This window comes from Miscanthus floridulus, chromosome 3 (genome assembly GCF_019320115.1).
Source record: "Miscanthus floridulus cultivar M001 chromosome 3, ASM1932011v1, whole genome shotgun sequence".
NCBI classification, from domain to species: Eukaryota; Viridiplantae; Streptophyta; class Magnoliopsida; order Poales; family Poaceae; genus Miscanthus; species Miscanthus floridulus.
The window spans coordinates 21,510,397-21,582,485 of record NC_089582.1 but is presented as its reverse complement, the minus strand read 5'-3'; the positions used below and the strand labels follow the sequence as shown (position 1 = coordinate 21,582,485).

The 72,089-nt window shown below is 44.2% G+C and overlaps 1 protein-coding gene across 1 annotated transcript; it reads left to right on the top strand.

Moving 5' to 3' along the window:
• Positions 1 to 38,536: 38,536 nt before the first annotated feature.
• On the top strand, positions 38,537 to 39,664 carry LOC136545189 (zinc finger protein STAMENLESS 1-like). The gene has a single exon (XM_066537235.1). It carries the CDS (start codon positions 38,773 to 38,775, stop codon positions 39,391 to 39,393), a length of 621 nt encoding a protein of 206 aa, XP_066393332.1. The 5' UTR covers positions 38,537 to 38,772; the 3' UTR covers positions 39,394 to 39,664.
• Positions 39,665 to 72,089: the final 32,425 nt, after the last annotated feature.

The window sequence follows — 72,089 nt, the reverse complement described above, 5'->3', positions numbered from 1 at the left end:
GCAAATTCATTAGTCCAACTTGGTTGTGTTGGTCACCAAACACCAAAATCCAAAGTAAATGGGCCTAAGGTCCATTTTCCTTACAAAGAGAAAGAGATTAAAGAAACAATTGCCAAGTTGGGGGTTTGCACCAAATCATCAAAATCATTGGTCATGGCATCATTTGTATTCTCTGCCTATGCATGTGTGGAATTCATCCCCTGGTATGCATGGTTATCCCTCAACTCCTTATTTTGATCCTTGGTGTGGATCTTTATGTTATGGAGGGTTGCTAAATTATTTTACTTACCAATGATCAAGAGCCGAAATATTTTGTTTTGGCTATGCATATTTATGTGGATGAAATCATACGGCTGATATTTCGATATCGCCCTTTGTGTAAAATATAGTTGATGAATGCTTGCAACCATCGTGCTATTAGAAAGCCCCCATGGAATTTACTTTGATGGCCTTAAGGCCCAGGGGGCATGATATATGCATTTTGATTTACTTCATGGATGTGACAATATGATTAGTCGTCTTGCAAATAAGGCCAATTTGTTGGCATAATCATTATTTCTCACAATGGTGCGATTGGAGACATCAAGCCGATTAAAATTATATCTGCACCAACATTTGAGCCGAATGTGAAGTTTTCTTATTCTGCTTGGCCATATTGCAATCCATGGGGTATAACATGTTGAAGCCTATGGTGATTCCTTGCTGGTGGTACAGCAAGTTGCTGGTGAATTTCAATGTTTAGAAGGGTCACTAAGAACTTGTCTTGATGCTTGCCTTGATATTATTGACTATTTTGCCGAATTCCGAATTCGACATATTCCGAGGCATGAAAATCAAAAGGCCAACATGTTAGCTCAACAAGCATCTGGCTGTGATGTCAGTGGACATAATTTCCATATTCAAGAACAACCGATGCATGAAGATTTCAAATTTTCCTGTATAGGTATAGACCAGTCGGCTAAGCCGACTGACCAAGTCGGCTCAGCCGACTACTATTCTGTTGTGGCTAAGTTGGCTAAGCCGACTGCCCTAGTCGGCCAAGCCGACACCTCCAAATCAGCTAAACCTACTGGACCTATTGGCTCAGCCGACTCCCCTATGACCAGCCCGGTCAATTCGTCCGAGAAGCTATCAAATCGGCCCAATATAATTTCCAATGATGTTGGGGCTGATTTAGAAGATTGGAGGACTCCCTTGTTGAGATATCTACGTGATCCAAGTGCCAAAATTGATAAAAGTGTTCGGCGGAGTGCTTTCAAATATGTATTGCATAATGATGAGCTCTATCGAAGAATCGCCGAAGATTTGCTGCTTAAGTGCTTGGGATCAGATCATGCAAGATTGGCTATGGGAGAAGTCCATGAAGGCATCTATGGTACACATCAATCGGCCACGAAGATGAAGTGATTATTGCGTAGAGCCAGTTTCTATTGGCCTACTATGATGGACGATTGTTTTCGCTACTACAAAGGTTGCGAAGAGTGCTAGAAGTTTGGAAATATTCAGCTTGTGCCTGCTGCTGTGCTTCATCCTATCATTAAACTATGGCCTTTTCGTGGTTGGGGGCTAGACTTCATTGGCCAAATATATTCCCCATCTTCGAAAGGACACCAATTTATGTTAGTTGCTACGGATTACTTTACTAAGTGGACCGAGAGAGTTCATTTGAAGAATATGACACACAAGGAAGTAATTGAGTTCATCACTGAGCATATTATTCATAGATTCGGCATCCCTCAAACGTTAACTACATATCAAGGGACATCGTTTGTGTTCAAAGAGGTGAGGGAATTTGCCAAATTATATAAGATCAAGTTGCTCAATTCATCTCCATACTATGCTCAAGCCAATGGCCAAGCTGAGTCCATTAATAAGACTTTGATCAAGCTCATCAAAAAGAAAATTGAGGAGAATCCAAGGAGATGGCATGAAGTTTTTTCTGAGGCTCTATGGGCACATCGCATTTCAAGGCATGGTGCTACAAAGGTTACTCCTTTTGAGTTAGTATATGGTCAAGAAGTCATGTTGCCTGTCGAAGTGAATTTAGATTCATACAGGCTCGCTAAACAAAATGATTTATCAGCTATTGTGTATCATTAAAGGCTCTTAAGGAAATAGAGAAAGATAAAGCTCGAGTTGCCAAAGCATACAACAAGAAAGTCAGGAGAAAATCCTTTCAAGTGGGAGAATTGGTGTGGAAAACCATATTACCAATTGGATCGAAGAGCAATCAGTTTGGCAAGTGGTCACCGAATTGGGAAGGTCCTTACAAAGTGGTCAAAGTTATATTTAGAAATTCATATGTGCTAGAGACATTGTGTGGGGGTATTAACCCCTATACCCTTACGGCTAAGCTTGGGCTGGCCCAGATCGATGGGTTCAGTCCACCCGAAAGATGACGTGCGGCCCAGTTAACCTGATCGGAGTCCCGCACAAGGAATCAAGACGGATTTGGCAACCAAGCAGGATCCTAGTCGGTTAGAATAGGAATCCTTATCCGGCCAGATATGGCAATTGTAACTGACTAGGATTAGTTTCCAGATCTGTAACCCTGCCCCCCGGACTATATAAGGCGGGCAGGGGACCCCTCTAAAAAATATCTCTCATTGACATACAGCAATACAAATCAGACACAGGACGTAGGTATTACGCCTTCTTGGTGGCCAAACCTGGATAAAACCTCATGTCTGTCTTGCGTTACCGTCTTGTTTGGGGGCTTGCGCATCTGTCTGCCGATAATCTACTACCTTGGGCATACCCCTAGGTAGACTGCCGACCATATTTCGTCGACAGTGGCGCGCCAGGTAGGGGGTGTGCGTACTGCTCTCCAAGCAAACAAGATGGTCATCATCTCCGGCTCCATGGCTACGCCCAACGGCCTCACGTTCACCGTCGGCCAGATCACCTGGACCACCAGCTCCGACGACTCCATCGCCATGGCCACGGAGGAGGCATGGATTCAGCCTGCGCCGACTACTTCACCTGCATCGGCTACGGCTCCGACCACGGTGAACACGGCTCCGACCACGGTGAACACGGCTCCGACCACGATGGACCTGGCTCCGACCACGGGACATCTGGCTCCGACCACGCCTACAGCCACGCCAACAACCCGTCGTCCGCTTCCCCGCTACAGAGGGAAGCAGATTGACAACACTGACCTGCTCGACTCCGTTGATCGGGTCGGCATCCAACTCACTGAAACCCTGGCTCTGGTAAGTACGATTCAAATCCAACCTAACGAGCAGGTAACAGCTCTCCACGACAGATCTATCCGACCAGCTCGGACCAGTCGTCCTGTGCAACTTGGAACAGATCTTGTGGTCGTATCAACTCCTGAGGGGCGTTTCGCTCATCGCCGGCCAAACATCGCGACGGGTCTCCGACTCCGCGAGTACGAAGCCCCGACGGAGAACCACCAGGTCCAGCCCTACGGCCTGCAAAACGCTGCCTCCAGCTATGCGTACAACCTGCGACACCGCTCGGATCTGTGTCCTGTACACCGATCTCGGCCGAAGCCATGCAACATCGTCAACATGGTCCGGATTGAAGATTATCAGGAAGGATCCGTCCACACAGTCCGAGAAGGTGACTCCAGCTCCTCATCCGGCATCGCGTCCAACGCATCTGTCCACACCGAGCTTCAGCGTCACGAAGATGAAGGCGTCAAATACGATCTGGATCTACCAGACCACGCCCCGGGTTTCCCCCAATTTCTGTCTTTCCCGCCAAGACGAGGGGATTTGATCCATGTTGTCAGCAACGACAAGCCGCCAGCAGTTGGCGAAACAGAACAAGAAAAGACTGCACGCGAAGCACGCAATATTGACCGGTTTAATCGCCGGCAAACCGAAGCTGAAGCAGGCCAGGAGGCACGACGCATAAGGGTCCAACCGCGTGACCTCAACAATGCTTTCGACAGGGTGGGGGATAAACAAGTCTTCAAGACCCCAAGCGCCAACGTAGCCATCGCCATGGTGACAATGCAGCGGCTGCCCAACACTCCCGAGACTCAAGTAATCCGTGATGACATACAAGCTTATCTGACGGCTGCTATGGCTCAGACCGCAGAGATGAACCAAGCCCGGGCTCCATCCGTTTCTGTCGAATCAAGCCACAGCCGCCAATACTCAAGTCGCTCACAGCCGCTCAACCTACGTGGCTCGCGCAATAACGACCCATCAGACAACCGTCAAGGCGGAAACGGTGGTCATGATGGTGGTCGGGACGACAACCGCCGCCGGGAGGATAACCGCCACGACGTTCGAGGCGACAACCGCCGAGATAACCGCGACAATCGCCGTGATAACCACGGTCGCAGGGCTAATCCAGATGGCAATCGAGATCGCCGCGATGGCAATAACGATCTCCGCCATTACCTCGGTGGACGTGATCTGCGTGCTCGCATCAACCAGAGAGCCGACGATCGTGCATCCCATGAAAGCTATCGCCGTATGGAGTATGACACCGCCCACGGTCCGCCGGGTCTGAAGCAGTTCACTCCACACCTGCGCCAAGTCATATGGCCTAAGAATTTCAAGCTCGAGAAGCTTCAGAAGTACGACGGCAAGGAAAACCCCGAATTATGGGTCATGCTCTATGAAACCGCGTGCCGCTCAGCCATGGCTGACGAGCACGTCATGTCTAACTACTTCCCAGTCGCTGTTGGTCATGCAGGTCACCAATGGCTGGTTAGCTTGCCAGCGAACTATTTTGACTCTTGGCAGGAGCTCAGGCAGGCCTTCATCGACAACTTCATCGCTACTTGTGAACAACCCGGCAATAAGTACGATCTGCAGCGGATCCGAGATCGAAAGGATGAACCACTGCGCGAGTACGTTCGGCGTTTCTCGGAGATGCGCATCAAGGTCCCATCAATATCCGACAACGAAGCAATCGAGGCTTTCGTCACCGGCCTCCGCTTCCACGACGCCCTAAGAGACAAGCTCCTCCGGAAGAGACCCGAATCGGTCACAGCGCTTTTGGCCACCGCTAAGAAATATGCGGACGCTGACGACGCTAAAAAGATAATCGTTGAAGAAGCAGCAAGGGTTCCACGCTCCGACCACCCCCCACACCGCGACGATTACCATGGCAATCGTGGTCGGAACGACAATTTTGACCGCCGCAACCAGCGCAACGACTCCCGCGACCACCGTGATCAACGTAATCAGCGGCGCAACCGCCGCGACGATTACAGGAGCAAGCGCGTTCGGGAAGACGACGGCGAGGTCAATACTGTGAAAAAGGGCAGCGGACGTCAAAACTATGAGGACGACTACGCCAAAGCATTGAAGGGACCCTGCCAGCTCCATCCTAAATCAAACCACACCATGGAGAATTGCCGCGTCCTCAAGACTATCTACACGCGTCAACAGCTCCGGATACGTCCGACAAGCCTAACGACGCGGGGGAACAGCGCAACGAGGACAACGACGACGACGATGCAGATCCTCGTCATAAATACGTCAAGCCAACTGATCACGTGCACACCATCATCGGCGGCAAGGTGTCCACTGAGACCAAACGAGAACGCAAGCTGCTCGCCCGCGCTTGCTTGAACGTGGCAAACACCGACAACCTTCTCACCGATCCACGGCTTCCTCCGTGGTCTCACCGTGAAATCTACTTCAGCAGGAAGGACCAATGGGCCGCCATACCCGAGCCAGGGCGTTTTCCCCTGGTCCTCGATCCTTGTATCAACAAGGTTCAATTCGACAAGGTACTGATCGACGGCGGCAGCTCCATTGATATACTGTTCAAGAACAGCCTGCCCGCTCTGAAAATAGCCCAGGCGGACCTAAAGCCGTACGAGGCACAGTTCTGGGGCGTTCTCCCCGGACAGAGCTCCACACCTCTCGGGTAGATCACGCTACCTGTGCAGTTTGGGACTCTGGACCACTTCCGCACCGACTACGTCAACTTCGTGGTCGCTGATTTCGACGGCACCTACCATGCTATTCTTGGTCGACCGTCGTTCACCAAGTTCATGGCCATACCTCATTACAGGTATCTGGTGCTCAAGATGCCTACTGAGAAAGGAGTTTTAACCCTCAGGGGCAACGTATACGCAGCTTATACCTGCGAGGACGACAGCTTCAAAATAGCAGAGGCCCACGACCTCTCTATTCACATGGCCGAGACCATGCTCGACGCTAAGAAGACCACGGCCGACCACTTGGAGATCCCAGAGCTCGAGGCTCCGCGCAAGAACATCAGGTCCAAGGAGCACAAGACGATCCAGCTGGTCGAGGGCGATCCCAGCAAAACGGCCCTCATCGGGGCCGACCTGGATCCCAAATAGGAAGACGCGCTCGTCAGGTTCTTGAGGGGCAACGTGGATGTGTTTGCATGGAAACCTTCCGACATGCCCGGTGTACCTCGGGACTTGATTGAGCACTCCTTAAATGTCAACAGCAAAGCCAAACCAATCAAGCAGAAGCTACGACGGTTCGCTCGCGACAAAAAGGAGGCGATTAGGGTAGAAGTTACACGGCTTTTGGCAGCCGGATTTATCAAAGAAGTGTATCATCCGGAATGGTTAGCCAACCCGGTTCTTGTACGCAAAAAGAATAATGAATGGAGAATGTGCGTTGATTACACTGATCTCAACAAACACTGCCCTAAGGACCCCTTTGGCTTACCTCGCATAGACGAGGTCGTAGATTCAACCGCCGGTTGCGAGCTGCTTTCCTTTCTCGATTGCTACTCTGGTTATCACCAGATCGCTCTCAAAAAGGACGACCAGATCAAGACATCTTTCATCACGCCTTTCGGCGCCTACTGCTACACGACTATGTCGTTCGGGCTCAAAAACGCCGGTGCTACCTACCAACGCGCTATACAGGCCTGCCTCAACGACGAGATAAAAGACGACCTCGTCGAGGCTTACGTCGACGATGTAGTTGTCAAAACCAAGGAAGCAAATACCCTTGTTGACAATCTGGAATGCACCTTCGCAGCCCTTAATACGTTCCAATGGAAATTAAACCCAAAGAAGTGCATCTTTGGTGTCCCTTCTGGCATACTGCTCGGCAACGTCGTCAGTTACAACGGCATACGCCCTAACCTGGAGAAAGTCAAAGCTGTCTTAGACATGAAGCCCCCAAAAAAGGTGAAGGATGTCCAGAAGCTCACCGGCTGCATGGCTGCTCTAAGCCATTTCATATCAAGATTAGGAGAAAAAGGACTACCGTTCTTCAAACTGCTCAAATCGTCCGAGAAGTTCGAGTGGTCGGAGGAAGCAGACGCTGCCTTCACGCAGCTGAAACAATACCTCACGTCACCTCCGGTACTTACTGCTCCTAGAGAAGACGAAACTCTCCTACTTTACATTGCGGCAACCGATCGGGTGGTTTCCACTACAATGGTGGTCGAGCGCGACGAGCCGGGCCACGCCTACAAGGTACAGCGGCCAATCTATTTCATTAGTGAGGTACTCAACGAATCCAAGACCAGGTACCCACAGATTCAGAAACTGCTCTACGCCATACTGATAACATCCCGAAAGTTGAGACATTACTTCGACGGATATCGTGTGGTGGTCATGACCGAGTATCCTTTGGGGGACATCATTCGCAATAAGGATGCGAACGGGCGCATCGTCAAATGGGCAATGGAGCTATGCCCCTTTTCCTTGGAATTTGCAAGCTGTACTACAATCAAGTCTCAGGCACTCGTCGATTTCATCGTCGAGTGGACAGACTTAAGCACGCCTGCCTCTCCGGGATCCGACGAATATTGGACGATGTACTTCGACGGTTCTCTCAACATTGACGGTGCGGGAGTAGGAGTTCTTTTCGTATCACCATCCAAGGAGCAGCTCCGGTACGTCCTCAGGATTTATTTCCCAGCATCTAATAATGCCGCCGAGTATGAAGCATGCCTGCATGGTCTACGTATTGCGGTTGAGCTTGGAGTTAAACATCTCTATGTTTATGGAGATTCGGCTCTGGTCATCAACCAACTCAACAAGGACTGGGACACGACCAGTGAAAAGATGGACGCATATTGCAAATCGATAAGAAAGCTGGAAGGCAGGTTCTATGGCATCGAGTACATACACGTGGTCCGGGACAAGAACCAGGCAGCGGATGCGTTGTCAAAGTTAGGATCATCCCGAGCCAAAATCCCACATGGCGTATTCATCCAAGACCTGCTCACGCCTTCCATTGAAGACGAGGATTCAACGACCGACAAAGTTTCAGACCAGCAATTAGTGGCTATGGTTCCGGCGCCGAGCACAACCGAGCCGCTTCCGACCACTCATGAGCCGGACTGGAGAACACCTTTCATCAAGTACTTAACAGACGGCAGCGGTTATATCGATCGAACAGAAAATGAACGCCTGATGCGTCGTAGTAAGCAGTATCTGCTCGTTGATGGCAAGTTATGGCGCAAAAACGCTAAGGAGGAAATCTTGATGAAGTGTATAACCCAGGAGGAAGGCAAGCATCTCCTAGACCAAATCCACTCTGGCTCCTGCGGCAACCACGCGGCCTCAAGAACACTGGTCGGTAAGGCTTTCCGAGCAGGGTTCTATTGGCCGTCAGCAGTGGCCGACGCAGAGAAGCTAGTCCGCCGCTGTGAAGGTTGTCAGTTCTTCTCCAAGAGAATCCATGTACCAGCACATGAGATCCAGACGATTCCAGCCTCTTGGCCCTTCGCATGCTGGGGACTGGACATGATCGGGCCTTTCAAACCAGCTCCTGGGAAATTTACATGCGTCTTCGTGCTAATTGATAAGTTTTCTAAGTGGATAGAATACATGCCTCTGGTACAGGCATCCTCAGAGAAAGCTGTCACATTCCTCGACCAGGTCATCCACCGTTTCGGCGTGCCCAACAGCATCATTACTGATCTGGGTACTCAGTTCACCAGGAACGCTTTTTGGGACTTCTGCGATGAAAGGAGCATAGTTGTAAAATACGTCTCGGTGGCGCATCCTAGAGCTAATGGACAAGTCGAGCGGGCAAATGGCATGATCTTGGATGCATTGAAGAAGAGGATGTACAGAGAAAACGATAAAGCTCCTGGAAGATGGCTCAAGGAGTTACCAGCCGTTGTCTGGGGCCTCCGAACTCAGCCCAGTCGTAACACCGGCGTCTCACCATACTTTATGGTTTACGGCGCTGAGGCAGTCCTCCCACCAGATATAGCTTTCAGATCCGCACGGGTAGAGAACTTCGACGAAGGCAAGGTCGACGAAGTACGGGAGCTAGAAGTCAATAGCGCAGAAGAGAAAAGGCTTGATTCTTGCGTACGCACGGCCAAATACCTTGCTATTTTGCGCAGGTACTACAACAAGAACGTTAAAGAGCGTTTCTTCGTGGTCGGGGACTTAGTCCTGAAATGGAAGACGAACCAGGCTGGTGTCCACAAACTCGCAACCCCATGGGAGGGACCCTTCATGGTCAAGGAAGTCACACGTCCAACGTCTTACAGGTTAGCTCATCTAGACGGCACGGACGTACCGAACTCATGGCACATCGACAAGCTTAGACGCTTCTATGCTTAACTACTGAGATATGTACTCTACTTGTATTTTCGATTTACTTTACTAAAGCAACTATGATTTCTCCGACCACTCTAATGTGTCACTCCGAATTTTATGGTTATTCTAACTAAAGCCAGTACAAGCCGACCACCACTCCTTCTATGGTTTTCGGAGCAGGCCCTGTCTCCGGTTCCGCCCAACACGTGCACGGGATCCGCTCTCTACGTTGCGGGTGATCGGCAGGTCCCCCTGGTTTGACTTGTCTGCGTCCACGTGTGCACAGGTCATAATACCTCACACTCCGACCACATGCCAGACTAGGGCCGCACAAACTTTTTAGGATGACGTGTCGAGCCAAACGGTACAACTAAACAGAACGTTAACACGTTCCCACTTAGTTACACCAACAAAAAATTTCAAGCTTAAAGTGCGTTTTGCATAAAACAAACAAGCTTATAATGATATACAGTTACGTTATTACAAGCTCGCCTAAAAAGGCTCAAGTTTACAATAACACAACTATGTCCTCCTTCTACAGCTTTAAGCCTATTACATTGGCTGGTCGGGGCGCATGGCATTTACTGCTCGCCGCCTCTGATACCCTACTCGAGTCTCCGGGACTCTAGAGCTAGTCAAGTTGAAGGGGATGGCCCCGCCGGTGCCTGGCTGGTCGAGACCGCAGGCTTCGTTGGTTGGCTTGCAGCTGACGGCATTTCCAGCTGGCTTGTCGATGGCATACCCTGCACAGGTGCTATCCCACCTCCGCACAGGTTAATATCGCCAATTATCTTTGACGACAAGTCCAGCTGGGCCGTCCGAAGCTCTTCGGCCTTGTCTGGGTCTATCTCCTTCGGGTACCCAGCCTCCAAGCGTTTGAGATCGATCAGGGGGTAGTGACCAAGCACCATGCTTAGCACATGGGCACCCGTGTACTCACCCGCCTCCTTCACGAAGTCTTGGAACCATCCCCATGCTTGCTTGCATCTCTCGACCAGTCCGAGCTGAGGTGTCCTTAGCTCTTGCTCTGTGAGCACCGGGTCAATAAGGTCGAGGACGGGCACAATGCCAGTTGCCATTTCTTGGCACCGCTTGCTCCACGTGTCCCGTTCCTCGGTGGCCTTAAGGCATTGTGCTTTCCAGTCGTCACGCTCCTTGATCACGGCTTCAAGGTGCCTCTTGGCATTGGCTTTCAAAACTGAAAACAGTACAAGACATCAAACGTGATGACACGACAAGGCAATGTGGGCAATTGAATGAGAAAGGTGGTCTGGAGTGCTTACTTTTCAGGTCGTCCTTCATTCTGTTAGTGTGGTCTTGGAGTTCCGACTGGCGGCATGCCAGTTTCTCGTTGTCCTCCTTCAGGCGACCACATTCTGCAAGCGCACGGCTGTTCTCCCCCTGGAGGCGGGTCACTTCAGCTTCTAAACCTGCATTACAGCTATTACTGTCAAGAACAAAATAACACAAGTTCCGCACTTGCTATGATACGGTGAACACTTACCTGTTTTCTCCTGCTCTTTGTTTTCGAGCTGGCCGACCAGGTTTTGGTTCTGTGCTTTTTGGTCTGTCCTCTCCTGGTCGGCGGCTTCAAGTTGGCGCCGTAGGCGTTCTACTTCAGCCGTCAGCTTCTTATTGGTCATCATGATTCCTTCTATCTGGTCGAAGCACCTTTTTCGGTATCTTGCAGTTTTCATCAAGTCCTGCACACAGACAAGCTACGTCAGACAGTTCGACTACACAACAGGGTCAAGGACTAAAGCCAAATATACCTGGACTTCAGTCACCAGACGCTTGGCCGCCCGTTCGACTCTTAAGGTCTCTTCGACCTCTGGGATTTCCTCGTGCATGACCCATTCATCGTTCCGATAGCGCGACACATATACATGTTGTCGCCTATCTTGGGGACGGCCCAGGACTTCTTCCATTTCATCCTCTTCAGCCTCCTGTTCGGGAGGCGGCACTGGTCTGGAGTTCGCAGACTCCACGACCACTAGGGCTTTCCCACGAGCCGTCGCGTCGGCAACCATGTCCCGGGCAACTTCTGGCTGCTGCCCCTCGGCTAGATCCAGCTCCCTTGGCGCCGTGGTATCCGCCTCATCAGGGTTCGTGCTTGGAGCACTTGTATTCTGCTCGGGGACTGGCGTCTGGTCGTCCACCTGCTGAGGCCCAGGCGGAGTCCCTGCCATGGGCTCCTCCACGGCTGGTTGCTGAGCAGTTTGTCCAGCTGTTGTTGGTAAGGACGTTCCGCACCCAGCTAGCTGGTCGGGGCTTTCGGTGGACGCCGATCTAATACATTCAGAGACAAATTCAGAAGATAATAGCATCCAATGCAAAATGCAAAGCTTACATCAAAAGTATAGATACTTACAGTTTTGACTTGCGGAAGGATGTGAGGAAGGAACGTCTCCTCGATCGCCCCTGCTCCGCTTGCTCGGCAGTTTCCACCGGGACTTGTTCAACCTCCGGTACGGGCGTCGGAGTATGATGCGGCATGTTCTCTTCGTCTGTGCTCTGTGTTGCAGTGGTCGGTGCTGTGACCACTGCTGGCACAGAGAAGCCACCCTGCTCTGACGGTCCCACCTGCTTTCTCCTCTTTCGGGGGACGAGCCGGAAGATGTCCGCATCCTCTGCTTCATCGTCCGATGGGGGGAAGATGGCTTGACGTCGTTTGCTGGCAGCCGGACGCTTGCCAGCGGCTCTGGTCGAGGCGTTCTCTACGGTCTCGAGTACCGCCCAGTGAACGTCGTCGGTCCTGGCGTTGGTCTGGGCGGCTGGCCCAGTAGCTTGTGGCCATTCTACACCGGGGGGAGGCGACACAAACACTCCTGCCCGGTCACGGCCATTACACTGAGACACAAAATAAAGGAAAAGACAGTTATTTTCTTGATGCAACATGACTCTATAGTTAAAAGGAGGCGTCATTTACCTTTGGGGGAGGGCGAGCCAGCTTGAAGGCGTGTTCGATGGCGTTCAGTGCAACATAATTGGGATCGGCCAGGTTGAACAGCTCTCCAATCCTGGCCTTGATTTCCATCTTATCGAGCGGCTCCTTCCTGGTCCTCGTCGGATCAGCGCCTCCTTGGTACTCGAAGCTGGGGTGAATCCTTTTCTGGCAGGGCTGAATTCTTCGGCTGATGAAGTTGCCGACAACGCTCGGGCCATCAAGCCTTCCCCACGGGATCATCCCGAGCAGTTCGGCGATCTGCTCCAAGTTCTCGGGCCTCTCCGACCAGCTGCTTTTCTTCTCTGGAATTAGTCCCACATCGCACAGAGTGATGGTGTTCGGCTCTTCACGGATGTAGAACCACTTCTTGTACCACTCGTCCAATGAGGTGTTCCAGGGGCAGTGCAGGTATTGAGCCTTCATGCCGTCACGCAGGTTCAGGTAAACGCCCCCCGCGATCTTCGAGCCACCGCTTCCTTTCTTCCGAAGACAGAATAGGTGGCGAAAGAGGTCGAAATGGGGCTGGAAGCCACCATAAGCCTCGCAGAGATGGATAAAGGTGGAAACAAGAAGAATCGAGTTGGGATGCAGATTGCAAATTCCAATCTCGTAGTACAAGCAGAGACCCTGAAGGAAAGGGTGCACTGGAATCCCAAAACCCCGTTTGAAGAAATCTTCAAAGACCACAATCTCACCTGGTTGTGGATCGGGGAAGCTTTCTCCTTCCGGTGCACGCCATCCCGCAAGTGCCTTGTTGTGGAGCACTCCCATGGCGACGAGGTCCTCGATGGTCTGCTCGTTGCTCCGCGACTTCCACCATTCTTTCGCCATGACCCCGCCTTTCTTCTGGGCGTCTCTCTTCGCCATTAGTTCGTCCTTACTAAGTGGGTGGATGCGGGAGACCGAGGGGATTGGTGATGATTTTTGGGGGAATAGGGTTTGGCAGGAGGAAGAAGAAGGTTGCGGCGGCGGATGACAATGGGGAATGGTATGAGTAACTTACCAGATCTGCATTATATAAAACAAAGAGCACCGTCGCTTCGTCCGCCCGAGAATATTGGGAGTCGTGTGCACGCGCCGCAGACGGTTGTTCACACAACCTCGAAATCTGCGCCAATAAACGCGCTCCTTCGTTAACAGTGTACGCGCCTCTTCGTTGATGGTGTAAGGGGGTCCACACTGACACACCTCAATACAGGTGTCAACCGACTGTTAGCAAAAAAAAAAAAAAAAGAAGAAGACGGAATGACGTACTATACCTATTTACTTTTTTGACCAGACGTGTCAGACTGGCCTTGGCAGAGAATAGAGAAAAGTACACAAAATAATAGTACAAGCAGCGCAAGTGATCGTGGATTTGCCTTGACCACTACTGTGCTTGGATACTGCCCAGACCACTAATGTGCTCGGGGACTGCACAGACCACTACTGTGCTTGGATACTGCCCAGACCACTAATGTGCTCGGGGACTGCACAGACCACTACTGTGCTTGGACACTGCCCAGACCACTTTTGTGCTCGGGGATCGCTCCGACCACGGCCGTGCTCGGGGACTGCCCCGACCACTGCTTGAATAATGGTTCTCCTTGGCTACATGTGATTTGTACTCACATACAGTTAAGAGACTTTTCTTTAGACCTCGCTACAAGGCTCATACTTCGCCTTCCAGCAAGCTCGGGGACTACGTCGGTACGATGCACCTGCCGGTGTATCTTGTTTTGCCTGTACGGTAATTGGATTCTTAACCTCAGCGGAATTTCTTTTTTAGACCCTGGCACCACGTACCTGCGTCACCTACTACCAGGCTCGGGGACTAAGTGGGCACACTTCACCTTGCGGTGAATGTGTTTGTTTAAATCAACCCCTGTGTTTTGAATGATTATGAGGATTATTAGTATGCTCGGGGACTGCCCCGACCACTGCTTGAATAATGGTTCTCCTTGGCTACATGTGATTTGTACTCACATACAGTTAAGAGACTTTTCTTTTAGACCTTGCTACAAGGCTCATACTTTGCCTTCCAGCAAGCTCGGGGACTAAGTGGGCACACTTCACCTTGCGGTGAATGTGTTTGTTTTTCGACCCCTACGCTTCTGATGTTTACGGATGCTATACTTCAAGACCACTTACATTTCTTTTCAGAAATACAAGTGGGCACACTTCTCAGGACAGAAATCTTTTTCTTTTTTCTTAAGAGCACCATACATTCTTCGGACAACCTACTTCTCCGGTGATGACGGTGGTCGGAGGCGTCAAGAATTCAAGCCTCGCTTGTCGGAGAAGGTTCAAATGGCGTGTCGCAACATAATACATGATGCTCGGGGACTAGCTGTGGGGGTATTAACCCCTATACCCTTACGGCTAAGCTTGGGCTGGCCTGGATCGATGGGTTCAGTCCACCCGAAAGATGACGTGCGGCCCAGTTAACCTGATCGGAGTCCCGCACAAGGAATCAAGATGGATTTGGCGACCAAGCAGGATCCTGGTCGGTTAGAATAGGAATCCTTATCCGGCCAGATATGGCAATTGTAACTGACTAGGATTAGTTTCCAGATCTGTAACCCTGCCCCCCGGACTATATAAGGCGGGCAGGGGACCCCTCTAAAAAATATCTCTCATTGACATACAGCAATACAAATCAGACGCAGGACGTAGGTATTACGCCTTCTTGGCAGCCGAACCTAGATAAAACCTCGTGTCTGTCTTGCGTCACCGTCTTGTTTGGGGGCTTGCGCATCTGTCTGCCGATAATCTACTACCTTGAGCATACCCTAGGTAGACTGCCGACCATATTTCGTCGACACATTGCAAGGTGAACGTCTCACGAGAGCATTCAACGGGAGGTTGGTTATCCTTTGGTGGTTTGCTTATAAACCTCTCCGTTCTTCACCACAAAAGAGTGACATCCTCGCTGCAGTCTTCGGTCTGTAGTGGCCTGGGCGTCCAAGGCCCTGTTGGTGTTTAATTTGGATCACTTCTGACGTCAACACACTTTTTGGCGACTCCGCTGGGGACGGTTGGTTCGACTATCTCTTATAGCTGATCTCTCTGACCTAGTCTTACTCCTCGTTGATCTATCTTCTTGAGTTCGCCATTACCATTGCATCTGGCCCAAAAGGCCGATCGCATCTGGTTTTGACCCCTTGTGATCTTGTTTGCGATTTTGCAACAAGTTGCGCTGCTTATCAGAAAATTTAGCAAGGCGGTCAAGTTATAAATCATGAAGAACCAAGGTGTTGCATCACAATATTACTACAATCACCATGAGGTACAACTTGCAAATGCATCTTATGATCCTAATAGTTATTTTGCAAGTTCTATGAGCTCTCTGGTTGGTGTTGCTAGCTGTAATGATACTAGATATGTTACATCGGCTAATACTTTTGTTAATGCTCCTCATCATACACATCATAATTATGAATATTATGGCCAAGAGCCGATGCATGTTGTAAATTCTTCGAGGGACTTCCGACATACCTAACAGAAAATCTTGTTCTGATCTGGCCTTTTGGATTCCGATCTAAACTGTTCCAAACTCGTGGAAAACTTAGAAAATAAGGCTAGGGGAGGTTTCCTACTGGGATAAGACCACCCCCTCTATATATATGAGAGGATCATGGCCGATTGAGTTCCCATCTATCCAATTGTCAAATAAATCAATCTACTACCTCTACTCCAACCTTTTTGCCCTCTTCTCCAACCCCCATGCTGTTCATCCCTTTATCCGATGACCAAGGATGGCGCCCTAGGCTTGCGGCTGACCTAGGGCAACCCGACGACGTCCTTGCCCTGACGGGGTCTCTCCCGGGTGAGAGTTTCAACGGTTTGTTTGCTAGTTTGTCTGAAAACTGGTTCTTCGTCACGTAAGCACGTTTGTTATGCTTTGGTGGTTTGCTTGTAAATCTCTCCGTTCTTCACCACAAAAGAGCGACATCATCGCTGCATTCTTCGGTCTATAGCGGTCCGGACGTCCAAGGCCCTATTGATATTTGATTCGGATCACTTCCGAGGTCAACACTATCAGCTGAAGGAAAGCGAGTTCGTAGACTCTACTATTACTTTGTCTACTAGGTAGCTAGCGGTGGCCTTTGGTATTGGCGGTCAAGAACAACCGTCAATAGAAATCAGCTTTTATATACCTGCCAGCAGAATTAGTTTCTATACTAGTATAATGCGTTAATTTGAACCGTCGGTAAGAATGTTTTTTAGTGCTTGCCCACTCATTCTCCTCCTTCACCTGCTTCCCACTGCAAAGCTCAGGGCTCTAGCATTCAGTCCTCCAGTACTCTTTCAGAGCAATGAACGCTGCCGTGGCTTTTAATTACCCGCACTCATCTCGCTGTTTGATGTTGTTCGGAGGTAGTGGCTCGTCAGTTGGCCGACTGATGCTGCCAGAGGACGTGAATATAGTAACCGTATTTTCCTTTGATGATTGGGATTATTCTTATTGGTTCTCCGGCCTGTCAGCTCGATGCTGGCTCCGATATTTTATCATCCAGTAAGTAGATCATGACTCAGGATGCTGATCCATGGACCACGTACTAAACTCACTAGCTGTCAACCCAGTACTACGACTATCCAGTGCTTCCATGTTTCAGCCTGCACTGCCCTAGGCTTGTCGCCAAGGCTTTTCCATGGCTTCCATCGAGGCTGGCACGAGGCCTCAGCTCTGTGCGCAAACAGACGCAATGCATCTTGGGTACTGAGGTGGTGTTTAGATCTAGGCGTAGCGGAGGTTACATGGGGTGTTCGGATACTAATAAAAAAATAAATTACAGAATCAGTAAACCGCGAGATGAATTTATTAAGCCTAATTAATCTGTCATTAGCACATGTGTATACTGTAGCACTTTATTATCAAATCATAAACTAATTAGGCTTAAAAGATTCGTCTCGCAACGTAATCGTAATTAGTTATTTTTTTAAGTCTACATTTAATACTCTATGCATGTGTTAAATATTCGATGTCATATAATATAAAGTTTTAGAGGAGAAACTAAACAAGTCCTCAATTTAAATTAAAAGCGTACGTGAGCAATGGTCGGTGTCCTTGTGTACTATATATATCACTCGGATCCAGATAACAGATTAATGGCAGCTAGGAGAGGTCGAAGACGACGACACCAGTGCCCTGCAATATGTTAGGTAAAAGGTCTTTAATAAATGAAGCCGGAACAGGAACAGCGAGGTTTGTTCCTCAGGGGATCGGTCTTTTAGCTTGACAAACAATTTTCAGCAAACAATCTTAATTAGTTGTCCCAACTTTTTACTAAGGATCTGTTTGTGTTAAACTTTTAGGCAAATTATGGCATATTCTAACCTAGAAATTATTAACAAAGATAATTATGGCATATTCTAATCTAGCAATTATTAACAAAGTTGGCAAATTATGCATCGGTTTGGCCTTCCCCACATGCAAGTGGGTCTCCGTTAGGCCTACTCTCGAATCGCTCCTCGCCGTCTTCATTATCGAGCTTCCGGCCAAACAGATGGGGGCCCTCGTTCCCTCCGGTACATGGTTGGCGTGGTTTCTCTAGACAATAAGCCCCTCCGAGGACAACAATGGTACATGTGCGCAAGCATCGAGTAGTAAGAGATATGCAAAAACCTCACTAAACACTATGCCTAAACCTAGAGCAAGGGCATAAGCGATGGTCTAATAAACATAAGCACCTCGCAAGCATTATGCTAATCACATAGTATTTCCTTAAGCGCTATTTGTTGCATGATCACTAGAGTGGAGCAACAACTCCCACTCTCTTGGTATGATCCTCAACTCCAACACACCTTAAATGGCTGATTGGGTGGGTATTTATAGCCCCAACACTCCATGGAAGGCACACTGCAGTTTTCTGCAAAGCACCGGATATTTCGGTGCCACCACCGGAGAATTCTGATGGCGACATGTCAGTTAGCCGTTTGATTTTGACCGTTGGATCAGTCGATGGTTGGACATTGTTCCTCTGGTGCTTTCTCTAGTGCCCTTCATCGAATAATTCCTATGCGGTCTGATCTTCTATGTTCTTCTCTAGAACATCACCGAAAAAGATCCTATCTCCAGTGCTCCTCACTGGACAATTCTAGTGCTCCTTTTTCTTCTATGGAACCTCTCTGGTGACGACTTCTTCTCCTGTTTTTTACTCTAATGATGATGTTTCCTTAGGGAACAATGCTAATGCTTTATACGGTGCTCCTGTTATCGCAGTCACAAGAAATTTTCAATATGTTCTGTACACCAGGTCCTAGGGTTTGCTTGACCCTTTTCTCTAGTGCCCTTATAGGGGCAGCACCGGACTAATCTAGTGCACGCAGAAACCATGCACTCTGCTCTATTTCTTTGCATCTTCGCATCCATCTTGAGGCGTTGATCACTCTGATCTTCATGTTGCCTAAGTCCAAGCCAACCTAGCATCCAATTGGACTATACCTTGTATATACTAGCAAATAATATTAGTCAAATGGTCATGTTCATCAAACACCAAAATCATATAATGGTCCATGTCTGGTACCATTTTTGTTACAATCTTCCCATTTTTTGTGATTGTTGACAATGCGACCAAAGCAAGTAGATAATAGATACCAAACGTAAAATGCAATCTAAATTCATTCTACTTGCTTGGATGCATTGCAAGAGCAAGATCATATGATGCTAATTGAAATATGCAATGTACCATCCGTATATTACGTACCTTTCTCTTACCATATGTAATATGCCCCCTTACGTGGCATTATGGACTAAAGCCTCTCCCTAAATCCATAATCCACGTCCTCCCTTTCTAGAACCAACTCCCCTTAATCTATTATCCCCGATTCATTACCACTTCAAAAATTGTGAAATTGATTTTGTTATTTATTATGGGTTGGGCTTGCTTTTAGTCCCACCAATACTCCTCCTGTGGAATCAAACACCAAAAATGAAGACATTATTAGCACAAGGGAGGGTCATTTTTTTGCGATCCTTGATATGTGGAATGAAATTGATCACAAAACTTCACTCTCACATATACTAAACTCCCCCTAAGTGTATGCATATATATGTTGGAAGGCAAAGCATATGCATAACCAACTATTTAAAGTACAAAGGAATTTAATCTACATATAATGTATGGAGAAAGCATATAAAAGATTCCAATTAAAATAGAAAAGTTTGATACTAATTTGTAGGATATGTCATACCACTTGAAGGATACGAAATACCACTTGTAATACTAATATCCATGCTTAACTCTGGGAACTCTATTTTCCTTATAATGAGACTACTACACACATGATAAGCTTGAAGTGGTGTTAGTCTCAAAGATACCAACTTGTAGACTAACCTCCCCCTAAAAGTTTGCATACAAGTGTTGAATACTTGTAGGATACATGCACTAGACTTTTAAGGTAAAAATATCACTTGTAAGATGATATTATGTGAAGCTGAGTACCTTTTATGGGTGATATTTGGGGAAAGTTATCTATAGTTTGAATTTTGGCACATATAAGATAAAACCAACTATAAGCAAGAGCTATGTGCCATGCTCCAAAAAAATTTAAACCATGTAGGCTTGCTCATGGATATGAGTGAAGCACGAGGAATTAGATGTGTGTCTTCAATATGATTTACCAACTACACACATGATAAGCTTTTACCATATGATTTACCTAGTATATATATGAAAAATAAGAATTTAAACGTTCATATGCAAACCTAGGCATAAAAGGAACTAGATGCTAACTGAAATTGCAAGAATTTAAATCTAGTTACCTAACATGGGAAGGGGAAGTTAGGTCTACTGTCTTCAATAACCTACTTGGCAATGGCATCAGCTAATTTGCTGCACTCCACAATATGTATCCAAACTTTTGCCAAGTCTCAAAATTCCCCGAAGTCTACCAGACTTCTCACTTTTCCTTCGCGACCCGAACCTTTTTGGTGATCTTCATGGTTGAGATGATGTCCTAAGGCACCCAAATTGGTTTGGTCCACTTCCTATTGGCTTGCTTGTCAACCTTGATGGCCACCACTTTGTCATTCTTCTTTTTCTTCAAAAGAAAGGGTGTGGCAGCCTTCTTGTCCACTGTTGAGTACCTAACAGAGGGGTGAAATGTACTGAATTCCAAACAAACCTCACAAACTGGTAGTCAAAGAACAAGTGTTGGATGGTCTCTAAAGAGCTACAGAAACAACACTTGACTTTCTTGCCAATTCCTTTTTCTTTGTTGTCTTTAGCAAGAGTTACTCCCTTTTGCAAGTACCAAAGGAAAACCATAATTTTTCAATGGTACCCTTAACTTCCAGAGAGGGGTTTTTCTGGGAGAAGTCCTTGCTAAATCATGAACCTATACATAGACCGGACTGTGAACTTGTCATTCTTATTAAGGTTCCACCAAAACACGTCATTTCCATTTGTGAGGTTGACCAGGACAATTTTAGACACTAGCTCATACCAAGAAGAAAGATCGTCCCTTACTAAATCTGGTCTGAAAGACACGTTAAGTGGTGCAGTCCATAGGACATTTGCCACCGGATCACCTTTTTTCTTCTTGCTATTCTATAGAGGTTAGGATAAACCTCACTAAAAGGCTTGTCTCCTATCCAATTATCCTCACAATGTTGGTACTTGATTATCAATAGCACCCATATATGAATGTACATGCATGCGCTAATGAAATATACTAACAGTTAACGGAGATAATAATACGCTCTTCCAAAAATATTGTGCTACACACGGGGCATTCTACCACCCATGGTTGGTAGCTGTCCGCCATTCAGTCTGTTCGGTAGGCCGTAAATGATCGTGGATTATTTAATGCTGACTAATTTGGCTAGTTTGGTGTGAAAGAAAAATATTATTTCGACTAAAAATTTATGAGCAAGCCCAGCCGGCCGAACGTGGGGACCACCCCCGGTTTGGCTGATTTGGTCTCTACACGCATTTGCGCTCAGCATGCATACGTGGGGACCACCCCCGGTTTGTTGAACTGGAAAAGACGCTGCGGCCCCTCGCTGTACAAAAGCAGGCTCAGAAGAATTCAACAAGAATCTTATGACCCACTTACAGATTTAAGTGCAAACTTTAAATTGCCATACCTTCTAAATGGTGCGTTATTTTTTTGATATGTTTGCAGTATAATATTTCTTGCAATTAAATTTATAAAACAAGATCTCACTTGGCTATGTTTCAATATAAAGTCATTTTTTGACATAGAGTTATGGACCCCACGTGGAAATTTAGACTTTGTTCGGCTGGCCACGACTGGCTGATTAGCTTTTTTTTTTCCAACCGAAACAATATTTTTCTTAAATAAAAAATCAGCTACTACCGTATTTTTCAGCTGCTACTGTGTAAAATTAATGCCAGCCGACTTGTTACTCGGGCCTTGTTTAGATGCCATCCAAATTCCAAGTTTTTTCACTCTCTCTCCGTTACATCAATTTTTAGCCGCTTGCATGGAGTATTAAATGTAGGTAAAAAAAATAACTAATTACACAGTTTAGTTGGAAATCACGAGATGAATCTTTTGAGCCTATTTAGTCCACGATTGGACAATATTTATCAAATAAAATAAAAATAGTACTATTCATCGTATTCACTTTTTTTTCCCATCTGAACGAGGCCTCGGTGATCCATCGGCCGAACATGGAATTGCGGGGTGTTTAGTTACCCAAAATCTAAACTTTGGCACTATACAAAAAGAAGATTCCCTGTCATATCAAACTTGCAGTATATGTATGGAGTACTAAATGTTGACGAAATCAAAAACTAATTGCATAGTTTAGTTGTACTTCGCGAGACGAACGTTTTGAGCTTAATTAGACAATGGTCGGATAAGTATTACCAAAATCAAATGAAATAATACAGTATGCTACGGTACACGAGGCGTCGCCAAATTCGGCAGAACTAAACCAGGCCTTGGCATGGGAGACGTGCCCTGCTGAAATCATTGCCTCCCCTCTCATATTTCTCTCACCTCGTTAATCCTCTCACGTCACTTTTAGCATTCATCAAATCACCGCGTGCATGTAAAAGCTTTAGGCGATATTATTTTCTAAACCACGTAGCTAATTTTCATTTTGTTTGCGTCATATTATTTGTATTGATTTTATCTACAAAATAACACCCATATTGACTATATTTTTATACTAAAAAAATAAGTGGCACATGGGCCCCACATGTCCTGAGACACTACATCAAATCATCGCATGCATGCTAGGGACAAGCGGATGGACAGCAACGTGACTGGTTTGGCGCTCCCAGCGACCAGCGTGTGTCATCACAAATGCAATTAGGAGGGCAATTAGGAGAGCAGGTAGCACACGTCTAGTTCACACACATGGGAGTTGTACAGCTCTGGCACACAGGTGCCGCCGCCAAGGCACTCACATTTCTCTCACCTCCATCCCCCACGTCACTTTCATTACACAAGAAAGCACCGCATGCAACATTTTCAAAAGAAAAAAAAGAAAGCACTGCATTCAACCAAACTAGGTACTCCTACTTCTAAACCTTATTTTAGAGGTACTATAAATGTATATGCGTAGCTATCACACTACTGGATACGGGGTATTTGCCGAGTGCCAGGGCACTCGGCGAAATCCCAAAAACATTCTGCAAAGGGTTTGCCGACACTCGGCAAATGACACTCGACAAACTTGTTAACAGCAAACGCTAGTTTGCCGAGTGTTTTCTGTCGGGCACTCAGCAAAAAAGTTGCCTGGTGCCTAAAAAACACTCGGCAAACTTTTTTTTCAAAAAAAATAAAAAAAAAGCACGCCGGAGAAGAAGGGAGGGCCCACCACGCCGCACCACCACCATCCACACCGCCGCCACCATGCCAGGGAAGAAGGGAGGGCACCACCACGCCGCACCACCACCACGCCACTAGCAAAGCCGCCTCCTCGAGCCGCTCGCCACAATGACGTCGTCATCCGCGACCATCGCGGGCTCCTACTTCGCCGGATTTGCGCGTTGTCGTCGTCGCCGTCGCTAGATCTGGTCGCGCTCGACCTCGACCACCGCCGGGGGACGCCACCGCCTAGATCTGCCGCCAGAGGATGAGTCCACACTAGATCCGCCGCTGGGGGGCGCGGCCGACCTCGATCCACCTCCAGAGGAGCTCGCTGCGTCTCAAGCTCGCCGAATCCGCTCTGCCTCGGGGAAAGACGACGCGCCGCCACCGGATCTAGAGGGAGGAGGGCCGCGCCGCCGCCACCGCCACGAGCCACCGGATCTCCCGCCTCAGATCCCGAGGGAAGAGGGCCTCCTAAAAGTTTTAGAACCAGTACTACTGTAATTAGTTCGTGGGCAAACAACTATCGTTGAGCTAATAAGATTTAAAATATATATCTCTAAATAAGAATTAAAAGTGTTAAACACCATTTTAGATAAAAATTGATATCAGTTTGTGTAAAAAAATAGCAGTAATCTAACATAACAACCATCTACTAATCAAAGATTATTGTAAAGAAATACCATAGAAAAATTAAAAAGCACCACTACGTAAAAAACGATTTTTAGTAACGGTTCGAATTTTTTGTAGGGGCGACTGGTGATGGAGCTGCCCCTATAGTGGCGTGCTCGGGTGCCCAGACACCAGCTGCCCCTACAAATGGGGTCTGATTTGTAGGGGCGGCTCAATCATCAGCCGCCCCTGGAGTTGCTATTTGTAGGGGCGGCTGGTGATTCAACCGCCCCTATAAATACCCCGTATATATAGCTCCGATTTGTAGGGGCGGCTCAATCACCAGCCGCTCCTACAAATGACCCACATATGAAACAGCTGCAACACCTTCTTCCTCCTCGGGTCACTCACTCCAACCCGTGAAAGAAAGGTGGGGAGGCCATAGGCACCTTCCAAAAATTGCTCTACTAAAGGGGGAAGGTTTTGGTCTCAAATCCTTTGGTGGAGAGGTTGTAGAAGGTAAAAAAATGCTATTCCACACTTTTTTTAAAGTTTTAATGGTTGGTTAGTGAGTAATTAGAGTTTTGTTTTTCTCTCTTCTATGGTGCTTGAGCTACTTATGAAGCAAATTAGAACCAAGTTTTAAATGTACTAGGGTAAATTAGGGAGGGGAACAAGATCATACGCTTATTTGGTCCATGTTTCTTGATTTTAGTGAACAATTAGTTAGTTTTATGGATGTTTCATGTGCATGTGGATCTAGATCTAGGGTTTGATTTTTTTATTAATTTCGTTTTTGTAAATTGATGTTTGATGAAATTGGACTAGGGTTTGTATGAAAGATATTGGGTAAAGTATAATTGTTGCTAATTGTTATCTTTGAAATTGTTTATTGTAATCAATAAATATGTATTTTAATTATTTATGGATAAATGGGCCATTAATTAATTTTCCTCTACCATGGTGTGTTTGTATGCTTCATGTAATTATATTAGATTTATATTCATATATATCTGAAGTATATACAATTATTCTCAAGTAATTATTAATTTGTTTTATTTTTATATATATCTGAATAAGTAGTCCTTTAATGTTTGTTTTGTTGTTGTTGTAAAAGATGGAGTACAGGAACTCTTGGATGTATGGTTCGTTAAGGTTCAAGGCAAGTTTCCGTGAAGAGGTGGATAAATTTATTGAAGCCGCAAAGAAGCATGCAACGACATTGAAAGAGAATAAGGATACAATTATTTGCCCATGTAAAGATTGCAAGAACCATATGGCATGGACATATGTGACTATCATCAGATCATATTTGATTATGCGAGGATTTGTTGAAGACTACACAGTGTGGATTCATCATGGTGAAATGGTTATTGTTAACGACGAGGATGATGATGAATACGACGACGAAACCATAGAATCCCTGTCCCAATATTCAGTAGAGCTTGATGCACGAATGGATTTCGAGTTTGGCAATGAACAAGGCAGTGATGCTGGTGGTTGTGATGGTAACGACGAAGGTGGTGCCAATAATGATGGTGGAACACGTGTCGGGGATGAAGATGATTTGGAGGACATGATTCGAGCCCTTAGACCAGAGATTTTACTAAATAGCCCGAAAGGTCTAGAAAATTTGGAAAGGGTGACAAAAGCATCGAAGGAGACTGTGTATGTTGTTGAAAAGGGTTGTCCAACACATTGGACATTGCTACGTTTTGTGCTTGAGCTGCTCATCCTGAAGGCTAAGTACGGCTGGTCAAACTATAGTTTCAATGATCTATTGCATCTCCTATCATGGGTGTTGCCACAACCAAACTCAGTTCCCGCCAACATAAACTAAGCAAAGAAGGTCATAAGTCCATTGACAATGGGGGTTGAAAAAATTCATTCATGCCCTAACCACTGTATACTTTTTCGTGGCGAAACATTCAAGTCACTGGATAAATGTCCCCGGTGTGGGGCCAGCCGATACAAGAACAATGACCTTTACGGTAGGGACGAAGCCTCCATGGGGAAAAAGAGGAATAAGAAGGGTACAAAAAAGGTGGTATAAGAATCTCAGCCCCCAGAGGATACTCCATTAGGCAATGATGCAAAGCAGAGAAGAATTCCTGCCTTGGTAATGTGGTACCTGCCAGTGACCGACCGCTTGAGTCGTATCTTTCTAAACCCTAAAGAAGCCGCACTCATGACATGGTGGGATGATGAGCGCAAGGTGGATGATGATAAGATTGCACACTCGACTGATTGTAGTCAGTGGCAAAGGTTTGATGAGAAGCACAAAGAATTCAGCGATGACCCAAGGAATGTATAGTTTGGCTTGAGCACCGATGGAATGAATCCCTTCAATGAGAGGATGAGCGACCACAACACATGGCTAGTGATCTTGACCATGTACAACATCCCAACATGGTTGTGTCAGAAGAGAAAGTACCTTCTCCTCACTATTCTTATTTCTGGCCCTAAACAACCAGGCATTGATATAGACGTGTTCCTCGAGCCTTTGATGCAAGAAATGGAGAGGCTATGGAGGCATGGGGAGCAGATGTACGATGTGTTCCGAAAGAAGAATCCGGATGGGATGAATAGAGATAGAAGCACATCTCCTGTTGAAGGAGTACCTTTCAAGAAATAATCGATCTTCTTTCAGTATCTGCCTTATTGGCCAGACTTGGAGGTCCCCCATGCTATTGATGTTATGCACGTGCAGAAGAATGTCTTTGAGAGTCTCATTGCTACCTTGATGGACACAGGCAAGTCAAAGGATGGTCTGAAAGCATGAAAAGACATGGTGCAGCTAAACGTGATGCCACAACTTCACCCGGTACCTGAGGCTAATGGAAAATACACTCTACCCGTGGCGTGCTTCAACCTAACACCATACTAGAAGAGAGCTATATGCACTTTACTAAGGGGGATCAAAGTCTCAACAGGGTTTTCAGCAAATGTGAAGAAGCTAGTGTCGATGAAGGACTTGTCAATAACACACTGCAAGGCTCACGATTGCCATGTGATGCTGATAGTGTTTCTACCTATTACAATCAGGGCTATAAAGCCAGAGTTCTTGAAAATGGCCATCACCCGCATGTGCTACTTCTTTTCAAAGATCTCATAGAAGACGATTGGCAAGCAAGAGTTGAGTGACCCACATGAATTTGTGGTGGAGACACAAAATCACCTGGAGATGTGTTTACCTCCTGCTTTTTTTGATATAATGTCACATCTCATGATTCACATGGTTCATCAGATACAGGCGCTGGGCCCTTGCTACTTGCATGAAATGTGGTCCTACGAGCGGTTCATGTCGGTTCCAAGTTGATACGTGCATAATCGAGCATACCCAGAGGGCTCCATGATAGAGTGTTACAGTACTGAAGAAGTCATCGAGTGCTGTCAAGAGTACCTAAAATTACAGAAAGGGATTGGTAAACCCGATTCTCGTCACAAGGGTAGGCTGGCTGGGAAGGGCACCAGTGGTAGAAAAATGTTCATCGACCATGATTACAAAGAGGTGAGTAGGGCGCATTACTAAGAAGTTGCTTGCTTGCTGTATTATTAATTCTAGCATGAAACTTAGATGGCTCTTGAACTCTTGAAAATAGATTGTTTTATATATGCCAACTGTTTTAATATATGCTTATATATGCCCACTATTTTATATATGCACAGTGAGTCTTCTTGCAAGTTAATAAATCCTATTTCCTCCATTGCTCATTTAAACTGTCAACAAATTGGCTTTATTTCCTATCACGTTATCAACATGGTATTACTAATGCTTGTATTCTATCACATTATTCTTATTAATGGCTTTATTTCCTGGAACACATTGGCTGCTGCTCTTAACTACACCGCTGGCAGCTACTTCTATACTACTGTCCTACTGCTATTCTACTACTACTCTATACTACTCTAGTGTTGGTTGCTGCTCTACCCTCTTCCCTATACTCTTAGAAACTACTACTGGTACTAGCTGGCTGCTAGCTACTCTAGTTGCTGCTAGCTACTCTCCTACTACTACTAGCTGGCTATCTAAGTTACCAGATTTTGATCTACAAGGGTCTTCCAACCATGTGGCAGCAGTCAACTATTTTTTGGCTATTTTTCCTATCCTCTATGTTTGGGAAGCAGCAGCTGCTTGTTTTTACACCTTTTCCTCTCTATGTTTGTTAAGCAGCTGTTGTTTTTTTTTACCAAATCTCCCCTCTCCTCTCCTTTGTTTTGCCGATGATGTAATTTTTTAAGTCCATACATTATATGGAATATGAGCTAATGATCAAGAACTTGTGAGGAACTTGGCATCATTAGTAGCCGCCCCTACATTACCTTCTCTCTTCTCTGTTATGATTCCTTGATGCTCCAAGTTTAAGATCAGATGATGATTGACATGTTTCTGAGACATCTACTACTGCTACTTCTCATTTTTTATAGATTGTTATTTTATAGGACTACTTTGGTTTATAGACCTTTTTGATTTCTTATACCTTCTCGCGTACCTAAAGCACACTTTTTTGCATCTATTAGAACAAAGCGCGAAATAATGTCGTGGACACCAGACAGTGCAGCCCGATGCCCCGAGCATGATGAGCAGCCAACCTATGAGGAGCAAGCACTAGAGGACCAGCTTACTTAGGAGTAGTTCGATAACGAGGTAGAAAAGGATCTAGAAGTGATGCTTACTCAGGAGCTGTGTGACGAGGAGGAAGGGGGAGCAGAAGGAATAGCAGGAGAGGCTGCTGAAGGCGAAGAAGAAGAGGATGATGATGATGAGGACTCAGAAGAGGGATATGTAAGTCTCAAGGATCCTTTCCCATGTGAAGACAGAAGGAGGCCAATGAAGGAAGATTTGGACAAGGATTTTGACCTGAACGAGGAGGTAGGGAAAAAGCCTTAGCTTATAAATTTTGCTAAAGTTTTTGTTGTGTTACCTCTGCTAACACTTTGACCTATCGTATATATAGGTCCCTCCTGAAACTCCGAAAAGACGATGTTGACATCCGCGACATCTTGCTGGACAAGATAGGGTAGAGGAAAGGAGAGCAGAGGCAACAGCCACAGAGATGGATCACGATGCCTCTGCTCCACAACCTCAAGACACAATCATGACTACCAAGCCTAAGAGGAAACGAGGGGATAGAAAAGGAAATCTATATCCAGATAAGGCATGCTATGTGATAACGGAGGTCAGGCCAGCAGGGGAGATCCTTGAGTCAAAGGAATTAAGAGGATGATTCTGTAATGCGATCGGGGCCCTAGTAAGAGATAAATTGAACCCAGCAATCCCTAACTGGAAAGAGGTACCAGAGAACAAAAAGAATGAACTATGGGATAGGCAGCTGAAGCTCAATTTTAGATTTCTAGAGGGTAAGCATGAACTAGTAAAAAAATACTTTCAGGATGATGGGAGAGTCATTCCAACGTTGGAGGTCGGAGGTCAACATGAAGTATATCCAAAAGGGGTTAACTCCCTTCAACGAGTTCGACAAAATAACTCCTAGTCAATGAGAGGAGCTCGTGGCTCAGAAGACTTCACCAGAGGCATTGGAGCTCAGTGCCCGTAACACTGAACTGGCGAAGAGGAACAAACACCACCATCATCTAGGCCCTAGTGGCTACTATGCCAAGGAAGCACAGTTTAGGAAGATGGACGAAGAGGCCGCAGTTGCTGGGAATATCGATATGACGAATTTGAAGGTATGCTCAAGGAATTGGATATATGCGAGGAGTACAGAATCATCTGGCGATAATCTTAAGTTTGATAAGCCGAAGACCCAAGAGGCAGTATCAAGGATACTGAAATATGTTGAAGACAAGGAGAAGGGCTCATTCAATCCTTCCAGAGAGAGGGACGAGCTTAGCCTTGGCTTGGGAAACAAGGAGCACATAGGCCGCACTAGGGGACTAGGGAAAAGGATGACCTGGAAGCAAGGATTCGAAGAGGACAGACACATGTACAAGAAACATGGCAGAGACCGAGAGACTAGTCTTGAGCTCCAAGTGAAGGCTCTAGTTACGAAGGCGCTGGAGGAGCAAGGACTGTCTACGGAGCCACAGATATTAGTGACGCCGCTAGGAGAACTGGCATTAGTTGGCAGCCCTTCGAAAGTTCCTAGCAGCCAAGGTTCCACTACAGCCACAACCCCCATCGATCGCATATGGGAACCAACTAGTTGCACCTTGGTGTTTCTCAGTGGCCAGCAGAACACTATGATGGAGGTGGCAACGGGTGTGGCACATCCTCCCGGTGGCTTACACCACAATAATAAGATACCGCTGGACTACACTAGAGTCGAGGTGCATACAGTGAAGCCCGAGTTCATGTAGTGGAGGATAGACTACGCAACTCCCGAGGGGCTGGTGTTACTCAGAGACGTTATGGGGCAGTTCATCCTCTGGCACAAATGGGACATTATATTGACTGCTTCTTCGCCGCCTCTCCCTCTCCCAAATTTGGAGTGAGTTGTTGAGGTCGGGGAGATATTTTCACCGTCTCGTGACCACCACATTCCTAAGATGCCATATTCTTCCCCGCCTCCTAGTGAGCATGTGCCTGATGAGATGCCACAACCTTCTCCAGCTCGTACTGAGTAAGTGCATGATGAGATGCCACAGTCTTCTCAACAAGCACAATCAATACATGAACGAGTGCCTCCTGAACATGGTGATGCATAAGAAGATGAGGACGTGCCTAAATGGGAACTTTGAAAGAAGATTACAATCAACATAAGGCCAGTTTATGTTCCGATCAAAGACATCTCATCGGTGTCCAAGTGGTATTCCTATGACCAGTTCAAGCCTAAGAACCAAGTTAAAAAAGTCCCATCACGGGGTTCTAAGGAGGCCGTCACTAGCAAACTCCACCAAATTGCAAAGCAGTATCCAAATATTGATGCCATCAAATGGTCAAAGGATTGCCCAAAAACATATGAAAGAGGCAAGCCCTTCCTACCAAATCGAGACATCCAACGCCTACCACTTGGAATGAGAAGGTTCTATGATTGGTACTTGCGTGCTCTCCCAATGAGCATAGATCTCATACAAGCATGCTTCCCCACCAGCACATTTGGAAGCCTAGCCGGGAAAATTGTCTTTGACTTCAATGACATGCACACATGCTTTCACCTGGGAGAATTAGAGATGAATCTAATTCGCATGTGGTGCCTATAAATCCTTGTCCTCCCGATATGATATGAATGTAATCTTTGAATTTTGTTATAACTAACCCACGCCGTGATTTGTAGAATGCAAGTGCACATTGTCAAACAAATGCAAGTGTGAAAGCCGGGTATCTAGACCCTCAAGCTATAGCCTAAACAAATTTTAATTACCCTAAACAGTGGACACTGGATGCCAAAGATCTAGCTGCTACACAGACTCTTTGGGAGAAAGAGCATATCTATACGGTGAAACTAAGGGAAGAGTCCCTTAAGGTTGCGGCATACATTGCCCTGGCTTTCAAAAATCTCCAACAACACTCTACTATATGGCTACCATACAACTTTGAGTAAGTTCAACTCTATACTTAAAGCTTTGTTCGATATTATTTATTCGATGCAAAAGAGCTTATCTAGTTCTATGATTAAATCCATGCAGCAACCACTGGATTTGTATAGCCGTCAATGTCAGGAGGAGCATGGCATGGGTCTTTGATTCAATAGATAGGGACCTGGTGACATACAAAGACTTCATATCGATTCTTAAGACGTATACATATCGAAAATTCTCATTAGCTTATATGTTTGTATACGTACTTGTAACATTCACTTTTGGATTCTAACAAGTTGTATTTGCTAAAATAATTTGAACAGGGCATTTAGTGTAACACCCTTAGTGTTACATTGCACTGTTTTGCTAAAACATCGCATGAACATCATGGTTATGTGCATATGTGTATAACATAAATTATAAAGCAATGTTCGGTCCTTGAAACATTTATATGAAACAAGAAAGCGAATGTTACGTTTTGTTTCACATAACGCGGTTTAGTATTCTAATCAAATTTTTGTCAAAACAAAAATGTTATAAAATGTTTTGTGAACGGCGATAAAACATGTACGGTCGAGGACAAGGACAACTTGCTAGTACATCTCGTAGGTCGGATTTGGAATTCGACGTGAAATCGTTCGATTCGACGTCGTTCGCGTAAGTTTTAGAAGTGGTCGATGAAGACACCTTTGGCAATAATTGTAGATCGATCGGCTTAAGAAGTAGCACAATGCCATGACTGCGGTTGATAGCTTGAGGTACCCTCTTGCGCATCAAACAATTAGTTTAGCGTTTGGAGCATTGCGTACAAGTTTTCTAACTGCTTTAGAAAGCATGCACGGCACCTAGCTGAGCCCTAGGCGCGGTCACCACCCGTTGCTGGCTTGCCAGCGCCCACTGCCATGCCAGCTGCGTCCCACCACCGCGCCTATGCACGCGCGCGGTTCTGGCACTGCGCGCCAAGGCCGTCTACCTCCGCTGCCGGCCACGGCCACCGATACTGCCCGCTACTGGCCATGGCCACCGCTGCTGCTCGCCTACCACCATGGTTGGCTTGCCCTACACACCGAGGCGCAGGTCTCATCGTCATGCCACCGTGAATGCGATGTGAGCAGGCCTTGCACTACTACCTTGGCTGCTTACTGCCCTCGCTGGCGTGTGGGTCACCTCGCCGGCTAACACGCTGCGCCAGGATGCCAACCGAGCCCTGTCACGCCTTGTCCTTCCCTGCTTTGGCCAAAGGCGCACCGGGTCACGCGCTACATGCCGCCAGCGGCCAAGCCCAGCACTGCACCATTGACTCCACTTGGCTTCTTACGTGAGGGACGATAGCCTGACTCCACCATCACCTCGGCGTCACTCGCACTGCGTTCCTTGTCTGGTGCTGCCCGCTGTGACGCCGTGCCAAGCCTCATCGGCTTGCAGCCGTGGCCATGCGGACAGTCGTCCGGGGCACGTCCCGCTGCCCCCTTCGTGGTGTGTGTTACCTTATGGCGTTGACAACCGTAGCAGAACCAAGCCAAGCCACGCCAGGGCCCCCCTGCCTCCGCTGTCTCCATGGCCGCCGGGGTGGCTCCTTCAAATTCACCATGGCAGCAGTGCTTCGTTTCAAATTGAGCACGTTTTCGACTCTGCTAGGTAGCCTGTAGTCGTACCGACCCCACATCGTCGCATGTAGCTCCGTCCTATGCTCCAATTTTGAATCATCGCTCACCGGGTCCTTAAGACCGGACAGACACGCGCCGTTGGCTAACCGCACAACCAAGGCACCCTAGGCCGATTCGGTGCACCACTAGCTTAGCCTTACCCTCCTGAGCACCCTGCGCACCTCGGTCACAGTGTTGCTGCAGTCTAGCCACCACCGACGTGGCTGTGCCATCACCGGGCGCCATCGCAGCGTTGGTGTGCACGTAGCCAGCTCTGCTCATGCCATCTCTGGTCATACTGTCAACACGAAGGTAACCTTGGGTAGTCCCTAGAGCTCGCTAGCTTCGTTGTTTGCTCCATCTTCGTTGTCACTCACAGGAACACACTCGCCACCGTAGGAAGGGGACCACCGCCAAGGAGGGGGCTCGGGACAGCGCCTCTGCTCACCATGTCAACCCCAGTCATTGTGCGTCGTCTTCAAGGTAACCATCGGCCCCTTAGGTAGTAGGGGTTCGGGTGATGTCGGCGTGACCGCCCGGTGCCCGCGCTGTTTCGCCGTTGCGTGCACGGGTGCCGGTGGGACTCCACCGTGGTGAGGGAGGAGTAAGGGGAGGATGCATCTGTAAAACCATAGACTGATGAAATTGTGTCCTAGAGCTCGTTGCGAATACATAGTAGTTTGGGGGTGTCCGTGCATATTTGCCATCAAGCGTGGGTTTTTCCTGTCGTGGGTCGTTGGCTGGCTAGGCCGCGCTGTGGTCTGCTAACGCGCGCGGGCGGGAAGGTGGGGTGGGCCGAGCCAGCGAGTTGGGCTGAGGAGAGAGATTTGATTTTCTTAATTTTCAGAAGATTAGAAATGCTTATTTATTTTAAGTTATGAACTAAACTTCGATAAATCATAGTAAATTGCGTAGTTGTCCAAAAATAGTGAGACTAATTTTGTTAGGTTCAAAAAAATATCATCTACTAGATAGTTTAGTTGGATTACAGGTAGCTATGACGAGTATTGGGTGATAAATTCAAAACTAGAGTACTAATATCAGGTATATTAATACTTGTAGGAATATTTGTGGGTAATTGGTGATAGCTATAGACATGAAAATTTTATAGTAGACTTGTTAGGTTATTAGGTACTTGCTGTAAATTTTGTAGGCATAGAATGGGATGATAAATAAAATAGCTATTACCCTTGTTTTATCGTATCTCGATTAAATCGGTATTAGTAGTAGCAATACCTGTAGTTGCTATAAGAATATAGGTTATGTTTCATACTTGTTAGTAGTGATGGTATGTAGCTTAGACTTTAGTAGGTAGACCCCACTTAGTAGTTTAATAGATGTACTTTTGGGTTAAGAATTGATGTTGTTATATTGTTAAGCATTGCATCGTCATTTCATGTAGATCACGAACCGGTAGACTTCGTGCCCGTCGAAGAGCCGGAGTACGACGAGGTGATCGAGAAGTACAAGGAGGAGATCTTCGCACAGGAGGAAGCTCAGGAGCCTATTGGTGCTGACCCTGCTGACCCGGTGCCTGCCCAAGGCAAGCCTCGGTGCATAACCCATATTTTTATGATCATTGAATTTATATATATGTGATGTGCATTTAAGTTACAAGCATTTTATGGAAACTACATGCATAAACATACCTACCTATGAGTCCTACTAGGGCAGGTCGAGTAGCTGCTATGCTCAGGATATCGGTAGCGTGAGTAACCTATCGTTACTCGCAAATAGGTAATAAAATATAAACACTCATGATAAAATGGTGGAAAGGAAAATGGTGATGGGGTAGGGATATAGATTGGGTACTGGTGGGTGTGAGGGGTTATGTCCTGCGGCCAATAGGGCATAGCTCGGTTGCACTTTTTCCCTGTCTGTGTCGATTAAGGACCGGTCGTTGCATATGACTCTAGGCAAGTCATAGATTATTATCCCGAGCGCATACTTGGGTATGGGTGCAGGGAAGGCTTGCTGCTCTCTTGTCGCAGATCTAGCTCTTTTCGGGCCGACTGATGGGAAGAGGAGGTGGTGGAGGTCCTTGCACCACACTGAGTCCGGGACTCAGGAGTGGGGGCTTGGAGTCTAAGTTTGGACGGGGACCTGGACACCCGGGACAGGAGAGTGGTGGGTTAGTCCTGCTTGTGCCTGGGGTACAAGCGGGACGTGTGTTTTCGGGGCACCCAGCTAGGCACATTAATTCGTGAATCGCCGAACGATCCGGTACGGCTTGTCTGCGGTTTAGCACCGTAGTAAGAACTGAAAGTGGAAAAGGAGAAGAAACCAAACTGATTGCTCAGCTCTTGCTTGAAAGTAGACAAGTGCTTATATAGTCTGGCTAGATGATAACTTAATATGGCTGATAATAATAATACATAAATAAGGACTCACTATTAGTATTGCTTTCTACTAAAGAAAACCATCAAACCATAAAGCCTATCATATTTCTTGGAGTTGGAAAATTATTCCCACTAGTCGGATAAGTCTTGCGAGTACATTATGTACTCAGGGTTTATTTACCCCTGTTGCAGGTGATGCTTGAAGAGTACCTTGTGTGGAGGATTCTTCTGGTGGGCTCAGATGGAATCCTCGTCCCTTACCGCTAGATGCTATTTTTAAATTCCGTTGTTATCATTCCGTACTCTGGTATTTGGTATTGTAATAATGAACTTTTTAAGAAACTCTAATGTATGAAATGTACGTGTGTTGTAATTCGTTCTCATTATTGGATCCTTGGGGAAAAATCTGGATCTTTCGGGTTCTCCCTCGGGGTGTGCCCGACGGACACCGCTCGCTGTAGCTTGCTTTCGGAGTGCTTAGTGTCTGGTGGAAGACGAGCGCCTCTGTAAGTATGCTATTTCGGACGGTTCTACCACATTTAGGTTCTATGTCACTAATCATCACGGAAGGCATGATCCAGCAAGGAAGGAAAAGCTGGCTATAAAAACACTATATGCGGTAAGTGTAACTTACTTCTTCAGTACTCCGTTACATGGCTGTCAAAAGCATTACTTAATATTTTCATATGCAAAACACACAGTGCCCCAAGCAGAAGCCTGGAAGTGTACATTGTGGATACTATATATGTTCTATGATGAGTAACACCGGTGCCTACAGGAGACACCCCTTAAGAGTAAGTTTGAACCTTTTCACCCGTAGTATAAAAACTTCGTACATGGTATGAAATACTAAACCGAAACTTGTTCTCTTGTAGTGGAAAGAAGAGAAAGAAATAAAAAGAAACCCATACAAGGATGACTAACTCTTAGAGCTCGTCGGCGACCTTTGCAACTTTATATTGGACCAGATTGTACACGTCAAAGGCGCCTACCATGACTGAGAGTCTGAGTTAGGTACAAATCCTCAGTACCAACACCTTCGTGAGACTGAAAGGCTAGCTCTAGGATGTTGATAACAATGTATATAGAATTTATATATTTAATGATGGATTGTATATATTCTTGTGAATTTGACTTGTAATTGTAGTTTATATAATACTCTTGTGCTTGTAGTCGCGGTCGCGGGGCGTTCGGCAACGTGAACGCGGTTCGGAACGTTGGTCACAGGACGTTCGGCAACGCGATCTTGAATTGTAAATTTGAATTTTTTTGCGAAAAAACGTACTGTAAGTGCGGTTCTAGATTGAACCGCCCCTACAAACAGCTATTTATAGGGGCGGCTAATATTACAGCCGCCCCTATAAATCGATTTGTAAGGGCGGCTGGTAATACGAGCTGCTCCTACAAATCGATTTGTAGGGGTGGCTGGCAACACCAGCCGCCCCTACAAATCGATTTGTAGGGGCGGCCTGAGAACCGCCCCTATAAATATATGATTTATAGAGATGATTCAATAGAAGCGGCTGGCTAAACCGCTCATACAAAGAGTTACCAACAGCCCCTACAAATATTTTTTTTAGTAGTGCACGTAATTTGTATGCATGCGTGCTTTGTTGAGTGCTTGAAGTGACGTCAGGGAGAGAGGTAACAGAAATAGTAGTAGTAGTAGTGTATATATATATATATATATATATATATATATATATATATATATATATATATATATATATATATATATATATATATATATATATATATATATAGGGAGAGACTATTCAGTAGCCGGCTACAAAATAAGTTATTCTGTAGCCACTTCCATTTACTATAATTTTATATACTAATTTACCATAATGTCAATACACATTTACGATAGTTGGGTTACTATAACATATGGGGATATTTACCATAACGTTATATTAAACCACTTAGTAAGGAGTTACTATAATCTCGTAAATTAATATAGTAATTATCGTAACTCAAAGTGGCTACAGAATAAGTTATTCTGTAGCCAGCTACAGGATAGTAGTTATATATATATATATATAGGGAGAGGCTATTCAGTAGCCAGCTACAAAATAAGTTATTCTGTAGCCACCTCCATTTACCATAATTTTATATACTAATTTACGATAATGTCAATATATATTTACTATAGTTGGGTTACTATAACACATAGGGATATTTACCATAACGTTATAGTAAACCACTTAGTAAGGAGTTACTATAATCTCATAAATTAACATAGTAATTATAGTAACTCAAGGTGGCTACAGAATAAGTTATTTTGTAGCCAGCTATAGAGTAGTTGTTCTATATATATAGAACTACTATCCTGTAGCTGGCTACAGAATAACTTATTCTGTAGCCACTTTGAGTTATGATAATTACTATGTTAATTTACGAGATTATAGTAACTTCTTACTAAGTGGTTTAATATAACGTTATGGTAAATATCCTCATGTGTTATAGTAACCAAACTATCGTAAATATGTATTGACATTATGGTAAATTAGTATATAAAATTATAGTAAATGGAGGTGGCTACAGAATAACTTATTTTGTAGCCGGCTACTGAATAGCCTATATATATATATATATATATATATATATATATATATATATATATATATATATATATATATATATATATACCCTGTAGCTGGCTATAAAATAATTTATTCGGTAGTCACTTTGGATTACGATAATTACTATGTTAATTTACGAGATTATAATAACTTTTTACTAGGTGGTTTATTATAACGTTATGGTAAATATTCCTGTGTGTTATAATAACCCAACTTTCGTAAATATGTATTGACATTGTCGTATGTTTATATATAAAATAATTGTAAATGGAGGTGGCTACAGGATAACTTATTTTGTAACTGAGTAGCCAGCTACAAAATAAGTTATTCTGTAGCCACGTCTATTTACGATAATTTTATATACTAATTTACGATAATATCAATACATATTTACGATAGTTAGGTTACTATAACACATGGGGATATTTATCATAACGTTATAGTAAACCACTTAGTAAGGAGTTATTATAATCTCATAAATTAACATAATAATTATCGTAACTCAAAGTGGCTACATAATAAATTATTTTATAGCCAGCTACAACGTAGTATATATATCCCTTAGGGGAGCTTGCTATTCCAATTTATGCTCTTTTGCTGTTAAAAGGACTCGATGCCTATCACCCACCTCGTCAATAACTACTACGACCCACTGGGAAAACAACAACGCTTCTCTCCAATTCGTCGTCCTAGATCCTTCGTGCTTCTCTCGCATTCATCCTGCTAGCTCCTCCCATTTCTGGACATATAGAATCGTCTTCGCCGTCTCCAGTTTTAGCGAAAAATGGCACTATTTGTTGGAAGCTGACAAATCATATATTTTTTCTCGCCAAGTACTTCTTGGAACAGCTAGCACGGGAGTCGGCAGCGCGCTGTTTGCATTTGCAGTTTGCATATGGAGCAGGAGCGCTCGTCACCGCCATCGCAAGCAGCAGCGGTGAACCTCTCGCTGGACCTGGCGCCGGCGGCACGCGGGGAGGAGACGGACGAAGTGGCGGCGCCGACGAGGTCCGTCGGCGGGAAGAAGGTGCGGCTGTTCCCCTGCCTGTTCTGCAACAAGAAGTTCCTCAAGTCGCAGGCGCTGGGCGGCCACCAGAACGCGCACAAGAAGGAGCGCGCCGCCTGCTGGAATCCGTACGTCTACGACCACGAGCACCACCACGCCGCAGCGGCAGCGCCACCGCCGGACTGCCGCCGCAGTACCACCGACGCTTCCATGTCCGTCCCGATCTTCTCGCACGGCGGCCCCGCCGCGGAGACAGCCGCCAGCGTCAAGCTCGAGATGCCTGCAGACGACGGTGGCGCGCCGCCCTACTACATGGACCACGTGGTGCTCCCGGCGGCGGCACCCTATCACCCCTGTGCCAAGCGCGACGACGACACTGTGGACAACATGCGCGTCTGGAAAAGGACCTCCCATACCTCGACCTCTGCCGCCCCACCGCGGAGCGCCGACACCAACACCGCCGCATCCTCCAGCGCCGGCGAGGAAATGGACCTGGAGCTTCGACTCTAGACCTCGAGCTTCCACGATCTGTGGGGAGAGTCGGAGAGATCGAGTTTCACACGTGCGTCGCTCATTCCTTGGATTCGTCCTTCACATATCGACATCTATATCTATCTTGCCCCAATCAAGCTTCGTTCATATGGATCTTTTGCTGTGTGTAGTACTTTGTTAACTATTAATGCAGTAATATGCTTGTCACGTGGTTAATTGATATAGCTGTACTACTGTACCACTACCACTGTCCCGTCAGGCACTCAGGCGTCTCGAGTCGTCGACGTGATAAGTATATATATAGTGTGAATGCATGTCCGTGTAAATGAATGAAACTTGGTTGGCTACGAGACTCTACGTATTTGAAGGGAACGACTCTCCAAGTTTATTATTAAGCATTGATGACAGAGCTGTAGTTGTTTCGATCGATCAGCTCATATTCTATGTTGGTCAAGTGTTTCATGTTCCCAAAAAATAAAGGGAGACCTTTCTGGGAAGTGCAGTATGTGAAAAGTTGTATCTAGTACTCCCTCCGTTTAAGAGCAAGTACAATAGCAGGTTAAGAGTGTGTTTGGCACTATTCCACAAACTCTGCTCTACAAATTCCACCATGGAGTAGCTCCAAAAAAAACTAGAGTTTGTAGAGCATCTCTTTAGGGGCTCTCACAACTCTACCATTTTTCCTCGAATAGAGTGCGTGGAGCTGAAACCGTTTAGCTAAAAGATGTAGAGCGGAGCTAAAAAAACGTAGAGCGAAGCAGTCCCAAACACCCCCTAAATGCCGACATGAAAAAGATAGGAGAGGAGATTGAGGAAAAGCGGACCGTAAACTTACAGTCGGCTTAAACACAAGAACTGAGAAACTATGTGACAGAGAGACATGTGGACCATGTATTAATGCTGAAGAGTTAACTATTATACGGGTGGGCTGAGAGGCTGGCTGCAGGGATCCTTGCAGCCAGCAGCTGGTTGTATCATTAGCCTTGCTCTTAAGTGTCTGTTTGACCCACCAACTAAATTTTAGGTCTGTTTGGATCCACCAACTAAACTTTAGCTAGCTAAATTTAGGTGCTAGGGATCCAAATAGTCTAGCTAAAAGATCAGATAAAGTTTAATCGAGTTTAGCTGCTTCAACCTAATTAAACTCAGCTAAAGTTTAGCCGAGTCTATTAACTGGAGGATTCAAACACCCCAACTAAAGTTTAGCTAGAAGAACTTTCAGCTGGCTAAAGTTGAGCTTTAAAATTTTAGCTAGCTAAACTTTAATTTAATGATCCAAACGGACCCTAAATTATAAAATATTTTAGTTTTTAAATATATTGTTTTTACTATACAATCGAGATATAGTCTATATCTAAATACAAAGAAAAGGTCATGAATTAGAATACTCAAAACATCTTGTAACTTTGAACGAATGGAGTACTAAGTTTTTTTTTTGTAAATAAATCAATATATTTATAGGAGCAGCCTTTTAAAAGCTACGTACTTACTAACTACTTTCTACGCGGTGTTTAGTTCTTTAGTCGCTCCTAAAATTTATGTCACATCGAATGTTTAGATACTAATAAAGAGCATTAAATATAGATTAATTACAAAACAAATTACATAGATGGATGCCAATTTGCGAGATGAAATTTTTAAGCCTAATTAATCCGTCATTAGTACATGTTTACTGTAGCATCACGTTGTCAGATTATCACTACTACAGAAATGAACTTGCGCAGCGTTGCATAATTGGCCTCTGTGGCGGGCACTGTTTTTGCCCGCCACGGTAATTCGGTGGCCAGCCGACCACTGAGACGCCCGCTGTGGTAAATGATTTACAGCAGCGGGCAACCTTATTTGCCCGCTGCGGTAAATCCCCATTTACCGCAGCGGACATCTTAACGTGTCCGCCACGGTAAATCGATTAACTGCAGCGGGCAACCTTATTTGCCCGCGGCGGTAAATCCCCATTTACCGCAGTGGACATCTTAACGCGTCCGCCACGGTAAATCGGCCCAGTGCCGGCCCGATAGGTGTCTTCATATATAAACCAGCACTTAGGGTTCCCTTTCACTCCTCTCACCCCCTCGCCCTCCCTCTCACTCTTCTCAGACGAGCCCCTCTCCCTCGACCCCCACTCCTACACTCCCCATCCTCTATCTCTCCCGGCGGCGGCGGCGCTCTTCTCGGCCGTGGTGGCGTGGCTCGCGCGGGTGGAGGGGGTGCGATGGTGCTGCTCGCGCGGGCAAAGGGCGGTGCCATGGCGCGGCTCGCGCGGATGGAGGGCGGCGCGGTGGCGCTACTCGCGCGGGTGGAGGGCAACCGCCGTGGCGTGGCTCGCGCGGAGGGAGAACGGCGCGTTGAGGCGGCTCGCGCAGGCGGAGGTTGTCGCGGCGGCCCGTCCTCCACCGGGCTACAACGGCGTGGCGTCGTCTCGATCCGCCTCCAGCGATGGCCACGGCGGCGGATCTGCCCCGACGGGCGTATCCGGCCCCGGTGAGGGTGGATCCGGACCCGGCGGCTCCACAACGTCGATCCGGCCACCAGCGGCTCCACGGCGTCGATCCGGCCACCGGTGGCTCCACGACGTGAATCCACATCTGGCGCCCCTCTCCTGGCGGCTGGTGGGCCTGTCGACGGCGGATCAGGCGAGGTGGAGCTCAAGGCAAGCTCGCATCGGATCCCGGCGGCGCTAGGGTTTCGGTAGGGTTTCGGACTATTGGGTTGGAAACGGGCTCGCCAGTGGGCTCGAGAACGGGCTCGCCGGCGGGCTCCTGGGTTTTTTTGTTTTTTTTAATGATTAACCGCAGCGGGCATCCTAACGTGCCCGCCGTGGTAAAAGTATATTTACCGCGGCGGGCAAGGCCGCCCGCCGCGGTTAAGCCACGATTTGCCGTGGCCTCTAGGCCGCGGCGGACGGCTTTGCCCGTCACGGAAAACCGAAAATGCCTACCTCCAGTAAAGTTTATGTAGTAGTGTATGGACTAATTAGGCTTAAAACATTCGTCTCGTAAATTAGTCATAAGTTATGCAATTAATTTTATAATTAATTTATATTTAATATTATATGTATATATCTAAATATTTAATGTGACAGAAATTTCACGAGAAACCAGACCCGTACTCCCACGGTTGGGTAGTGGAGAAAATTATCGAGACACGCCAACACACGTTTAGAGGACATATGAATAACAACGTACTGTACGAGGTTGGCATGTATGCACAGAACACACGGGTTGAATTAATAAATAATAAAGTACGAGTGGTAGCACTTATCAGTGGCTTGGCCTATTTGTGACTGTGGCTGAGGAGAATAAGCTTTTCCGTACGATATGGCCCACAGGAAAATAAGCTTTTTCCGTACGACTGGATACGACAAAAATAGAGGTGTTCTCACTAGATAAAGCTATGCTCTGGAGATTTGCTTGGACTCTGGTGGTTGCTGCAATAGACGTGGCTCCTGCATCATAGACGAAGCAGAGTGGTGAATCCAACCCTCCTTCCCACAATAAGTGACAGTTTTAGGATTTAATTGTTGTCCCCGAAATAATGTTGTTTTAGCTTCACAGTGCACTCCTCAGTCTTATCCACTCGTCCCCTCCCACCTCGTTTGCTCGTCCTTCCCGGCGCCCGTCTCCAGCGCCACCACCGACGCTCGTCCCCACCCCCAAGGCTGGTGCCCGTCTCCACCTCACCACTGGTTGAGCCCCCTCCTCACCTCTGCTAGTGGGAGTCTGATGCCCTCCCTCCTCTTCTTAGCCGAGTTTTGCCGGTGGCCCCCCTCCCTTTCTTCTCCGTCGTCACCCCACCTCCTTTTCTCCCCACCGGCGAGGGCCAACGTAGCCTCGAGCCAGAGATGCGGGTGTGGAGGTGCGGGCGTCCGAGCACACACACCGGCGAGGAGGGCACGGACCACGCTCGTCGGGGTCGACGAGGCCGCGACGGGAGCATCGGTGAATACAGTTGGAGGAGCACCAGAGGTGGGGGCATAGTTGGATCTAGATGGGAAACGGAGGAGTGCAGGAGAGAGAATGCATTGTTCAGCCTGTTCGCCGGTTCCAGCCAGCCTAAACTAGTCAGTCAACAGTGTTTTTCTCTCACAATAAATCAGCATCGACCAATCCAAATCAGCCTAGAAACTAACCAGCGAACAGGCCGGTTGATATCTTTTCTCTTTGTTCTTATCCAAAGTGTCACGTCGAATCTTGCGGCACATATATGGAGTACTAAATATAGATGAAAAACAAAACTAATTATATAGTTAGGTGAGAAATCGCAAGACGAAACTTTCAAACCTAATTAGTCCATAATTAGATATTAATTACCAAATACAAACGAAGGTGCTACAGTAGCCAAACAGTAGCCAATCTAAAAAAATTTGGGAACTAAACACGTCCTTAAATTAGAACGAAGGGAGTATATCCTTTCCCACGACAGCTACTCTTTATTAATTATATACGTACTATATATATGTCCTTGAGTTGCATAGGAATTGGGTACGCTTTACCATCACCACGTATTCACACAAACTTCATCCAATTCACATGTAACTATATAAGGCATCAACATTTTTATAAAATACTCTTGTTGCATAGAAGCAAACGCACTACATTCATATGATTCATGTCTATATATGTTCACATATTTTTCTACACTAGCGTGTTAGGTTACTCCATTCTATCTTTTTTTAAGGTTCATATAAGCTATCAAGTTTACTCTGTTATTGAAGGTGCCCTAATAAGACGGCGGAATACCCGATGACTTATGTAATAAAAATAAATAAAAGATCAGATCAGAGCCCTCAAGTTCCGGTGATCTTTCCAGTGACCACAGAAGCATTCCGTAGTTATACAGCTCAATAGAAGCCAGAGTCTAGAAGAAAACCACCAAACTTCAATGATTTAGCATCCGGCGGTGATCAATCGAGTTGGTGATCGCAATAAGAAGAATAGCTAAAGTATCAGCATTTTAGGGTCTTCGAAGGAATCAGTAATAATAATTTTTGGATTTATTAACAAGTTTTTTTAGTCTGGACTCCTAGTGTATAAGTTGTAATAACTGTACTCTACACCACACACTCACACCACCACACACGCACACCTCTAGAAGCTGCAACCTATATACCTCAAACGTCCTTCTGAAAATCATCGAAGCCACACGAGCCTCGTAGACGACGGACACGTCGTAGTCCTATTATAGCGCCACACAAGTATCCACGATCTGCAAGATCATTTATTGGGAATAAATCCCACGGTGGGAAATCACTGAGCCGAACAGGGCTCGAACTAAGGACCGGTGGCTTCCACACCGGGAGAGCTCACCATCCGAGCTACAGCTCGGTCCCCATTTATTAACAAGTTCTTCAAACATTCAAACTCTCATGATTCCAGCCAAATATGACTTTGTTTGTGGCTTATTTATGTTTGTGGCATATTTTTGCATCTATCCCATAAGTTGGAGGCTTGCTTGTTTTGTTTGTTTCCACTATACGATATGTTAATTTGTGAATAATTTTTGGACCGTGTTGTTTTGGGAAATGTTTATAGATTCTGTTTAGTAAAGAGATAGTACCCAATTTTTACGAACAATAACATGCCACCCTATTAAGTAGTTGTTGGGTGTAGGTAGACTGAATCACCAACCGAACAATTCTACCATGTTTATACTTTTTACCTCTCTTGCCTAGCTTTTCCAAGCCCAGCATGTTGTTCATCTTCTGCTGTGTTAACGTCTCGAGATAGTACCTAGACTTGCCAACAACGCAGGGCAATCTAGACATGTACACACACCTGGCGGCGTCCCTCCTGACTCCTGAGCAAATGCTTGGACGGCCTTGCCTAGCTAGATTGGTCAGAAACCAATCGCACATCACTGACCTTTACTAGCCTGCCTGACAATTAGGCATTGGCCACCATGAAAGCGCGTGATAGTTATCTCCTGAGTCTTGATGCCCGGCATGCATGTGCCATATGTACTTGTGCTGCTGTGAGTTTACAGGAGGTGCCCGCTAGTGTTTAGCCCGTCCATGTGTCAAAACAAGGCATCGAGATTTTTTTTAGACGACAAGGCATCGAGACATGGAGGGATTGAGCAGCTGATAATTTGATGCCAATGGGACCATGGTTTATTGTCGGCAAATAAATTTGGAGTCTATATATACACTGCTACATAAACCTTTTGCAGGGATGGCTCCAGGTAATTTGTAGGGACGGTTTGGCCAGCCGTCTCTACCAAAACATGGCTACAAATTATGCAGACTACCCATATAAATCTATTTATAGGGGCGGCTGGTGTTATAAGCCGCCTCTACAAAATCGATTTGTAGAGGCGGCTGTAGTACTAGCCGCCCCTATAATACCTGTTTGTAAGGGCGGTTCAGTCTAGAACCGCCCCTACAGTATATTTTTCTGCAAAAAAAATTAAATTTACAATTCAAATTCGACCAGAACATATATAAATATATATATATATATATATATGCATATATAATTCAAATCTGACCAGAACATATATAATTCAAATCTGACCACAAGCACAAGAGTATTATATAAACTACAATTACAAGTCCAATTCACAAGAATATATACAATCCATCAATAAATAGACATAATTCACAAGTCTAATTCGTTCCACAGGTCCAAAATGTCCCACAAGGTAAGACCAATGTCAAATTTCATATACATTATTATCAACGGCCTAGAGCTAGCCTTTCAGTCTCACGAAGGTGTTGGCACTGAAGATTTCTACCTAAGTCAGAATCTAGGTCATGGTAGGTGCCTTTGACGTGTACAATCTGGTCCAATATGAAGTTGCAAAGGTTGCCGGCGAGCTCTAAGAGTTGGTCATCCTTGTATGAGTCTCTTTTCATTTCTTTCTCTTCTTTCCACTATAAGAGAATAAGTTTCGGTTTAGTATTTCATACCATGTGCGAAGTTTTTATACTACGGGTAAAGAGGTTCAAACTTACCCTTAAAGGGCGTCTCTTGTAGACACTGGTGTTACTCATCATAGAACATATATAGTATCCACAATGTATACTCCTAGGCTTCTGCTTGGGGCACTGTGTGTTTTGCATATGGAAATGTTAAGTAATGCTTTTGACAGCCATGTAATGGAGTACTGAAGTAAGTTACACTTACCGCACATAGTATTTTTATAGCCAGCATTTCCTTCCTTACTGGATCATGCCTCCCGTGATGTTGATTGACATAGAACCTAAATGCTCTGTTTGAATTATTTTAGCAAATACAACTTGTTAGTATCCAAAAGTGAACATTATAAGTATGTATACAAACATATAAGCTAATGAGGATTGTCAATATATATACATCTTCAGAATCGATATGAAGACTTTGTATGTCACCGGGTCCTTATCTATTGAATCAAAGACCCATGCCATGCTCCTCCCGACATCGACGCCTATACAAATCCAGTGGTTGCTGTATGGATTTAATCATAGAACTAGATAAGCTCTTTTGCATCGAATAAAATATATCAAACAAAGCTTTAATTATAGAGTTGAACTTACTCGAAGTTGTATGGTAGCCATATAGTAGAGTGTTGTTGGAGATTTTTAAAAGCTAGGGCAATGTATGCCGAAACCTTAAGGGCCTCTTGCCTTAGTTTATTCGCACGGATGTCCTCTTTCTCCTGAAGGGTCTTTCCAGCAGTTAGCTCTTTGGCATCCAGTTTCCACTGTCTAGGGTAATTAAAATTTGTTTATGCTATAGCTTGAGGGTCTATATCCAGCTTTCACACTTGGCATTTGTTTTACAATGTGCACTTGCATTCTACAAATCACGGCGTGGGTTAGTTACAACAAAATTCAAAGATTACATTCATATCATATCGGGAGGACAAGGACTTACAGGCACCACGTGCGAATTAGATTTATTTCCATTGCTTCGAGGTGAAAGCATGTCTGCATGTCATTGAAGTTAAAGATAATTTTCTCGGCTAGTCTTCCAAATGTGCCGGTGGGGAAGCATGCTTGTACGAGATCTATGCTCATTAGGAGAACACGTAAGTACCAATCATGGAACCTTCTCATTCCAAGTGGTAGGCGCTAGATGTCCCGGTTTGGTAGGAAGGGCTTGCCTCTTTCATATGTTTTTTGGACAATTCTTTGACCATTTGATGGCATCAACATTTGGATATTGCTTTGTTGTTTGGTGGAGTTTGCTAGTGACGGCCTCCTCAGAAGCCCATGATGGGACTTTTTTTAACTTGATTCTCAGGCTTGAACTGGTCATGGGAATACCACTTGTGCACCGACGAGATGTCTTTCATCGGAACATAAATTGATCTTATGGTGATTGGATGCTTCTTTTGAAGTTCCCATTTAGACACGTCCTCATCTTCTTGTCATCACCTTCTTCAGGAGGCACTCATTGTTCATGTATCGGCTGTGCTTGTTGAGAAGACTGTGGCATCTCATCATGCACTTGCTCGGTACGAGCTAGAGAAGGGTGTGGCTTATCAGGCACATGCTCACTAGGAGGTGGGGAAGAATGTGGCATCTCAAGAATGTGGTGGTCACGAGATGATGAAAAATATCTCCCTGTCCTCAACAGCTCGCTCCAAATTTGAGAGAGAGGGAGGCGGCGAAGAAGCAGTCAATATAATGTCCCATTTGTGCTAGAGGATGAATTGCCCCATTACGTCTCCGAGTAACACCAGCCCCTTAGGAGTTGCGTAGTCTATCCTCCACTACATGAACTCGGGCTTCACAGTATGCACCTCGACCCTAGTATAGTCCAGCGGTATCTTATTATTATGGTGTAAGCCACCGGGAGGATGTGCCACACCCGTTGCCACCTCCATCACAATGTTCTGCCGACCACTAAGAAACATCAAGGTGCAACTAGTTGGTTCCTGTATGCGATCGACGGGGGTTGTGGCTACAGTGAAACCTTGGCTGCTAGGAACTTTCGGAGGGCTGCCAACTAATGCCAGTTCTCCCGGCAGCATCATTAATGTGCGTGGCTCTGTAGACAGTCCTTGCTCCTCCAATGCCTTCACAACTAGAGCCTTCACTTGGAGCTCAAGATTAGCCTCCCGGTCTATGTCATGTTTCTTGTACATGTGCCTGTCCTTTTTGAATCCGTGCTTTCAGGTTATCCTTTTCCCTAGTCCCCTGGTGCGGCCTATGTGCTCGTTGTTTCCCAAGCTAAGGCTAAGCTCATCCCTCTCTCTAGAAGGATTGAATGAGCCCTTCTCCTTGTCTTCAGCATATTTTAGTATCCTTAATACTGCCTCTTGGGTCTCCGACTTATCAAACTTAAGATTACCGTCGGATGATTCTATACTCCTCGCATATATCCAATTCCTTGAGTGTACCTTCAAATTCTTCACATCGATATTCCCAGCAGTTGCGGCCTCTTCGTCCATCTTCCTAAACTGCTCTTCCTTGGCATAGTAGCCACCGGGGCCTAGATGATGGTGTTTGTTCCTCTTCGCTAGCTCGGTGTTACGGGCACTGAGCTCCAATGCCTCCGGTGAAGTCTTCTGAGCCACGAGCTCCTCCCATTGACTAGGAGTTATGTTGCCGAACTCGTTAAAGGGAGTTAACCCCTTTTGGATATACTTCTTGTTGAGCTCTAACCTCCAACGTCGGAATGACTCTCCCATGATCTTAAAAGCATTTTTTTACCAGTTCATACTTATCCTTCGGAAATCTAAAATTGAGCTTCAACTGCTTATCCCATAGTTCATCCTTTTTCTTCTCTGGTACCTCTTTCTAGTTAGCGATTGTTGGGTTCAATTTATCTCTTACTAGGGCCCGATAGCATTACAGAATCATCCTCTAAATTCCTTCGATCAAGGATCTCCCCTGCTGGCCCGTCCTCCGTTATCACATAGCATGCCTTATCTGGATATTGATTTACTTTTCTATCCCCTCGTTTCCTCTTTGGCTTGGTAGTCGTGTTCATGGTTGTGTCTTGAGGTTGTGGAGCAGAGGCCTCAATGTCCATCTCTGTGGTTGTTGCCTCTGCTCTTGTTTCCTCCACTTCGTCTTGTCCGGCGAGATGTCACGGACGTCGACGTCGTCTTTTCTGAGTTTCAGGAGGGACCTGTATATACGACAGGTCAAAGTTTTAGCAGAGGTAACACAACCAAAGCTTTAGCAAATTTACAAGCTAAGGCTTTATCCCTACCTCCTCGTTCGAGTCAAAATCCTTATCCAAATCTTTCTCCGTTGGCCTCCTTCTGTCTTCACGTGGGAAAGGATCCTCGGGACTTACATATCCCTCTTCTAAGTCCTCATCATCATCATCATCTTCTTCTTTACCTTCAGCAGCATCTCCAACTCTTCCTTCTGCTCCCCCTTCCTCCTCGTCATACTGCTCCTGAGGAAGCATCACTTCTAGATCCTTTTCTAATTTATTATCGAACTGCTCCTAAGTAAGCTGGTCCTTTAGTGCTTGCTTCTCATAGGTTGGCTGCTCATCATGCTCGGGGCATAGGGTGCACTGTCTATTGTCCGCGACATTATTTCGCGTTTTATTCTAATAGATGCAAGAAAGTGTGATTTAGGTACGCGAGAAGGTATAATAAATCAAAAATGTCTATAAACCAAAGTAGTCATATAAAACAACAATATATAAAAAAAACTAGTAGCAGTAGTAGATGCCTCAGAAACATGGCAATCATCATTTGATCATGAACTTAGAGCATCAAGACATCATAATAGAGAAGAAAGGAGAAGATAATGTAGGGGCGGCTGCTAATGATAACAAGTTCCTCATAAGTTCTTGATCATCAGCTCATATTCTATATAATGTATGGACTTAGACAATTTCATCATCGGCAAAACAAAGAAGAGGAGAGGAAAGGGGAGATTTGGTAAAAAAAAGCAACAGCTGCTTAGCAAACATAGAGCAGCAGCTGATGGCAAAAATAGCCAAAAAACAGCTAAATGCTGCCACATGGTTGGAAGACCCCTGCAGATCCACCAAACAATAGCTGCTTAACAAACATATATACACTCACTGTTAACAAACATAGAGAGAAGAATAATAGAGTACAAACATAATAAAACAAACTGAACTGCAACTTAAAAACTTAACCAAAACAATTAGAGTTAATTAAAATCTGAACTAATAACGGTAATGAACCTGAAACTAAGTCTAGATACTCTGAAACCTCAACTCTAACTAAAAAAGTTAACTAAAATAAAAGTAGAGTAAACTAAAAATTGAACTGATAAGTAACTGAAACTAAAACTAAAGTCTAGGTACTCTTAAACACAAACTCAATCACAACAAAAGTTAAATAAAACAAAATTAGAATTAACTTAAAACTAAACTGATAACTATACTGAACCAGAAACTTAACTAAAAATTACTGAACTTGGACCTAAAACTAAACAAAAAAATGAAAGGCTTAGGAACTAAACAATGAAACATTTATCTGAACTGGTAATGGCTAAAAATATTAAAAGAAAAAAGGAATCTCAATAAGAAGAGTTACTGAAACAAGATATGTCAAACAACAGGCTGTCACCATTTTCACCTACCATCGAATGGTTTGCTGCCCATGTCAATTGATGGTTTGTTGTTCATGTAAATTCAGTATTATAGCTATAAGAAACTAAAGATGCAAATATGATAGTCAATTTGTGCGGACTAAATGAGAAATGAGGCACTAGCCTGAGAACTATTTGCATGAAACATCTACTCCTTACCCCCATACTGATGTGATTGATCAAGTGGTCTTAGCTGTCCACTGTCCAGTAACAATGCAAGCTGAGGGACTTAAATGATTCAATTGTCGATGTCTAGCACCAGCAGAGCACAATAGGCAAGACACTGGTACTAAACAATCCCACCAATTTCTCTATGTAGGCACCGAAATCCTCAAGGACGTTGCACCAAAATCTTCAAGGACAACTAATATGGTAGTATTCCTCAAAAAAACTTCTATGGTACTGACAATGTAATAAATTCATCAATAGCAACCTTTCCAGTACCAAAAGGCCTCCTACAGTCCTACTGGGGTGGTGCTTCATGATTTCTCAGTAACACCAAAGCAATAACAGGCATGGCAAAGGGCTTTATGATTTCTTAGTAACACTAATCGCCCAATAAAAAAAGCTCGAGAAAAACTAATCAAGCAAAGGCAAAGGGCTTCATGATGTCTCAGTAACACTAACCTAGGGCTGGCAAAGGGCTTCATGATTGTTCAGTAATACTAAGCAAACACAGGGTTGGCAAAGGGCTTCATGATGTCTTAGTAACACTAAGCAAGCACAGGCTTGGCAAAGGGCTTCATGATCTATCAGTAACATTAAGCAAACACAGGCTAGGCAAAAGGATATTATGATTTTTCGGGAACACTGGCAAAGGGCAAGATCGAAGCTGTTGGGGGGTAAACACCTAGCACAGTGCACCAGTAGAGATTCAGGAAATATGCTGGCATTAAGCGTTCCTTGCTACTTGCAATTGCTACAGTGACAAATCAATGACTGATTGTACATGCTGGGTTAGGCTGCTTGCAATTGCTGCCCTCGAGAACTAAGAACTAAACTGCAAACGATGTTTCAATCCTGTAAAAAATCATGCTCTAGATGCAGCACTATTTCTATCATGTACAAAAGAAATCCAAGCACAAATTAAATCCTTTGAAATGCAATTCCTATCATGTATAAAACTTAGAAAAATCCAGCCACATCTTATCCAAACACATCCTGACATGCAAATGAATGTAACATGGTCGACACAAAGGATTTGAGTTTCCAAATCTATCAAGCAACATTTAGCAATACAATCTCAGTGAATCTAATGTCATAATATTGGAAGAAAACCATATCAGAGCCCCACGATCATATCGTACAATGTTTATTTTGCAACAATTCCAAAAAAACCTCAATTATCATCGAGTTTTGAATGGAAGACTGATTTCAAATTGTGGTGATAACCCTGACCATGGTTTTAGAAATATGTTTCTCAATACATTAAAAGAATATATGGCATATTCCATGCCTCTGTTTGCAAGGTCACACTTAATCTAAATGATGAAAAGTACTGCCGGAAAAATTCAATACAACACATAGTAAGCCGCAAAAGTCAAAAGAGACAACTGAGCAAGCAAAAAAACTATGGAATCACAGAAAGTAATATAATAAGGGGAGAAAAAGTAATGTCATTACATCTCCAGTAGGTGCTTGATTTGAAGAACTGACCAACAACACTCTTTATTTATCTACTAGAGGATGGTTTCATTTGAAATAAGGTAAAACCCAATCATCAAATGTCTAGTGATATAGACATGTCTGAACTATAAATGTTGCAGGCAACCAACAAGCATATCTTGATAATAGAGAGAATAATTGGTTCTCAAAAGTAAATCACTCCAACAGAAAACCATGATTAGAAAATGAAATGCTTATAAACAGAATCAATAGTTAAATCTAACATAATGTATAGTATGATGCTCAGAACTATTCTGACTCATATAATAAATATAGATGCACCTAATAGGCTAATACACATGTTGCTTCTAACACCTAAACTAGTTCTGCAAATAGACAATGGTGCCCTTTTAGTTGGAAAACACTTATAGAAAGAGAAATTTGATAACTGGACCAAATACAAAAGCAAAAGCAAGTTGGACCTAAATGAGCACTGAGATTACTCTACAATATAGGCAAAAAGCTATAGAATCTCAATCAAACGACCTGAACTAATTAAGATGTTTCTTGTCATCCCAATGAATGTCCCGTTTTGAATTTAACATCTCAAGAAACTAAAACATAAAAAAATGCCATTGCTCTACTAGATGAAAATAATCCAGTTTTGCCTATAGAAATGTGAAATTCTATAACATGTTGTATAAATATGAAGACTTCTGCTAACATTATTGCTTCAAAGGCCTTCTGAAAGCAAAGATGGTTCATGACAAAATTACTTAAGCTATATTACCTCATGACAAAAAATTCAGAAACTAAGTATACAGCAAGAACAATCGCGAGAGAAAACAAATAACCAACAAGAAACCTCATGCATTGGATGCAAAAAGAGAAGGTATATTACCTACCTTGTGGGCTCGGGCGGGCAGGCAGCCTGGGTGGCTTCCTTGCCGCCGGCAGTGGGTTCTTGCCGGTGAGAGGAGGAACGGGAGGAGATCCGGCCGAGCAAGAGGAAGAGCGGACAGGGACAATCCACGACGTCGTCGATCTCTGGGTAGCCACCGCCGGTGCCGCCCCCCGTGACCCCAAACCCTGCTCGGCAAGGCACAACGAGATGACGAGCACGACGACGGCGGAGACGTCGTGCCGGCGTGCGCAACGACGAGGGTGACGTTGAGTGCGAACACCGGAGTGAACGGTGGTGGAAACCCTAGCCACCGGGGGGAATGGCGTCGCCCATGGCTAGCGTTCCGCAGCGGGTCCCAGCGACGAACAGAGCCAGAGCGCACGGTGGCTGGCACGGTGAGAGGAAGCGCGCACAGTGGCAGGCGGCGGCGGGTTCGGCAGCCAGACGGCGTCTGAAAGGAAGAATCGCACCTTGACTTAGAATATTTTCGGCCTCCCACGGGCTCTAGCTTATATACTAGAGGGCATTTGTAGGGGCGGCTCCTGAGTTAGCCGCCCTACAAATCGATTTTTAGGGGCGGTTCCTAAGTTAGCCGCCCCTACAAATATTTTTAATTTATTTCAATTACTAATTCTGTAATTCATTCATATATAAAGAACAATGTAAATTTATATATTAGTTTGTTTATTATTCTATATATATAAATATATGTATATATAAACAATTTTATTATATATATAGATATAATTTTATAATTTCTTCTTTACAAAAATAATATTTTAAAATTTTAAAATTTGAATTTCAAAACAACTAATAGAATTTTAGGACACTAAATGACCTTAAATGAAAATTTTGTAAACATCAAAGTTGTATAACTCATCAAGATGTACAACTTATATTTTGGTCATCTTTTCATTTGACAAAATTTGAAAAGTTCAAAATTTGAATTTCAATAAATGGCAATTTCAAACAAGATTTTGAAACCTTAAATGATTTAAAATAAGAAAGTCATAAACATAAAAGTTATTGAACACATTACTATCTATAACTTTTATTTTGAACATCTTTTCATTTAACTAAATTTGAACAGTTCAAATTTTGAATTTTAATAAATTTCAACTTCAAACAAGATTTTGAAACTTTAAATGATTTCAACTAGAAAAGTCATGAACATAAAAGTTGTTGAACTAATCACTATCTATAACTTTTATTTTGATCATTTCTTCTTTTAACAAAGTGTTAGTAAACATTGTTCACAAATCTACATATCACTCCACTACAAAAAATCGGGGCTTGTATGACAAACCGGAACTGTCATGTAAAGTACAGAAATTGTCATAAAAAGTACTTTATGACGAAAAAGCAGCGTCACGCCGGTCGTCATATAACGACCATCACATAGTGTACCTCGTGACGATTTTATGGGCCACCGTCACAAAATGTCAAGACCTTTTGTGACGGTAACGTTCTATCGTCCCCTATTGTTACCTTTTATGACGACTATAACTGTCACATATTGTTTAGTCAACGCATCACATAATGTACGAACCGTCACAAATGGTACGTGGGAGGACATGTTATTATGACAATAGGGTAACGTCAAATATTGTGAGCCCAACATTTTCAGCCCAGGCCCATATTATGGGCTGACCCAATTGAAACAATAATAAACCATATAACCAATTCCATAATATCATAACGACCATACAAAGACGCATGTTCCAGAATACATGTTTCCATACAAAATTACAACAAAAACATGAACACAAAATGATCCAGCCAACTAAACAAATTCTAGCAGCTAGCGTCAAGTTCCAGCCAGCACCTAGAGCCAAGTTTTTGCACCAAACAAGTTCTAGCCAGTAGCCAACAGCTAGCGCCAAGTTCCAGCCAACAGCCCAGCAAACAACGCCCATGACCCTATCTGTTATCTGAAAAGAAACAATGAAGAGGAAAAATGTACTATGCAAATGCTAACTAAAAGAATCACACTTTCCAATTGTTGGCATATTCAATTGTGTTTGAATGATCTAGATAAAAAAAATTTAAGTGAATATTGGTTAGCAAATTTCACTAAATAAATCACAGGACAGATCAAAACATACAGGTATGTCATACGACTTTTTATCCTGTTTGGCTATGCAATAAGTTGCAGAAACACACAATACTATTATATTGTAAAGAAACAATTCTTTGCATCATTCGAGCAAGAGGCAAATTATCATGGCCAAAGCAGCATATCCTTCAATGGTATTATCAATCAATTTATTTGCATTTCTACATAACAAGCAGAGCCTGTCACTATAAGCAGAAAAAACCAACAATATTCAACATGACACTAGACATCTGTTACCACACAAATTTAGCAGACTTGGTGACTTACGAGCTAATTCCAGGTGTAATAGAATTTGGGAATAGACCTGAATCAATATACACATCTATTACCACACAAATTTGTAGTAAAGCAGCAAGACAAATGAAGGAAAATGTAAAATAACAGATGTAATGAAATTTGAGGAAATAACTAGATCCATAAAGTAACCGTTAAAACCACACAATTTATATTAAAACAGGAAGATAAATGCAAGTACAGGGACAATGGACATCAGTAGGCAATTGTGATTGACATAATAGAAGTACTCAGTAGGGAAATCTTTGAAGCTGCAAAGTTACACCCAACTAAATAATGCAAAGATAGAAAGTCACGGTGACACCACTTGCTTGATTCATTCTAGAATCATTTCTTTCTTTCTATTGTTCCTTGCAAAGTTCACCTAAATGGTTTCCCTATATTGGTTAGAAAAATTACTTCACTAAAATGACACTTTTCATGGAGTAGGACTGCAAGAGATATTAGATTGAGTAGGACAACCGCTGGACATGGAAAAATGAATGAGTAAATATGATTCATCTTGCGTCATGAGATAAGAAAATATACAATCAAGTAAAGGATAAAAGAAATCATCCAATTGGTCTCCAAGTTGATGGCATAGGAAAGTCAGAAAAAAACTACAGAAGCAAGCAGAGGAGTCACCCAAAAAAATAGAGCAAACTAAAGTTAGGCCAGCCCCTATCCTTTCTCCAATAGCCCAAGGACTAAACTGTGATAGTAGTTATGTGAAGTTAAAGATTGCGCTGCCTTTGTGCCAATGGAAGCATAAGCAGCAGCAACCAAATGAACGCTAGAGACAGTAGTGACACTAACGCTGCAACAGGGCATGACAAGCAACTGTGGTAGAGTGGCCATGGAAATTGACCTGTGAATGCACCTGTGCGATGCAGTCAAGGGAGTAGACGACACAACTAATCATCACCTTGTCTAGAACCAGCTTGCCTCTGAGGGTTTCTTCGTATGCACACCGCCGCAGGCCACATATATCCATTATCTTAAGCATTATAGAACCGCAGTCATATACTTATCCATACAAAATCATCACTGTTAGTACCAGTTTTTTTCCCAGATGCATAATTCATCTGGCAATGTATTACAATTTAAAGGATTGCAAGAGGATCGATAGTTACCTCAGAAAGGATAAGGTGAAGACGCAAAGTGGATACATTGGCCCATGGTGTTTGAAGAGCAATACTCTGAGGCACCCACTTAGTTTATAGAGCCTGTGAATGCATCCATTCAGTGCAGCATTCTGTTATGTATTCACAAATTAAATTGCAGCCTGTAAAATCAAAGAGAAGCCAAGCAAAATAATGAGAAAAGCACCCAAAATATGTAAGGACAAATTCCACACGAACATACTGAAAGTTTGGCTGTGCAGGAAACATACATTAAGCACCCAATGATTGGAAGAAGTAACATATGCATGCCTGAAAGCAGCGAGCATGAGAACAAAGAAATGCTCCAGTGCAAATCAAGTAGACTAAGTTGGAACTATTGAAGATGTAGTTGTAAGGAATATATATAGATTTTTTTTCTACTTGTAACCACAAAGACGTAGTTCTAAATAAATAGCAATAATTGTCCAGAATATATCAAAAACAGAGTATGGAAAAAATTGATGCATGTGTTTGTTGCACTCATATCACTATTAGAAATTAACACATTCCTTTTTAAGCAAATTTGGCTATATATTTCTTTAGCGGTAAAAACATGCATGTATGAAGTGGTGGTCTGTGAACATATGTAAACTGAAACTTCGAAGAACGCACCGTACGAATCTAACATGTTCATAGGAGTGCACCGTATTCATAGCAGCAAAAACCTGAGGACAGGAAAGCGACGGTATAATTCTTCACTATTTGATATTCAGGACCATTGTCATCTAGCGATATGTATTCTCTGTCTAGCACAGCATGTGAGAAAACCTTACATAACAACAGATAATGCGATGACTGGGTGAAAATGAACCATCACAGGCCATACGGTGAAAAAATATTTCCATCACGTGCATGGAGCACCAGGCTAAAAACAGTAGCTTCGACATAAACGAAACAAAAGATCTCAAATCCCAGGGAGGGCTTCGCATTTGTAAGGTTAAATAAGAGTTCATCTTCATCACAGGCCATACAACAAAAAAATATTTCCATCACGTGCACCGAGCATCAGGGTAAAAATAGATGTATATATAAGTGAAAACAAATTCCAAGGACAGATAGCACGTTTGATACACTGTAAGAAGGCAAACATCACAGCAGTAGGCATAGGCCAAACCCTAGAGAATGTATTCATGGCAATATGGCAAGAAATCATGGAGACAAAAGCAAAATTAGAGAATAAGAGGAAACGGGAACACCTGAGAGTGTTGCGTTCTAACCGCGGCGCCGCCAAGGCCGACCAGCACCTAGGGCGCCCACCATAGGAAGCCGCATCGGGAGAAGAGAGAGGGTGCGCAAAGGAGCGCGCACCGGCTGCTCCTAGCAGCGAGGCCTGGCCGACGGCCGCAACGAAGCTGGGGAGGCTCGACGCCGGCATAGGTAGGGGCGTCACGCCATGGCCGGCCGGTCTCGCGTCGCCCGCCGCTAGGGCCCATGGACGCGTGCGATGCAGGGAAGCTGGCGCAGTCGGGGCCTGCTGTAGCGCTGCCACCCCAGGAGAGAGAGGGAGAGGGAGAGGAAGAGAGGAAGAGGAGGTATGCCGCAGCCGGCAGCGGCCGGGAAGAGGCACCTAGGGTTTCGCGTGGAGGGCGCCGACGCCGCAGCCACCGCGCGATGAGGAGGCCGAAGTCTGACCCGTCCAGCACGCCGCAACGCTGGAGGAGAGGGAAGGAGAGAGAGAGAGGGAGAGGAAGGGGACGGGGGCGGGGGTGGGGGCGGCGGAGGTGGAGGTGGAGGCGCCAGCACGCGGCCTCGGCCGGGTCAGGCCACTGCGCTGCCGCGGAGAGACGGAGAGACCGAGAGAGGGACAGAGGAGGCGAAGATATTTTTGGAGGCACAGTAAAATCTGGTGGGATCAACCTCCACCGTTGATCAGAATCAAACGGTCAGAGGATATTAGGGTGACGTGGACGGCCTGGCCGCTCGGGAAGCTCTTCCGGCTTGTTTGGGTTAATTCTGGAGCCCTACGTGGCCCAATATTCATTTGTTTTTTTATTTTTCTATTTTCAAAGCAGATATGTTATATAAATATATTGAGTACCAAATGAATACAAATGAAAAAGTTGTAAATACAAAAATTATAGGATAATAACAAATTTCAAATAAAAAATATGTCAACAATATAACAATTGTTCACAAATGACACTTTGAAACTCTACTGTTTACTAACACTTTCTCAAATGAAAAAATGACCTATATAACAATTGTAGATCTTGATGAGTTCTAACACCTTTGTATTTAAAAGTTTTTCATCTGAGGTCATTTAGTGTCTCATTTGACAAAGTTTGACCAGGTCAAATTTTAAATTTAAAAAAAATGACACTTTGACACCAGTTTTTGAAACTCTAAATTGTTTCAAATAGAAAAGTTATGAATACCAAGTTTGTTAAGCTCATCAAGATCTACATTTGTTGTTTTGGTCAACTTTTCATTTGACAAAGTTTGAACCATTCAAATTTTGGATTTTTAATTTTTGACTGCTCCAAACCAGTTTTCGAAACCCTAGATGGTCTCAACTAGAAAAGTCATCAATACCAAGTTTGTACAACTCATCAAGATCTACAATTGTTATATGGGTCATTTTGCATTTGAGAAAGTGTTAGAAAAGTTTAGTTCTAAATTGACAAGTCTCTCGTATAGTTTCATAAACTCTATGTGAGATTCATGATTTTGTGACTAATGTTTACTAATAATTTCTCAAATGGAAAAATGACCTATATAACAACTGTAGATATTGATGAGTTCTAACACCTTTGTATTCAAATGTTTTTCATCTGAGGTCATTTAGTGTCTCGTTTGACAAAGTTTGACCAAGTCAAATTTTAAATTTAAAAAAATAACACATTGACACCAGTTTTTGAAACTCTAAATGGTTTCAAATAGAAAAGTCATGAGTACCAAGTTTGTTAAGCTCATCAAGATCTACATTTGTTGGTTTGGTCAACTTTTCATTTGACAAAGTTTGAACGATTCAAATTTTGGATTTTTAAATTTTGACTGCTCCAAACCAATTTTCGAAACCCTAGATGGTCTCAACTAGAAAAGTCATGAATACCAAGTTTGTATAACTCATCAAGATATACAATTGTTATATAGGTTATTTTTGCATTTGAGAAAGTGTTAGGAAAGTTTAGTTCTAAATTGACAATAGTTTCATAAACTCTATGTGAGATTCATGATTTTGTGACTAGTGTTTACTAACACTTTCTCAAATGGAAAAATAACCTATATAACAATTGTAGATATTGATGAGTTATAACATCTTTGTATTCAAAAGTTTTTCATCTGAGGTCATTTAGTGTCTCGTTTGACAAAGTTTGACCAAGTCAAATTTTAAATTTAAAAAAAATGACACTTTGACACCAGTTTTTGAAACTCTAAATGGATTCAAATAGAAAAGTCATGAATACCAAGTTTGTTAATCTCATCAAGATCTACATTTGTTGTTTTGGTCAACTTTTTATTTGACAAAGTTTGAACGATTCAAATTTTGGATTTTTAAATTTTGACTCCTCCAAACTAGTTTTCGAAACCCTAGATGGTCTCAACTAGAAAAGTCATGAATACCAAGTTTGTACAACTCATCAAGATATACAATTGTTATATAGGTTATTTTTGCATTGGAGAAAGTGTTAGGAAAGTTTAGTTCTAAATTGACAAGTCTCTCGTATAGTTTCATAAACTCTATGTGAGATTCATGATTTTGTGACTAGTGTTTACTAACACTTTCTCAAATGGAAAAATGACCTATATAACAATTGTAGATATTGATGAGTTCTAACACCTTTGTATTCAAAAGTTTTTCATCTGAGGTCATTTAGTGTCTCGTTTGATAAAGTTTGACCAAGTCAAATTTTAAATTTAAAAAAAATGACACTTTGACACCAGTTTTTGAAACTCTAAATGGTTTCAAATAGAAAAGTCATGAGTACCAAGTTTGTTAAGCTCATCAAGATATACATTTGTTGTTTTGGTCAACTTTTCATTTGACAAAGTTTGAACGATTCAAATTTTGGATTTTTAAATTTTGACTGCTCCAAACCAATTTTCGAAACCCTAGATGGTCTCAACTAGAAAAGTCATGAATACCAAGTTTGTACAACTCATCAAGATATACAATTGTTATATAGGTTATTTTTTCATTTGAGAAAGTGTTAGGAAAGTTTAGTTCTAAATTGACAAGTCTCTCGTATAGTTTCATAAACTCTGTGAGATTCATGATTTTGTGACTAGTGTTTACTAACACTTTCTCAAATGGAAAAATGACCTATATAACAATTTTAGATATTGATGAGTTCTAACACCTTTGTATTCAAAAGTTTTTCATCTGAGGTCATTTAGTGTCTCGTTTGACAAAGTTTGACCAAGTCAAATTTTAAATTTAAAAAAAATGACACTTTGACACCAGTTTTTGAAACTCTAAATGGTTTCAAATAGAAAAGTCATGAGTACCAAGTTTGTTAAGCTCATCAAGATCTACATTTGTTGTTTTGGTCAACGTTTCATTTGACAAAGTTTGAACGATTCAAATTTTGGATTTTTAAATTTTGACTGCTCCAAACCAGTTTTCGAAACCCTAGATGGTCTCAACTAGAAAAGTCATGAATACCAAGTTTGTACAACTCATCAAGATATACAATTGTTATATAGGTTATTTTTTCATTTGAGAAAGTGTTAGGAAAGTTTAGTTCTAAATTGACAAGTCTCTCGTATAGTTTCATAAACTCTATGTGAGATTCATGATTTTGTGACTAGTGTTTACTAACACTTTCTCAAATGGAAAAATGACCTATATAACAATTGTAGATATTGATGAGTTCTAACACCTTTGTATTCAAAAGTTTTTCATCTGAGGTCATTTAGTGTCTCTGTTTGAACAGTTTGAATTTTAAATTTCAAAATATTAGAATTTTGAACATAATTTTAGGGTACTAAGTAATTTCAAATGAAAAAGTCATCAACAAGAAGATTGTAAAGCTCATTGACATTAACTTGATAGATAATGATTTTAGAAAAATTTTGGAAAAAATCATCACATTTGGAGTTAATATGTGGGAGAAAGACTAGTTACAAGTTTTAACCAGAAATTAAAAAGAGAAATCGTTCTTGTTCATGATGAACAAGTGATTTATAAATTAAAAAAAAGAAAGAAAAAGAAAAAGACATCTCTCGGGCCTTCTATTTTAGGCTCGGCCTGCCTCCTTCCACCTGGGCCCCCTCTACATTTTTTACATGGGCCTAGGCCAAGCTCCGAGCCCAACTATCATGGGTCAAGGCTCCACCTTGTACTGGGGTATTTTATGACATTGGGGGTCATCATATTTGATAAAACATTCAGTGACGGTCTACTGTCGTCATATAAAAACTGTCTAAATCGTCAAAAATTCACAACCGTCAACCGACTCCTGCCGCTTGACAATTTGTGACGAAACTTGCTACCTTTATGTGACACAAGAAACGATGTCATCATAAATACTTTTGGGTCTCATAATTTTATGACGACACATAACTTTTCGTCATATTATGTTACATTATATGATGAAAACAGGCCTCGTCATGAGGGATTTTGTCATAAAAAGAAGAATTTCTTATAGTGCTCATAGTTTCATAAACTATACGAGAGACATGTTGATTTGTGAACAATGTTTACTATCACATTGTTACATAAAGAAATGACCAAAATAAAAGTTTTAGATCTTGATGAGATATATAACTTTGGTATTGATCACTTTTTCGGCTGAAATCATTTGGTGTTTTAAAATCTTGTTAGAACTTGTCATTTTTTTAAATTTGAAAATTTGAATTGCTCAAACTTTGTCAAACGAAAAGAATGACCAAATCAACACAGTAACTTGATAGGGCGTGATTTTAGAAAATTTTAGGAAAAAAATCATCATATTTGGAGTTAGTATGAGAGAGAAAGACTAGTTATAAATTTTAACTAGAGATTAAAAAGAAAAATCACAACTGTTCATGATGATCAATGATGAACAAGTGTGATTTCTGTTTTTAATCTATGGCTGAACCTTGTAACTAGTTTTTCTCCCTCATACTAACTCCAAATATGATGTTTTTTTCCTAAAATTTTCTAAAATCATGATGTATCATTTTAGTCTTGTCATCTATCTTTGTCACTAATTTTGGACAATTCAAATTTTGAATTTTAGAAAATGACAACTTCAAATCTTATTTTCAACCACTAAATGATTTTAGCTGTAAAGGTGATGAATATAAAAGTTGTATAACTCGTCAAGATATCCAACTTTTATTTTGATCATTTCTTCATTTCATAAAGTGTTAAGTGATTTCATAAAGTTTTAGTAGTAATAGGGTGGATGATGAAATAGATTCATCTGGATGCTGCAAAGGGTAGTCTTACACACATGCATAAATATAGTCTCACACACATACATAAATATATAGTCTCATACATATACATAAATATATAGTCTCACACGCATGCATAAATGAAGTCTTACAAACACACACACTTACACAAACACTCCACGTTCAACAACTAGCTAGCCCATTGTAATGACTTTCCCTTGACACCTTTTCATTCACATGGCAATGTCTTTGGGCATGTTCTTTTCCACAACACTGATCTTCTTAGGAAAGTCTGTGAATAGCAACATCTCATCATAGTTATTGTAAACTTCAACATCATCCACACCATCAACTCCGATAATGTGTTGTTTCCTAGAGGCGACCACGTGCTTTGTCTTCTTCTTTGGGGAGAGGTTACTTTGTGGGTTAGGCATATAGAAAACTTGTGCAACACGTGAAGCGAGCACCCAAGGGTCATCTTGGTAGCCTAGATTCTCGAGGTGCAGGACTCTCAATCCGATCTCGTTCAGTTGGTATTGTTTGATCCAGCGGCAATGAAACTGGGCCACTGTTATATCCCTTCGATAGTCAAGTTCCTATATCTCTTCAATAATGCTAAAGTATTGGATCTTTTGTCCCACTCCATCGAGAGCTTCTATTCGAACACCGTTGTTTTGGTTCACATATTTACTATCCTTTGTGTGGGTATAGTACGTATACCCATTGATGTCATAAGCTTTCCAAGATGTCACTTGTCTCGACGGCCCCTACGCCAACCTATTGATGGTAATAGAGTCTATGGTTTCTTTAGACGGTATGTTTTGGTCCTTCAACCATGTAGTCAGTCGTTGCTTGTGCTGTTTCATGACCCAATCATCTGAACGACCATTTCTCTCTGCCATAATGATAGTCAAGTGTTCATCAATGTACGGTTGCATCAGTTGTGTACTCTATAAGACACTATAATGCGCCTGACTCACCTCTTTGTAATCATGGTCGATGAACACTTTTCTACCACTGGTGCTCTTCCTAGCCAGCCTACGCTTGTGATGAGAATCAGGTTTACCAATCCCTTTCTGTACTTTTAGGTACTCTTGACAACTCTCGATGACTTCTTCAGTACTATAACCCTCTATCATGGAGTCCTTTGGGTATGCTCAATTATGCATGTGTCGACTTAGAACTGACATGAACCGCTCGTAGGACCACATTTCATGCAAGTAGCAAGGGCCTAGTGCCTGTATCTGATGAACCATATGAATCATGAGATGTGGCATTATATCAAAAAAGCCAGAGGTAAATACATCTCTAGTTGGTTTTGTGTCTCCACTACAAATTCATGTAGGTCACTCAGCTCTTGCTTGCCAATCGTCTTCTATGAGATCTTCGAAAAGAAGTAGCACATGCGGGTGATGGCCATTTTCAAGAACTCTGGCTTTATAGCCCTAATTGCAATAGGTAGAAACACTGTCAGCATCACATGACAATTGTAAGCCTTGCAGTGTGTTATTGACATGTCCTTCATCGACACTAGCTTCTTCACATTCGCTGAAAACCCAGTCGGGACTTTGACCCCCCCTTAGAAAAGTGCATATAGCTCTCTTCTCTTCTGGTGTTAGGTTGAAGCACGCCATGGGCAGAGTTTATTTTCCATTAGCCTCAGGTACCGGGTGAAGCTGTGGCATCACGTTTAGCTGCACCATGTCTTTTCATGATTTCAGACCATTCTTTGACTTGCTTGTGTCCATCAAGATAGCAATGAGACTCTCAAAGACATTTTTCTGCACGTGCATAGCATCAATGGCATGGGGGACCTCCAAGTCTGGCCAATAAGGCAGATACTGAAACAAGATTGATTGTTTCTTGAAAGGTATGCCTTCGATAGGAGGTGTGCTTCTATCTCTGTTCGTCCTATCTGGATTCTTCTTTCCATAGACAATGCGTATGTTTTTCACCATTCTATACACATGTTCTTCATTATGACGTCTCTCTAGAGGGTGTTCAATCTCTGAGGTGTTGTCATAAAATCTAAAGAACAATTTGCTATAGTACTTGTGACTTGTCTTTAAGAAGCGTTGGTTCCTTAGGTAAACTATATTCTTTTATGCATCCAGGAACACCCATGTAGTACCATCCAAGCAAACCAAGCATCCTATCTTTCCTTTGATCTATCTAGACAAAGCAAACAACGCGGGGTAATCATTGGTAGTAACAAATATTATTGCTCTACATATGAAGTCCTCCTTTTGGAACGCATCGTACATCAGCTCCCTATGCATCCATAGCCTCTCCATTTCTTGCATCAAAGGCTCGAGGAACACGTCTATATCAAGGCCTGATTGTTTAGGGTCAGAAATAAGAATAGTGAGGAGAAGATACTTTCTCTTCTGACACAACCACATTAGGATGTTGTACATGGTCAAGATCACTGGCAAAGTGTTGTGGTCACTCATCCTCTCATTGAAGGGATTCATTCCATTGGTGCTCAAGCCAAACCGTACATTCCATGGGTCATCGCTGAATTCTTTATGCTTTTCATCGATCCTTTGCTACTGACTACAATTAGCCAGGTGTGCAATCTTATCATCATCCACCTTGCACTCATCATCCCACATGTCATGAGTGCAGCTTCTTTAGGGTTTAGGAAGATACGTCTCAAGCAGTCGGTCACTGGCAGGTACCACATTACCAAGGCAAGAATTCTTGTCTGCTTTGCATCGTTGCCTAATGGAGTGTCCTCTGGGGGCTAAGATTCTTGTACCACCTTTTTTGTACCCTTCTTATTCCTCTTTTCCCCCATAGAGGCTTTATTCCCACCATAAAGGTCATTGTTCTTGTACCGGTTGGCCCCACACCAGGGACATTTATCCAGTGACTTGAATGTTTTGCCACAAAAAAGGATACAGTGGTTGGGGCATGCATGGATTTTTTTCAACCCCCATTATTAATGGACTTATGACCTTCTTCGCTTGGTATGTGTTGGCAGGAACTGAGTTTGGTTGTGGCAGCACCCATGACAGGAGACACAATAGATCATTGAAACTACAGTCTGACCAGCCGTACTTAGCACTCAGGATGAGTAGCTCAAGCACAAAACGTAGCAATGTCCAATGTGTTGGATAGCCTTTTTCAACACCATACACAGTCTCCTTTGATGCTTTTGTCACCGTTTCCAAAATTTCTAGACATTTCATGCTCTTTAGTAAAATCTCTGGTCCAAGGGCTCAAATCATGTCCTCCAAATCATCTTCATGCATGGATTTTTTCAACCCCCATCATCAATGGACTTATGACCTTCTTTGCTTGGTATGTGTTGGCAGGAACTGAGTTTGGTTGTGGCAGCACCCATGATAGGAGATGCAATAGATCATTGAAACTACAGTCTGACTAGCCGTACTTAGCCTTCAGGATGAGTAGCTCAAGCACAAAACATAGCAATGTCCAATGTGTCGGATAGCCCTTTTCAACACCATACACAGTCTCCTTCGATGCTTTTGTCACCCTTTCCAAATTTTCTAGACATTTCGGGCTCTTTAGTAAAATCTCTGGCCCAAGGGCTCGAATCATGTCCTCCAAATCATCTTCATCCCCGACACGTGCTCCACCATCATTATTGGCACCAGCTTTGTCGTTACCATCCCAACCACCAGCATCACCACCTTGTTCATTGCCAAACTCAGGATCCATTCATGCATCAAGCTCTGCTAAATATTGGGATAGGGATTCTAGGGTTTCGTTGTCGTATTCCTCCTCATCCTCATCGTTAACAATAACTGTTACACCATGATGAATCCACACTGTGTAGTCTTCAACAAATCCTTGCATAATCAAATGTGATCTGATGATAGTCACATCTGTCTATGCCATACGGTTCTTGTAATCTTTATAGGGACAAATAATTGTATCATTATTCTCTGTCAATGTTGTTGCATGCTTCTCTGCGGCTTCAATAAATTTATCCACCTCTTCACGGAAACCTGCCTTGAACCTTAATGAACCGTACATCCAAGAGTTCATGTACTCCATCTTTTACAACAACAACAAAACAAACATTAAAGGACTACTTATTCAAATATATATAAAAATGAATCAAATTAATAATTACTTGAGAATAATTGTATATACTTCAGATATATATGAATATAAATCAAATATAATTACATGAAGCATACAAACACACCATGGTAGAGGAAAATTAATTATGGTCCACTTATCCATAAATAATTAAAATACATATTTGTTGATTACAATAAACAATTTCAAAGACAACAATTAGCAACAATTATATTTTACCCAATATCTTTCAGGCAAACCCTAGTCTAATTTCATCAAACATAAATTTAATAAAATGAAATTAATAAAAAAACCAAGCCCTAGATCTAGATCTGCATGCACTTGAAACATCCATAAAATTAACTAATTGTTCACTAAAATCAAGAAACATGGACCAAATAAGGGTATGATCTTGTTCTCCTACCTAATTTACCCTAGTACATTCAAAACTTGGGTCTAATTTGCTTCATAAGTAGCTCAAGCACCATAGAAGAGAGAGAAAAGCAAAACTCTAATTACTCACTAACCAACCATTAAAACTTTAAAAAAATGTGGAATAGCATTTTCTTACCTTCTACAACCTCTCCACCAAAGGATTTGAGACCAAAACCTTCCCCCCTTAGTAGAGCAATTTTTGGGAGGTGCCCAAGGCCTCCCTACCTTTTTTCACGGTTGGAGTGAGTGACCTGTTAGTGCAGAAAGTGACCAACAAGTAAATATTTATAGTTTTGCCGTACATTGTGATCAGAGGTGGCCTAGCACTCAATGACATAGGGTTTATACTGGTTCAGGCAACGTGCCCTATGTCCAGTTTGAGTTGGTCGATGACTTTATTCCTGAGCCCAGGTGCTTGAAGTTTGTAGTGGGGTTACAAACAAGAAGGAGAAAAATGGGGGGTACGAGAGGTCCGGTCGGAAGGGCCAAGAGTGACGGGAGCCTCGCTATGAGCTAAGTGTTCAAGCATGTGCTTGTGGTTCGAACCTAGCGATTCTATGGTTGTGTACTAGTGAACTTGATCGATCTGAATGAATTTGGATGAACTTTTATGTTGGGAGAGAGCGCATCCCCTTTTATAGATGAAGGGGATGGCCTTACAAGTGAGAGGGGGAGAGTACATATGCTTCTAAGCCTTGTTACCCATGCCTGTGGGTAAAGGATGATGGTAGGCGCCCACAACACTATTGGATGTCAGATGGACATGGGAGGTTGTGTTATTTTCTTTTGGGTATGGCAGACGTCGGCGCCTACCACACTGTTGATACCTGGAGGCATGCAAGGGGATCTACCATGTTCGCTCGGTACGGCAAAAGTCGGCGCCCACACACTGTCGATGCCCAGAGGCATGTGGGGAGGCCTTACCATATGGTAGTTAATGGTGCCCATAATATTGTAGGGGAAAATGTCGGCGCCTACGACACTGCATGGGCTCTGTTGTGCCAGGGAGGTTGCAGAGTATTATTTCTGTAGGTGTACAGAGTACGGTCCCTAGTATTATGGTTTGACTTGGGTGTCTTGCCTTACTTTCTCCGTCTGTTTCCTAGTCCTTACTGAATGGGCGTCCCCGGTCGGTTGGTCCCAGTTGGCTCTGATCACACCAGTCGGAGAACAGTAGTGAGCAGGGGTTTGGGGCATCCCCGGTCGAAGACGTGGGTCAGAGTTGGAAGTAGTGCTTTGGCCAGGCCTTCCAGTCGGAGGGGCCGTCTAGAGGCGAGCTGAAGACCGAAGCAGGTGCTCTAGTCGGAGAGGTGGGCCAGAGTCAGAAAACGGGTGTCTTTCCTCTTTGGCTAGACCTTCTGGTCGGTGATTGGATTGCCCTTCTGGCCTATCGTTTAGATACAAGGGCCAGCTCATGAGTTTGCACGTTGTCTACTTGGGCTGAGCCTTTGTTGGGAAGCCGGTCCGCGGGGGACCTCGGGTTTATGAACCCGTCAAGAGCCCTTGAGCCCCCGGTCGATTCGGGTAGAATTGTCTGGGGGATTTTTGCCTTGATGGTGGGTGCACGTGAGCGCACCCACGGGTGTAGCCCCTGAGCCCCTGGGTGATTCGGGCAGAATTGTCTGGGGGTTTTTTCGTGTTGCCAGCGAGGGAGGTTTTTGTTTTGTCGGCGGGTGATCACGAGCGCACCCGTGGGTGTGGGCCCCGAGCCCCTGGGTGATTCAGTTAGAATCATCTGGGGGGTTTTGTCAGCGTGCGTGCGTGTGTGTTTTTCAGTCGAGACAGGGTCGTCAACCAAGGTGTCATTGCACAGTCAAGGCAGATAGTTTTGGGATCAGGTTAGGTAGAGCTCGTGGATCCTAGCATCGGTGCGCGCCGTGGAGCCGAGGCAGTTAGTTAGTTAGTTTAGGGATTGGGCGAGCCGAAGCTCGCGAATCCTGATGGGGCGAGCTCGGGGTCGCGGACCCAGGCGTTATTGGTGTGGAGTCAAGGCGTAGCCATTGCATGGGGTGAGTTCAAGGTCGTAGACCTAGGTGTTTGGTGTGCAGTCGAAGTGTAGCTAATGGATGGGGCGAGTTCGGGGTCGCAGAACTAGGCATTTGGTGTGCAGTCAAAGCACAGCCATTGGATGGGGTGAGTTCGGGGTCACAGACCTAGGCGTTTAGTGTGCAGTCGAAGTGTAGCTAATGGATGGGGCGAGTTCAGGGTCATTGACCCAGGCGTTTGGTGTGTAGTCGAAGCATAGCCGAGGGATGGGGCGAGTTTGGGGTCACAGACCTAGGTGTTTGGTGTCTTGAGCCCCTGAGCCCTATCGGGCCTTGGTAGGGGTCAGTTTGACTTGTGTGCGTTACCCCGTCCTCGGTTTCTCATGACCGAAGGGGCTGACCTTTATCGCTTGCCTCGATCGCTCGAGCTCGAGTGACGCGCTCGGTGAGTTCACTAACAGGTATGATCAAGCAGAATCTGGGTCCGTCGTTCGTGACAGGGTCGACATAGCCCTCTTATGACATTCCACTGCTCCTTTACCTACAACCCGGCAGATGCCTGGGTCATTTTGGAGACCAACCCAAGTGGCATTCTGGCCTCCCCTCGATGGAGATCCTATGGGCTTGGTAGAGGTTTAGGATCGAACGAGAAGGTTGAGATGACCCTGTCTGCTTGGGGGCAGACTGGGCGAGGGCCACACGGGACTCATCTGCATTTTCTCCCCTGGCTCTATTTGATGTGGGGCAGCCTCGAGCCCTTCGTGGGCTGGCCTTTGAACCCCGGTCGGTCATTGCTCATGTTAAATGAGGCCACTGTCGCTTCATGACGCAACACAGAGCATTGTGGTGCATTTTGCTGCACGTGCGATGCTTAGTTCCTGAGCCCCTGGGTGGTTTAGGGCCCAAATTGTCTAGGGGGGCACGGGTGTATGGTATGAATGCGTGTATGGATGTCTGAAATGATTATAAAGAAATAGCGGGGGTCAGTAGTGTTACCTTGATGACTCGAGTGACGGGGTTTGAAGAGCTCCAATCGGAAATGTCTGACCAGGACCCATGCTCGTCGTTTGTGATGGAGTTGGCATGGCCTATATGGGGCATCCCTTTGCTCCTTACCTATCTCTCGGTGTTTTCCTGAGCCATTCGATCAACTTAGGAAGCCCGATGGTTTCTCCTGGTGGAGATCCTGTCGTTTGGGTTTTTCCAAGTCCTGCTTGGGGAGGTGGAGAGCCGCCTGCACGTGGTGATGCTTTGGTTTTTGCACCCAGCATGCGGTAGTGGTGGGCCATACCCAGGTCTTGTCACATCTTACCAGGCATTGTTTCGTTTGACCAGGTGTCGTTCCATTGGTCAGTATGTGTCCCATCGGTTAGGGTGCGTCCCATTGTTTCCCATCCGCATTGAATGGGGGAAGGGAGAGAGTTTTTCGCTCTGATCTTTTGCCCCTCTTCAGCTGTCGCATTTCGTCCTTAAATAGGGGGAGGGAGAGGGCTTTTCATCATAGTCCTTTGCATGTTCTCCAACTATTACCTTTCCTCCTTCTTCTTTCTCACCGAGAGTGTCTGTATGCCACGGCGGTTCCTAAGTGAGAGATAGGGTAAGCGAGGGGGAGGACTTATAGATCCTTTCATGAATCCAGAGCATGATGTTGAGCTGGAGGTTGCCTAAGGCAGTGTTGTCCATCTTTGCCTGAGGATGGGCGGCTTCCACCAAAGGGGGTGGCGCGCTGGATTCATCTACGAGGCCTTTTTTAGGATGGAGCCGTGCGCAGATTTTTTCTGGTGGATCTTCATCGGCCGAGCCTTGTCGGAGGGGAAGTTGCCCAGGATCATGCTGGTAGAGGGTTCTATGCCTGCAACTGCTCAGGTTGGCCAGTTCATAAAGTTTGATGAGATCTCTTCTAGCCATGGTAGACATACCTTGGTGGCAGCGTCACTGCCCAGGAGCTGCCTCAACTGCATGAGAAGGTCTAGAGCTCCATGCTCTTCTGCTGAGCATCTATGGGTGTGACGCCCTTGAGGTACCCGTTGCGCTCGCTGAAGTCAAGGGAGCGGAACCGGGCGGGTCCCTTGAGATACCCATTGCGCTCGTCGAAGTCGAGGGAGTGAAACTAGGTGGGGCCCCTGTGGCGGTGGTTATGTCCGACAGCGTGTGCCGTGGCCTTTCCTTTGGCATCAAGCGATGTTGTCAAATGGCCGTTGTAGCATTTGGAGTAGAAGTAGTTTAGAAAATGTAATAGTTGAGTTCATGGGTGAGCCCCCATTTGAATAGTTTTTGTATCAATGAATACATCAGTTCTGTTTTTGTGACAGAATCACTATCCATTCCTTTTTATTATCCTAGC

Bases quoted from the DNA above. Each gene is read 5' to 3' on its own strand.
- LOC136545189 (XM_066537235.1), top strand. From the start codon at position 38,773: ATGGAGCAGGAGCGCTCGTCACCGCCATCGCAAGCAGCAGCGGTGAAC.